The following is a 68,097-nucleotide window of genomic DNA, read 5'->3' as shown; positions in this document are numbered from 1 at the left end:
GGGTGAGCATTCGATTTATTTGATTAAAAACCAAACTGAATAAACCAAAAATTTAAAACTAAATTAGAAAAATGAAAACCGAAACTAAAGGGAAACTGAAATAAGTGGAACCAAAATTTTTAGTTTGGTTTTTGGTTAATTCGGTTAAAATCGAATTCCAAAAATATATACTATATTATATATTGTATATCATAACATATAATATATAAATATATATTATGAAATCAAATTTTATATATATATATATATATATATATATTAAATATAATATGTTATATATTCATGCTATATAGCGAAGTTTGGTTAATTCGGTTTTTTTAATTAATCGAATTTCTAATTCTAAAAACTGAAACCGAAACTGAAATATTTAAAAATTGAAAAAAAAACAAAGCAAATTAACCAAAAACCAAAATAACAGAACCAAAAAAAACCAAAATTTTTTGTTCGGTTTTTCAGTTTTAACCGTATAATGCTTAATGAAACAGTTGAAATTAAAATGGACCATTCTGATTCCAAACCCCTATTCCTGCAAACCAAATTCATCCTCAATAAAACTTCCTGTCCAACCTTGTGATTCAACATAACAAATGGCAATAGAGGCTAAGTCTTAAAATCGTGAAGTTGGTTCTTTTCTTATTTCCTGAAAATCATTGTAGATGCATTATTGTTCTATTTTAAATGAAGGTTTCATATTTAGATCCTGTTTGGTTCGTGGGAATAAGGGTTTAGAATCGGAATTCGAATGGACTATTCCGATTCTAACTGTTTGATTGGGTAGAATCAGAATCACATTCCCATTCTTGATGGAATGACATTCCTACATTTCAGAGAATAGCCATTCCATGCCCCTCCTTTGAGATTGAAATCTCGTTCCTACTGACTCCCATTCTTATATGAACTAAATAGATTATAGGAATGAACCATTCCAATTCTAACTGCATACCAAACGGACCTTAGAACTGTATGAAAAAAAGAGGTGGGTCTGAAATGCCAACACCTCTGTTTCTCCACTAAATAAAATTAACGAGTTATGAGTATGCCACTTTAATTAAATTATCAATTGATATCATAATCATGTCAGGTTGGTTGTGGTCAAGCTTTCATGATGGATGATGCTTAAATATGGCATACCCCACCATGACCATGTCATTAGTTAGGTGAGCCATGCTAATCAGCTGCCAATAAATAACCTCATGAATAAGGCCACTACGTCCTCAAGATTCATGGTTCATATCAGCAAAAAATAGTTAGAATGGACAACGGAAGCCTGTAATAGGATTGGATTTGGGTTGGATCCATGTACATCTACATCTAACAATCTGATTATCGTATTTTTTGGATCCGAATCCCATATGTCAGACTCTGATCAGATTTGGACTGAATTCGCATCCAATGCACCTTATTGTGCTGAAAATGACAGAAATTAAAAAAGAAAATAAAATAACCAATTAATTTTAATGTATATATAGGTCTGAATATGATATTGGAAAAGTTAATAACTAATTAACGGGTACATAAAAATGGTATGCAATCAGGTGGTATTCCTCAAAATTCACTCGACGAGATTGATTGGTCAAAGCTCTTCTAATATCATACCTTTTCGATATTAACTTAAATTTTAATCAGACCAAATGGGGTTAAATTTACATTTAAATATAAAACCTAAATTTACATTTTTTTTGAGTCCATTGACAACCCTAAAAGAAGAAAAGAGACTGAAGATGGATGTTGACAAGGGACCTGTAACAAGAGGAAAGGAACAATTTTGTTTTCATTGAACTGTGTACTTTTCCTTGCTGTTTGTTCTCTGAAATGGCATAGCTGGAGAAATGCGATTGAATGCTAACCAATCACAACATGACAAACACTTAATATAAAGATGGTTTGGACATCCACTCTGTAAGAAAGACACGACAAACAAAGCCCATCAAATGTGTATTCAATTGAGTGCATTGTTAAAGGATTTTTCTAATCAACACGCCATTTCCCCATAACACATTAACAGTATATATAGGTTGGTCTGCTAACGTTAATCTGATCATGCTCACCACATTATTGTATGGATTGGACATCCAGATTACAATGATATGGGGTTTGTTGGTCAGCTTAACAGGAAAATTGGATTATTTGGAGTGAGAAATGAAATCATCTGTGAATTGGCAGCAGCGAAAGGATTGATTTGTTTTCGCTTTTAATATGAGATGAAGTGAAAGGGAGTGATATCTGATAATATTTGATTTGATTTTTTTTTCATTCCTTTTATTGCCATGTCATATAAAATGAAATCTATTGGCTCCAAACATTTTTTTTCTTTGTATTTATTATTATTTTTTTAGGCAGGGGGGAGGGTTTAACTGTTCAGTTTTATGGGAATGAGAAAATTTAGGGTGCCGAAAAAATATGGCATTTGAAGAGTTTTGATTGATCACAACTCACATGTGAATTTTGATAAATATCACCCGATTGGTTACAAGTTTTTTTGGATATCGTATCTTTCTACAATCATAATCCCATCCTCTCGAAGTGTAGTCATGGCTAAGGTTATAAATTAATGGGCCGACTCGCAAACAAATTTGAGTTTGATGGGCTTGAATTTGCCTTCAACTTCCAAGCTGCCACCAGCCAAACCTTGCACCTGAGACCTATGTGCCATAATGGTTTAATTGATCAAATTCAAATTCAGATGGCGTCTATTCAAATATGATCCAATAATAATCTGTGAGATCTGTATTCGATCCATTTATGTGTTAGGATATCTAATTCAAATTCGATTTGATTAAAAAAATTTTAAATTATATAATAAATGAAATAGAAAAAATAAACAAGTTTATCTAACTTGACTTCCAATTTTTTTTTTCTAAGACTTGGCTTCTAGGTTAGGGTTACCAAATCTCAACCAGACTTATAAAATTCAAGAGGGGTAGGTTGAATGCATTATTTTAATTTCTAGGGTAAATTGCTAAAACCCCCCCTGACGTTTCTAACCATTCTTGAAACCTCTCCTGAAATTTGATAATTGCAATTACCTCCTCTAAACTTTTGATATAGTGGCAAATAGACCCCCTTTGTGAGAATCCTCTAATAAAATGTATGAAAATGTCCAAAATACCCATGCAATTATCAAAGCTAGTTTTTACCCAAAAAAGAGCAATACATACTTTATAAACAACAAAAAATGGAAAATTTAAAGTTGCATCTTCACCTTTGATTGATTGATATGAAGGGTTAGAAATAGTTGAATTTCAGAAATAAAGATTAGAAGGGCTTGGGCTAGTGATTCATATGAGAAATTTTTGGAAAATAAACATTTTGATCAAAAGTAACTGCATGGGTATTTTGAACATTTTCGTGCTTGTTTTTAGAGAATTCTAACAAAAGGGTCCACTTGCAATTATGTCAGAAAATTTAAGAGAAACGATTGCAATTATTAAACTTCAGGGGAGATTTCAGCAATTTACTGTAATTTCTGTTCTTAACTACGGGTGCAACTTGGAGGGGCTTGGGATAGGTTTTTGTCAAAATTTTAATGGACTTGGCCCAAAGGCCTGAGCCGAAAGCAGTCTAAAATGCTTACATGGGCAAACTTAAGTTGTACCCCTAGTTTTAATGCACCTATTATCACCATTGATTGCCACTGATGATTCCACTTTTAGGCAAGGATCTAGTTCTAGCCATAGCATTTAGTCAACATATAGCTTGGTCATGGTAGTTAGCCCCTTGTTGGGAATGCTTATTTTTAAACACTTATTTTAAGCTGGGACCGCGCCAATAAGCTGGGAAAGAAGCCGATAAGTGCTTATTCTAGAAAATAAGCCCGTTTGGAGAAGCCAAAATTTTTGGTTCATTTTCAAGTACTTTTTCAATAAGTGCTTATTGTGTTTCTGGCCCATCTTTGCCCATATTATAGTTTTTGCCTGACACTCATAAGCAATTATTAGGATAAGCACTTATTTATCCAATATGCACTCCCAAACTAGGGCTTAATGGTACACTACAAGCTTGAGCATGGATACACTATTTATCCTACAAGTACTTATTTATCCACTAAGTCCCCATTTGTAAGAAGCTCTTTTCCACCAAACACTCAAAATCACTTATCCTATGCACCTATTTATCCAATAAACACTCCCAAACGGGGCTTTATGATGAATGTGCAAGCACGAACAAGGATATACAATACTAGTTACTTGGCCCGGACCATGATCTAGAATCTTGGATTGGGACTTATCAAACACAACTAATTAAGGAAAGTCTAAGCCGAAAGAGGAGCCTGAAGCTCAAAATCCAAGCCCAATCCATTTAAAAGTTTTAGGTTGAGTCCACTGATTTTAAGCAGCCTAGGGAAGGCAATCTTTCTAAATCTCTCCTCGGGCCTCTCCTTGAATCACAAGAAATGCTCAGAATTTTGGTTTAAAGCATTTGGTCTGTCAGTTGGAAATCATAATTAAAGGATTTGATTCAAAATTCTTCTAACCATTGCTTTTACATGTTTACAATATCAGTCAGGGATTTTTCCTTCTTTTCAGTTTGGATGGGAGATTTGGTGATTAACACATTTCAAATGAACCTCTTTGTGCAACGCATTAGAGAAAAGACCAAAGAGCCAGAGCAAAAGCTAAGAATTGCAGTAAGTGCCAAACTGGAGCCCTTTCACAGTTGTGCAAACACACAAGCCAAACCTTGTATAATTTGATGGATTAATTGAATGCTTTTACATTTTTATAACCACCAGATTCTTCTGGATGAATTTATTTATTTTTCTTTTCCAAAATCTGAATAGAGAAACAGATAAGAATTGCCATTTTAATAAAATAAATACCCTTACCTAATTCTATTCTTTCTGTCAATCAAGTGCAGGCGCTCTTCAGACGATCTTCTGCCTTCCATCTTCAACATCTCAAGCAGGAAATCGTTCCATGTGTCAATGGGCCCAGGCAAGCACCAATGCACACAATCATTATACAAAGTGACATTCTCATGGGCCCAGTGCCCATAACGGCTTGGATGCCCATCTGGTCTCAGTAGCATAGCTTGAGTTGCATCAAGCAACCTAAACCTCAAACCTCTCTTCCTTCCTTCTCTCTCTGCATATTTGAATTCCTCAATTTGGGTCAAGTACAGCTCCAAAGTTATCCCCTCCAAACGGGTTTCATTGTTCATAAAGGGTCTAGTCCTCACACAGTCCCCTCCCTTGTTCCATTCACCATTCTCAAAGTGTGAAGGAGAGAAGGTCCTCAGAAACGTAATGCCCTTGAAGTTTTCTAAGCTGTTAATGACTCTAAATGCAGTCCGGAAGGCCTTTCTGTAGCTGTAGGACATGGTAAGGTCTGTGACATTCTCTTTGAAGCAGTAGTAGCACCCTACGAGCTGGCCGTTCTCATAGAACATGGTTGGCCGGAAGAACCAGTGACCGGCGGAGAAGATAACATAGTCGAATTCGTCGATCTGGCTGGCCCATTCATCGTTGAATTCATCGAGGTAGAGATTGTATAGGCCAGTGTAGAGGGGACTGTTGGGGTCAGCTTGCTTTGCCTTGACAAGATAGGGTGCCCAGAAAGATGCAATTGTGAAATTGTAGGAGACGTAGCGCCACCGTTTGAATTGTTGATCTGATGTCTTGGATACATCCACCGGATACTCCACCTGGAAATTCAAGACAGGAGATCGAACAGCTTTATTAATTTTAAGGGATGCAAACAGAATACAGTCATAATTCCTCCTGCAATTATTCACTTGTGTTGGGGTACCACATATATATATGACCCACAATTGAACATGGGTGGTGATGGGACTGTCTCAATCGTGTTAGCTACTTCAAATTGGACTGATTCAGAAATAAGTACAGTGATGTCTGAAAATGGAAGCTCCAACCTTGAATAGCCCATATATATATATATATAGCACGTCTCTTACACAAGAAGCACTAGTTAGGCTTATGGGTGTAAATGGATCAAACAGTAATATCTGAATTCAAATTCAATTAGAAAATTTAATATTAGATAAACATTAAAAATTAATATTCAGATTCAAATTTGATTAAATACCCAAGTATTCAATTCAGTTTGAATTTGACTGATTAATTATTTTAGGTAATATAAATTATTTATATAATTTAAATATTATATATAAATAAATTAACTAAAATATTTAAATATTTTATATTATATATATGAATTATATAATCAATTGAATTTCCATATTTATTAAATCAAATTAGATCATATCCAAATTCAATTAAATTATGTCAAAAATCTAAAATTTCAGATTTGGATTTTCAGATACCATTTGACACACCCTAGTTAGGCTATATCCGTAGATCTGAATTGGACTTGGTTTTGCTTCAGCTTGATAATGGAGGTCTAAATATCAATTATCAAAGCTGTCCAAGTCCAAATCAGGGAGCTGGAAAACTTTCTAGTTTACTAGTTCAGCCATCCAGTCCGACCGATTATGACAGCTGCAACAATCAGAATGAATGATTAAAGCTAAATACAATCAAAGACATAAAGCTGTTAGGTGACAAGGTAACATCACCAACTGTACTAATATTCCTTATCTCCCTTTCTTCCCCCCTTTGGATTACCACTAAAATAGTTCTGAATTATAAGATTCAGTCATGCGCATTCCACGTCTAACATTTCATGCCAATACTTCAACGGCTTGTTGAAGTCAAAGGTGTCTGATTCCAATCTGATGGTTCAGAACTGGGGATATATTATTTATAACCAAAATCTAGGGTATAAAGAACGGGATAAAATGACCAGGACCAAGTCTGGAGTCTGGGCCCAGGGGCCCCATAAAACGGCCTGATACCTTGACACTCCAAATTAATTTCTTATTTAGAAGATCAGGAGGAATCATTTTGTGGAGCTCCTAAGCCAAACTGTGATTACACAGAAATGATCTTTAAAGGTTTTTAAAATCAAATCGGATAACGAACCGTTCAAGGGTTTGGTTCCTGGGTCGAATGGTCCGATTATTCGAATTGAATGAATAGTTCGTTCTGACAAAAAAAATTAAAAATAAAAAAACGGTCAAAAACTTCTGGATGGTTGGAATGACGGTTCTGAGTCAGCAGTTTATCGACCCAACATTTTTGGCCAAAATGACGGTTCTGAGGTAAAATGGTGACCGGTTCTTGGTTTTTCCGGTTTAAATGTCCGCTTCTGAAAACCTTGATGTTCATTGTTTTCATTTGCACCTGGGAGAAATCTTGTTGTTTTCATAAACTTGCAGAACATTTCAAGAAAGACTACTTAAAGCTAAAAAGCATATATAGCTGGTAGTGGGAGGTATAGGCTTTTACCCTTGATAAGAGGCATATCAGGGACTGCATTTGGTTTCTCCCCACCGAGTCTCCAACGAAGGCCATGGACTTCCCTCTGACGATCTTAAGGAACTGAGCTGGGTTGAAGATGGGTAGCTCACAGTCATTTGGTTTCCACCTCCATTTCATGAACCCAGTATCAGGTTTCCCGTATTTCATGCAGTTCTGGTGATCATGAATGGCCCAGCAAGTGGAATTTGTGTAATACGGTGCTTCTGGGTTTGGAACCCATTCTCCATTAAAAATGTCGCAGTACTGCTTAACTGATGCTGCTGCTGCAACTCCTGTTGAATCCTGTATATCATCTTCATAACCAAACAAGGATACTGTAGATGATGACCAAGAAGAAGCTTTCCATGGAAAATAACCTAACAAAGGGTAATAAAGTGGGATGATGATCAGAAGAGTTAAGGTAAGGGCTGCTGTAACAACAATTTTTCCTGTGTGTTGATGAAGAATTCGGCTTTGGCTTTCCCAAAGGCCAAACTCTTCATGGCGGGCGTGAAGCTTCATTGCAAAATCTAGGTCTAGAAAGGATAATGAAGCTAAGGTTGAGCTGAGTACAACAACAATATTGCATAGAGTGTGATTGAGTTTGAGGCCTTATAATGATGCCAGTGGAACGCACAATAAAACTCAACTTGGCTTGCTTTATTTAAAAAGAAAGAAAAGACACCTCAACTAAATGCTTGAAGTTCCATGTAGTGTCGTGATGTGCTACATCTACAAGGAACAGACGTTATTAAGAATTGACTATCACACTGCATATAATTACATGGGCCTGGGGATGGATAATTGCTTTTTGTTTTTTTTGTTTTTGTTTTTCATTTTCTTCTCCCAGTTTGGACAGGTGGTTGCAAATAGGAATGGCAACGTGGCGGGTTCAGGGTAGGGATCATATTCTCAAGGGAGATAGCTTTTTCATCTGGGATCTAAATTCCTGAAATTTTTAAATTAAAATTATTTTTAGAAAATAAATTTACTTAAAATAAGGGAATTTTTTTAAATATAAAAATATTTTAAATATATTTATATAATATAAATAATATTATATATATAATTGGGGCCCAGGCAGGGTGGGGAATTCGCTCCCCATCTCCGTTCCCGTCCCTGATCAAGTATCACTATCAATCTTAGTCCCCACTAAGGCAATCTCTATCCCCAGCCCCATTGAGTCAGGAAAGCAGGGTATCCGATGGGGACAGAAAATTTGCATCCCTAGTTGCAAAAGTAGGTTTTGGAGGAATTTTGATTTTTTTTTCTTTGGTAGAAGTTTGATTGGTGTGGATTTTTTTTTTTTTTTTTGCGAAGGATAAGTTCTCCTCAGGTTCGGCCCAGATTGACCCAAAGTGCACCCAATCCCAAATCACAATTTTATACCCAAGAAGGAAGAAACTACTATCCTACCTTTGGCTCTACCATTCATTCTGATTTTCTCTTTTTTTCTTTAAGGTCATTCTTATTTTAATACAAACTAGGCGCTAGCTGCCCTGGCCGTTGTACCTGCAGACACTTGGGATTCCAAACAGGGCCCAATTATTTGAAAAGAAGTGGATCAGAAATATGAGAAGAATATTTAAAGTATACTGTTTGTAATTAGGTGCGAGTGATGTTTTTCACCAAATGCCAAACACAGCTATAGGCCTTGTTATAATCACAAAATATGGGTTTGTTGGTTGAAAAAGAAAAAAGCTTTAAAAGAATTCATCAACATATATGCATAATACCGATGTTAATTGATGTAGTTTTTGTTGGTTTGTGTTTATAGAGTAGAGAGTTTTGTGTAGTCAGACCCAAACAAGGTGCCAACTAGGCTAAATTAAGCTAGTAGGTACGATACCCTCAGCTTGGCTTTAGAGACCTCCGTTAGGCCATCACTCTCCTCCTTTAGAATGACTACTGACCTGCTTCCAAGAAAATATGGCAATTAAATTAAAAGGGAGTTGAATTCATTGCATGGGCTACCCACACGATTAATTATTAACAAATTGCATATATATATATCCATGCAGCAGCTGATAAGTTAGTATGTCATTGTTAATCTTAATCATCATGCCCACTTTGTTGTGTGGTGCATGTATGTGTCGGTTTGTTATTTAGTTAACAATTAATTACTTTGGAGAGATCAATGCATTCAACTAATTAATCTATGAATTCGCAACAATTAATGTCCAAAAACAAAATTAAAAGTAAAATACTAAAAAGAAACTCAACAACAACAAGAGGATAGATTCTTTATATATATATATAGATTCTTTATAATATAATTTTTTTTCTTCAGCAGTGATGTGTATGTGACACACATAGAGGTTTTACTTTATTTTTGTCCTTTGCTTTGGATTCTTGATATGAATTGCGTTGGTGTATTAGCTAGTTGCAAAGGCAGACCCGCCTACTGGTTTTCTGATATGTAAAGCACAGAGGGCTGAGTGAGGGGGGACAAGGTTGTGATGGAAATTCTCCCCGTCTCCGTTGGGTATCCGGCCTCCTCGACATCGACGTGATGGGCTCAGAGATGAAGACAGCCTTGGAGGGAATGGGAGCAGAGACGGTGATTGATAGTGATACCTGACCGAGGATGAGAATAGGGAGGGGGAGTGAATTCTTCACCTTGCCCCAACACTGATTATATCTATTAAATATATATTATATACTATATTTAATATATTCAGATATAATATTATTTATGTTATTTATATCAAAATATTTTTAAAATTAAAAAAAAATCTTATTTTAAGTAAATTTATTTTTTAATTAATTTTAGTTTAATAATTATGGAGATTTGGGTCCCCGATGGAGAGTCAATTTTATCCTTGGTGAGAATCGAGGTCAAGGGCAGGAATTTGTTTCAAAATCGAAGCCAGGAATGAGGAATATATGATCCCTGTTGCCATTCTTAAACCAAGGAGAGTCATAGTTCCCTCTATGCCTCAAAATCCCCACTTATGTTATGCCCCCCATCCATCTATATTCCTACCCTTCTCCCCATTTGATTTTGAAATCATAACGTGAATAAAAAATGAAATATGTTGTTGAATTGTGTATTTGTTCTGAGGAACGAAAAAATGAATTTATTTTAAATTAATTGATCAGGATTGTGAAACAATAAAGAGGTTGCTTGACAATGTGAATGGTTTTGATTTTTAAAACAAAACAGCCACATCAGCAAAAATGAATGGTTGTTAATTTGCTGACATGGCAGTTGTTTTTGTCTTAGAAAAGAAAGTCATTCACATTTTTGGAGTACACAATAGCAGAGAGACATCATATCTAAAACCTTTGGCCGTTGAGGGAAATGCTGTTGAAATAGTTTTTGGAAACAAAGATACGAACATGAATAGGTGAACATGCCCAGCCCAAAAACTCTAGCCAAAGTTTTTTTCCGTCATACCAATCAACTGATATCACAGTATTCATCTGACGTCATAGATATTGATATTGATATTGATTTATATGATAACCGATCATCAGATCAGATGTAAACATGTTTTTGAAACCTATATAGTGTTTTATCTTTTAAAGAAAAAAGTCTATATGATTGAGTTGAAAACCTACCTGTAAACATGTCAACATATTTCTTGAAATAGCTAGTTTTATAGCTATACCACCATAATTAGGAAACTTTCCTTGTATAAGATTGACTTTGGGAGAGTTTTGAAATGAATTAAGATTTCTATTATTGTGCATTCACTAATATTGGTTGCAGGATAAATCCGGATATCAATCATGGCGACCAAACTTTCATGTTTAAAATATATTTACCGTCATATTCAACCAATCACATCTTTTGTTGCACATTATACGGATGTATTATTTTTTTTTCATTGATGTTTTCGTTCTCACTGTTTTGCAAGAGATTTCTTTTCAAACCAGATGATTCTGATTTATTTTGAAACTCCAAACAAGAAAAACAATTCATATTTGGAGAACATACATCCCTAGTTTGTATGTTGATTCCTGAACCAACTTGCCTATATTTGGTTAGAACTGAACCACGTTTGAGTTCCATCAACACAAAACAACCTACCTATTTTACTCAGATTCCTAATGGATGAAGTAACGCCCTATCTCTCTCCACCAGGTTTAAGTCAGGGTTGGGTAGGTAGATTAGACGCTTTCCAGCCAGTTTGGACCACCTACTGCCACGCCACCACCCTTGGAATAATATCACTTTTAAGTAGGAATCTCATAATAAGGATTTGAGTGAATAGACGGATGCATGACTTGGATAGACTAAATTTGTGGTGTACATTGCTAGCACCAGCATTGGCTTGAGAACAATACCAGAGAAAAGATCTTAATATGGCATGGCCCATTACTACCCACCAGTAAATGGAGTCTGGTACCTTTGTTTTTTTTATTTTGGATCAAGGTTTCTTTCAATAACCCAGCCTGACCTCATTTGTCTTAGGGAATCAACCTTTTTTTGGGAAAATTTTACTTTATTACTCTGAACAAAGTTAGTATCCAAACTTTTAAATGTGTCACTACAGAATGTTTTTTAAAACCAATCCGGTGATCGAACAGGTTACCGGTTTGATCTGAACGATCGGCCCATTCTAACAAAAAAAAATTAAAAAAATTGAAAAACAGTCAAAACTGTTCGAACAGTTTGAATGGTTAACCAGTTGGTTCAGCGGTTTGCTGACCAAAATCAACAGTTTTGGGGAAAAATGGAACCGGTCAGGTGACCGGTTTCTGGTTTTTTTGGTCCAACCGTCCGGTCCGGTTTTGAAAACCATGCACTACAGTACTTCAACTTTTAAAAAGTGTCAAATTGGTCCATGCCGTTAACCGACCGTCAGTTATCTGCTGAAAATGTCAAAACTACACTTCAAAAGAAGACACTGTTCATTGTCTTGTACCTAGAGACTGAACTGGTTATCTTTAGAGAAAGAGAGAGAAAAAAACATGAAATATGATAGAGAGAAACAATAACAAAACCAAAAAAAATAATAATAATAACTAGACAATAATGTGTTTCAGATCTAAAGGTAGAAGACAATGACTTCATTAGTCTATACTCTCAAACACCTCAATCGGTTTAGTCTCAGGGTAGAAGACAATGAATATTATCTTATTTTGAAGGGTAATTTTAACATTTTCAACAGATAATTGACGGTCAGTTAACGGCAGGGACCAGCTTAACACTTTTTGAAAGTTTAGATACTACAGTGACACGTTTGAAAGTCCGGATACTAACTTTTCCCTTTTTTCAAATGATTCTTATGGAATGCATTTTCATTTTCTTTTCGTTTCTTTTTTTTTTCTTCTAATTCCATTCTTTCTCTTTCTATTTAATTTTGGGTTTGGTGCGGATTCAATTAAACCCAAACCTGATGATCGGGGTAGTGTGGATTTACCACTTAACACAATCCACTGACATCCCTGGGTGGGTGGCAAGGGGGCAGGGACTCAGCAACTCTTACTTTTGCCTTCTATTGTTTGGAAAGAGTCTTGATTTTGCTTCTTGCACTAAAAATGGGACAAAAAGAAACAAACCTATCCATGCAACTTTAATCCTTAAGGTTCATTTTAGAAGGGGCATAAATACAAATATGTAAAGTGTAAAATCTTATATTTTGTATATATTTATATTGTACATATTTGTATTTGTATTTTTTCCAAATCCTTCCAAATTGGGACTAAATGTTCCAAATAACTTGTCCATCATAATAATAAGCTGGTACTAGTTGAGGTCGTCCAACTCAACTCTAACCTTAAAAGTTGAGCATTTAAACCCAACCAAACTTGAGGGGTACAATAAAATTAAGGGAAAATTCTTGATCAGTACCTGTACTTTGGCTCGAGTGATAATTTGGTCCACAAACTTTAAAATGCGAAAATCCAATACCCAAACTTTTAAAATGTGACAATCTAGTACCTGAACTTTTAAAATGTGACAATCATGTACCTGCCATTGTTCAGTCCGTTAATCAACTGTTAAGTGACATTTGAAAAGTCAAAAATGCCCTAAGAATGCCATCTAATTCTCTTTATCAACCATCCAAACATTAACAAAAAACTGAACATTCCCAAATCTTAGCCTCTGCTATTAAAAAAAAAATTGATGACTGTTTAGAAGAATCTAAAATTTGGGACTATTCATTTTATTGTCAATATTTGGATGGTTGATAAAGAGAATTACATGACATTCTTAGGACATTTTTAACTTTTTAAATGTCATTTAATGCGAATAGCTTGGATTGAATCGAGTCGGTTTGATCTGTTTGACATTTGATGCGAACACCCCTACTGTCAAGATAACTGGGCTTGGATGGGACTAAGCATAAACTGAACCCAAGCCGCTTCGCACATACTTAACCCAACTAAAAATTTATGGGCCCAGGTGGGCCTGGTCCTGCCTGCACTTAAACAAGGCCTTTTAAGGAAGGGATACATGAAAACAACAGCCCAAATTTCGACGCCCTAGTCTTCTCCCTGCAATGCAGTCACTCTACGGTGCTCTGGTCGCCTCAAATCTACATACCCAGATCAAAATTTCGACGCCCCATTCGGCTTCCATAATTCTCGACCCGCTTCCCCCATCGCAGGCCTTCTTTAACCAATCGCTCGTCCCAATCGTCCTTCCCCTGCTCCAATTCTTATCCAAAACAGCGTCTCCTCTCATGATGGACCTCTATCCTTACTACGTGTTCATGCAGAAAAAAGGGGTCGTCCCTCTGGACAATTGTCTCTTCAAACCATTGACCCCTTCGAAGGAAATGGTCGATCCTAATACCTTGCTTCACTACACCAATGTACTGGATGCCATAATCGACGCCACATACTTCTCCATGAAGAACCATGCTTCCTATGCGTTCGATAGCTATTACCGAAGGAAGGCGAAACTGCTGGGTCCTGTGACTTCAAGGGTGCCGCCATGATCACTACCACAGACCCAAGTATACCCTATCTGATCAAACAACAATAATTAATTAGAAATTTCTCTTTCAAGGAACAGAGCTATAAGCAGAGTCGATTACTTGAAATTTGCTAATCCGTAGGATAGTAAATTTGGGTATAAAAGTATCATATAGAGCAAGTTAAGAACTTAAAACCCCAATCAAGTTTGCTACTTTGCTCGAGAAGAAAAATACTATGCTTACAGCGTACTCTTCCCTTTTCTTTCTTCAGTTTCTTTTTTTTTCCCTCTTTTCTCTTTTTTCCACTTTGGCTCCTGGTTGCCAACGAGCGTCGAAGTGGGCATTAATTTTTAGTAGTTTGCTTGTGATTGCAGGTCATGGGAGTTGTATTTTTCCGGGAAGGTGAGAAAGGTTCTGGGTGACTAATTAGGTTCCCCTCCTACCAGCCGGAGTTGAACCAGCGCTAGAAGGGGGTGAGAGGAGAAGATATCCCACGTGTAGATTGTTGCACGTAAGATTGAGGTCACATGAAAATGGGACAACTGTCAACAAGTGATTGGTTAGTAAGTAGGAAAGGCAGTAGAATGGGGTTAGTAGGAAATCCGGATTGCTTTGCAAGGTGGTTACAAACAAAAATCTTAAAAACTATTCTTAGTGAAAAATCCAGAAATTCAGAATAAGCTTTAATTAAGCTATCAAATCAATTTTCCGGTGAAACTAATTTTAATAACTTCTTTAACATAGCTCAATCAAAGCTAAGCCCTCCCAAATAGTCTCTTACTATCCAGCAAAAAAGTACCAAATACCCCAATGCATTTGACCAGTTTTCCAAGTATATAAAGGGGCTTTAATAAAGGGTAAATTGTTAAAACCTCTTCTGAAGTTTTTGGCTCTTGCTAAAACTTTTTAATCGACCCCTTTTGTTAAAATCATCTAAATTTAACCCAAATTCTTTCAATCTCTTTTCTAAAATTGATTTATTTTGAAATTTGTCCTTCATATCAATCACTCAAAGGTAAGCTGTAACTTTAAATTCTCTCTCTCTTTATTGTTATTGTTTTTCTGTAGAACCAGCTTCAATAGCAATTTCATGGGTATTTTGGACATTTTGGTGCCTATTGTTAATGGATTCTAACAAGGGGGTCTACATGCAACTGTATTAGAAAGTTCAGGGGAGATGAATGCAATTACCAAACTTCAGGGGAGGTTTCAGCAATTTACCCTTAATAAAATAAAATAAAATTTAAGCAATTATTTGCAATAATCTCAAAAGATGCATTAGGCTTAAAAACCTCCAAAACTTCCAAAAACCTGTATGAGCTAGTTTTAAAGCCATTTGGTGAACTTTTGGCTTAAATCGATGCACCAAGTGAAGGGGCCAGGTCTAATAGGCACACCCTTGAAACCACACTGAACAATCACTCAGTAAATATTCTGTTAATTGTCTTATGAATTAGAAATTTGCTTTGAATAATTTCAAGGGCAGGTTGGAGTATTTATGAGACATGTCTCAAAAAATTTTCCGAATACTTAGTTTTATAGTGTATTTAGTATCATTGTCACTTCTATTTGCAACATTTTAGGTTGGTCAATACAAATTTTATAAAAATATATTTTTCTATAATACTTTGAATTATTAATACAATATTGGTACCATTGTTGTTTTTTCAGGAATTAATGGAAGTAGTTATTTGATGTAATGTGACAAGATAATTTCTCAAAAATTTGTATTGAATAACACAAAATATTACAAATAAAAGTGACAATGATACCAAACACAAAATTAGTATAATCACTGAGTGTACCTACTTAATCCGGATTCTGGATCCCCTATTTGCCACGTGGTGAGATGATATGCTCAATTCAGAACATTTATCCATTTATATTCGCAGTGTTGATATTTTCTATCCACATCAGCACTATGCCCCCATCCATCTGAGCTAGCTAGGAAATTCAGCCATGTGTAATAGGATTTTACATTGAAGGCTAAACCTTCTTTCCTCATTAATAGAACAGATCGAGCTATTTGGTGCCCACGTACTTTTGCTGCCAGGTGCAAAGGTTGAACGGAGTCAAATGCAATCCGGTTTGGTTTTGAAGATTTTTATATAAAATTACATATTTCAAAAATTGGCATAAAATGTAACAAAAATAAAGAGGGAGCAAGCAATCCTAATCTTGCAGAATCATACCAATATCATACAATACACGAAGAACAAGAAGCCATGTTGCACCCCAAAGTATATCATGCTGCGGTTATCAAGGAGGTTTAGACGCAAATACCTGTATCCATTGCAGCAGTTGAAACTCTTGCGGAATGAGTGATGAATCAATGCTTGGTCGAATGGTGTGGTTTTCCTCAGTTAAATCTTCCTTCTTCCTTAGGTTTTCTCAACTCTTTGACTCTAATGGGGTAGAGCAAGGAGGGCAGCTAGATGATTTAACATATTGGGAACCATAACGTAGGAGCCTTTATATTTTGACCTAATAGGATTCCATTAAGCCTATATGGGCCAAAATGTGGTATCCACTCATTAAGCCCCATACCCTTTTGTTGAAGTCTACGGGCTTTGCATAAATGAATCACTTGATTTAACCCACTTACAAGATAGCCCATCAATGCAAGTGTTTCACTAAATATGTAAGCCCACTTAACAGAGATTAAAACCTAACAATCTCCCACTTGGGCTACATATGAGAATTTAAACAATTATATTGAAAGAATTCCTTATGTGTACACTTCCTATGCTAATTTCTTTAGACTTCTCCTTAGTTTCAATCTGGTCCATCTCCTGTACTAATATGAAATCATGACGGCTTTCGCCACATATATGCGTGACTAAGCCTTTCATGCTCACCATATCAATGCATTCAATGACATAGATCAAGTATTAGTGGCATGGAAATTACATGCAATGTGATCTCAAAACATGCCTATTTTCAACTAGTTTTACTTTATTCTTTAGAGAGATCAATCAAAATCATAAACATATTCAGAGATGTAGATGATGGAAAGAGTCATAAACTTTATTATGCGTAAATATAGACATGCAAAACATGCCTTAATCCATAATACATCCAAGAGAAAAAGAAAAGAAAACTCCCACTAAATCAAGGTATCATAAAACATGCCTATACCCATACGAGCAGTGTGCTCATGAAAGACCTTAGGTGGCAATCCCTTGGTCAATGGATCCACTATCATGGAGTTTGTCCCTATATGCTCTATGCAAATCTGACCACTCTGAACTCTTTCCTTAACAGATAGAAACTTGATATCAATATGTTTCGACTTCACAGAACTCCTGTTGTTGTTGGAATACAGAACTGCAGATTTATTGTCACACAATAACTTTAATGGCCTTTCAATGCTATTAACCACTCGCAACCCCGTGACAAAGTTACGCAGCCATATCCCATGATTGGATGCCTCAAAGCAAGTTATGAACTCCGCTGCCATAGTTGAAGGGGCTATGAACGTCTGTTTGGCACTTTTCCAATGATCCAGTCATGGGTTACTCAAATATCTGCCCAACAGTCCCACTATAAATGCTATATCGGGACGGGTACAAACTTGAGCATACATCAGACTTCCTATAGCTGAGGCATAAGGAACATTTTCCATCTCCTTTATTTCAAGGTTCGTTTTGGGGCATTGACTGAGACTGAACCTGTCTCCTTTAGCCACAGGCGTATCACCCGGCGACCAACTTTTCATGCCGAATCTGCTTAACACCTTTTCGATATAGCCCTTTTGTGACAACCCAAGAACGCCTCGAGAGCGATCTCGTAGTATTTGTATGCCTAGCACAAAAGAGGCGTCCTCAATATCTTTCATCTTAAAATTCTTAGTGAGAAATTTCTTGGTTTCGTGCAACAAGCCTATATCGTTACTCGCCAGCAGTATGTCATCGACATATAGTACCAGGAAGATAAACCTGCTCCCACTGAACTTGTGGTATACACAGTCATCTACCACATTTACCTCAAAACCATATGAGGTAATCACTTGATGAAATTTGTGATACCATCGACGAGAAGCCTGTTTGAGACCATAGATGGATTTCTTTAATTTGCAGACCATAGACTTTGAATCTTTGGATTCAAAGTTTTTCTGGATGAACCATATAAATTGTTTCATCAATGTCTCCATTGAGAAACGCTATCTTTACATCCATCTGATGTAGCTCTAAATCAAAATGAGCTACAAGTGCCATTATTGTCCTAAAGGAGTCCTTCGAAGAAACCGGAGAAAATGTCTCTTTATAATCAATGCCTTCCCTTTGAGTGAAACCTTTGGCAACTAGACGAGCCTTATATCTTTCGACATTGCCTTTTGAATCCATTTTGGTTTTAAATATCCATTTGCAACCAATGGGTTTCGAGCCTTCAGGCAACTCGACAAGATCCCAAACGTCATTGTCTTTCATGGATTTCATCTCTTCTTGCATGGCATTGATCCAATGTTGAGAATTATAACTTTGAAGGGCTTCGCAAAGGGTGATTGGATCATCTTCCACTAAGCCTACCAAATCTTCTTGTTCTAGGAGGAACACGATATAGTCATCTAGAATCGCACTTCTCCTTTGTCTGTTGGATCTCCTCAATGGCACTTCTTGAGGTTGTTGAGTTTGCTCTATGGAAGGAACTTCATTGTTGTCTTGAACCGGAATCGCTTCATGAACAGTGTCAGGAATTGTTGTCTGATCACTGCCGATAATAATATCAGGAAGAGAAATGAATTTCTCTTCTTGCAAGACAACTGTTTCGTCAAAAGAGACGTTCCTTAATTCTTCCCCTCCAAACTCAACATCTTCAAAAAATCTCGCATTTCCCGTCTCAAAGAAGGAGCGGGTAGTGGGATCATAGAACTTGAACCCTCGAGAACGTTCTGCGTATCCAACAAAGTAACAACTAACTATCCTAGAGTCCAATTTCCTTTTGTTGGGCCTATAAGGCCTCACTTCAGTTGGACATCCCCAAATGTGTAGGTGCCTTATGCTGGGCTTTTTCCCAGTCCACAACTCATACGAAGTTCTAGTTACTGCTTTGCTGGGTACTCTGTTAAGGATATACACTGCAGTTTTCAATGCTTCTCCCCAAAGTGATTCAGGTAAAGAAGAATGACTAATCATGCTCCTTACCATGTCCTTAAGTGTCTTGTTTCGTCTTTCAGCAACAACATTCATGTTGGGTGTATCCGGCATGGTGTACTGTGAGACGATACCACATTCCTTTAGGAAGTTAGCAAAGGGTCCTGGATGTTGCTCTCCTGATCCATCATATCTGCCATAGTATTCCCCGCCACGGTCATATTTGACAGCTTTAATTTTCTTACCAAGTTGAAGTTCAACATCAGCTTTATAAGACTTGAAAACGTCTAGGGATTGAGACTTCTCACTTATTAAGTATAGGTACCCGTACCGTGAATAGCCGTCTATGAACGTAATGAAGTACTGCTGGCCATTCCATGCCGGCGTAGGGAATGGTCCACAGATGTCTGTATGTATCAGTTCTAAGACTTCCCGTACATCTATTGGCACCTATTTTTTTTGTGTTCGTCAATTTTCCCTTAATACACTCAATATAGACTTTGAAGTCCGTTAAATCAAGGGAATCAAGAATTCCGTCCGACACAAGCCTCTGAATTCTCTGTTTAGAGATGTGGCCTAAGCGCTTATGCCATAAGGAAGCAAAATTCTCGGTTAATTTACGCTTAGCACCTTTAGTACTTGCATGCGGGATTGCATTGTGGGAAGCAATAGTTTCTAACACATAAAGACGATCAATTAAAATACCAGTACCAATAACATTTGAATTTAGAGAAATACTAACTTTATTATTATCAAAACCACAAAAGTAACCAGATTTGTCTAAATAGGAAATAGAAATTAAGTTCTGTTTAAATGACGGAGCTACAAACGTCTCAACTAAATTCAAATAACAACCAATTTTTAAAATCAATCTAAAATTTCCTACAGCTTCCACAGGAACTTTATTGCCATCGCCTACATAGATGAATCTTTCAACATCAGTTGGCGGTCGGCTCCAGATGCAACCCTGCATAGACACACTTATGTGAGTAGTAGCGCCAGAATCTATCCACCAAGTGTCTATAGGTACAAAAGTTAAATTAGCCTCAAAACAAACTAAAGTGAGAGACATACCCCTCTTTATGCACCAGGCGGCATATTTGGGACACTCTTTCTTCATGTGTCCTCATTTCTTGCAGAAAAAACAGGTAAATCCATCACCTTGCTTCTTCGCATTTTTCTGCGTGGGTGTTCCATTTGCAGTATCCTTAGTCCTCTTCTTTTTATTATTCTGAGAGGTTGATGCTAAGTGAGCACTTTCCGTCTTTTCTCTCTGGATTCTTTCTTCTTCTTGCACACATTGAGAAATGAGCTCATTAAGAGTCCATTTTTCCGTTTGAGTATTATAACTCACCTTAAATTGACTGAATTGTGCAAGAAGATAAATGAGAACAATGCACGAGCAAATCATCATTTATCTCTAACTTTACTGCCTTTAGTTTACCCGCAAGATTCGACATTTCCAATATATAATCCCTTATATTTCCTTTTCCCTTGTACCTCATAGAAATTAGAGTAGCTAAAAGGTTGCTAGTCTCCGCTTTCTCATTCTTGGCGAAATATTGTTGTATCGCCACAAGGGATTCCTTAGCATTATTGCTCTCAGAAATAGAGCCCTGAAATGCTTCCGGTATGGAACGTTTCATAATCATCAAACTCATGCGATTAGAGCGATCCCATTTCTCAACTTTGGCCTCATTGGAATTGTCCTCAGCTGGGATGGGTCGCTCCGTCCTTAACGCAAGGTCTAAATCCATGCAGCCGAGAACGATTTCCACATTCTCTTTCTAGATCTTAAAGTTTGTACCATTCAGCATGGGAATGGCACTGATTTGAGCAGAAACATTATTTGCAGTTGCTGAAACTGAACAGAGAACAAAAACAACATATAATCAATAATAATATAAATTACAAAGGCAAGATACCCAGCACAACTTGACATTTAGTGTTTGCACAGAAACATCAATTGTAAATGGTACTCTCAACGCAACAATCAAACATTGATAATAAATCCTGTCAAACAATAGCCTTTCTTTGGACCAACTACTATTCACATGGATAATAGCTTTACAATATCAATATTCATCATCACATGTGTGTTCACTGCCCGACCAAACATCAACCTTCCTTTGGGCTGACCAATGTCCGCATGGACAATGAACACACAAAATCTTTATATTCCAAATCAAATTAATTTTACACTGCAGATGCTACTTTGGTAACATGCTGCTTCAATCAATTTAATTTGAAAAGAAAAAAGTATTCATCCAAAACTGTATTCATCGCATGCATGACAAAGTCAAAAAAGGTTCAAGGTTACTTCCATGCAAAAAGAAGAGAAAAAATGGACGCATGCAAATTACTTACGTGCATGCAAATCACGACCCCAAAAAATTTTTTTTTGAGTCGGTTCTGTAGACGCATCGAATCACTGATGCGAATTCCTTTTTTTTTTGGGGTTCCAGAGACGCAACATCGATGCGTCTTCCTTTTTTTTTTTTGATCAAAACAACCTTGCTTCATGGCTGTTCGGCAAGCACACACAACCGAACGACTGTGCTACCTCAACGCAATCACAAAGAAATCGATTAAAAAAAAAGCAAAAGGTAATCCTAATAACCCAACATGATATAAGGCTCTAATACCACTTGTAACAAAAATAAAGGGGGAGCAAGCAATCCTAATCTTGCAAAATCATACCAATACCATACAATACACGAAGAACAAGAAGCCATGTTGCACCCCAAAGTATATCATGCTGCAGTTATCAAGGAGGTTTAGACGCAAATACCTATATCCATCGTAGTAGTTGAAACCCTTACGGAATGAGTGATGAATCAATGCTTGGTCGACTGGTGTGGTTTTCCTCAGTTAAATCTTCCTTCTTCCTTAGGTTTTCTCAACTCTTTGACCCAAATGGGGTAGAGCAAGGAGGGCAGTTAGATGATTTAACATATTGGGAACCATAACGTAGGAGCCTTTATATTTTGACCTAATAGGATCCCATTAAGCCTATATGGGCCAAAATGTGGTATCCACTCATTAAGCCCCATACCCTTTTGTTGAAGTCTACGGGCTTTGCATAAATGAATCACTTGATTTAGCCCACTTACAAGATAACCCATCAATGCAATTGTTTCATTGAATATGTAAGCCCACTTAACAGAGATTAAAACCTAACATAAAATTGATTTTTAATCCACGTGTTCCCTCACTTATGGAGCAAAGTTGTCCAAAAATGACTATCAAAATCCACCCTTTAATTTTGATAAATAACACTTAATTGGCTACCATATTTATGATTCTAGTTGACTGGTCACAAGTTTTTCAGATATTATATCTTTTCCATATCATAATCGAACCCCATACTTTGCACTCCTTGTTTGCATTTATGCTCATATAATGTTCAACAGTTAAATAACTGTATTTTTTTCTTGCATTTGCACCCATCTTTGTCCAACAAGCAAACACTAATAAATTTGTATTCATCTTTGCACCTATCTTAAACTGTACAAAACCGCATCCGTAAGTTTGAACAAATTTGCATTCATGTGAGTGCAATCACTATTTGCACTCTTACCAAATGCAGGTGCAGCCGCGACTCTAAACAACTCAACAAGTAATAGAACCTCCTTATGCCCAGCCATCGGGTAGAATCTAGGATGGTGTATATGGCAACTAACCGGCCGGACATGAAGTTAACTGTAGGATCTGAAACAGAGCCAGAGCCCACCTGTAATCCACTATAGCTCAAGCCCAACCATTTCAGACTGAATATAACGAAGTTACGGTCTTGTGATGAAATATCATTTGTAAATGGGCCTTCATGCAGAATTCGGATTAGCTGAACGGGATGGCTGTTCAGTGGGCTGTGGAACTGATGCCAGTAATAAATTTATGGGGTCCATGTGAAAGGTGTGAAAAACTTTGGTCGTTGGGAGCAAATAGTCTATGCTGTTGAGAGCTACAATACCATGAGAGTGGATAAATTAGTAATTATTTTCTATTTTATTTCGACTAAAATGAAAGATATGGACGTGAATAGGTGAATGTGCCCACCCTAAAAATACTACCAGCAGTAGAAGTTGCTGGCCCTCCACAGCCAAAGTTATCTCGAGAGATGTGGGTTTTGTGTATTTTATTACTGGTGTGGAACATTATCATTGATTCCATAGCTTGATGAACGGCCATCGCCTTCAGCTAATCCTTGCTCCTCCATGCAGTACGATCCATTAACACTTTTCATCCAAGTCACATGGCACAAGAGCCAAAGGCATGGTAATAGTGAATAGGGGTGTCAGTTTGACCTAATTTGATCCAATCTGATCCAATCCAATATGAGTCCATTATAATTGATCAGGTTCAATACAATCCATGAATGTTTTAGACCATTTTGGACTGGTGCAATTTAATGTTTAGATTGTTCAATCTATTCAAATTGGTTTTAATTTAGATTGATTCTAACCCACACCTTGCCCATTGATACCTATATTCTTAATGAACCAGATATTGGTTCAATATGACCTAATCCAATATAAATCTATTACACATGGATTAGGTCCAATCCAATCCAATAAATACTTTAGATTATTAAATCCGCATTGATCCAATTCAATGTCTTATTGGTCCATCCAATCCGTTCAACTTAATTTTGATTTGAATGGGTCCAACCCAAAATCGATATATCCATACCCTAATAGTGGAAAGCCAACATGAACATCCGGGTTGCGAGTTGCCACAGACAGCCAGATAGTGGGATAATTAAATGAAACCCTTTCGAGGAGGAGTAATGTTGTTGTGGAGCAATGAACAGTTCCAAACTGAAATAATTGATAATAGACAAAATTTCATATAAATAATAGAAAACACATAAGAGTATACAATTGTTTTATATTTTTTAACTTTTAAAATAATTAATAATTACTTATATTTTATATACTATTTTTAGTTTTTTTTACAATACAAAATTAATAATTAATTTCAGCTAGGGTAGTTAATCAAACTGATGAACTTGACCAACTTGACTCGAGTTGGTTAGTTTTCTAGTATTTCTAATCAACTTTGGTTCAACAACTTCCCAACCTGACCAGGTTGGATCAATTTTGCTTTAGCCATTTGTAAATCAACCAAAATGGAACAACTCAACCATATATATATATATATATATATATATATATATATATATATATATATATATTACTTTGAATATAATTTTTAATACACGAAAGTGGGAAAAATTACCATATTTCTTAATCTAAAATATTTTATATCACAAATTTAATTTTTAAATTTATTTTTAATAATACCATTGTATTTTTAATTTAAATTTAATTTTTTTAGTTTAAATCTTTTGAATCGACTGACCAAACCAAAAATCAACCCAAGTTGCCTAATTTTCACGAATGGTTAGTCGGTTTTGGGTGACCAACTTCCCAACCTAACTAGGTCAATTTGGTTGGCCAAAATGCCTATAACCGAACTGAACTAACCTATGAACATTCCTAATTTTAGCTAATTTAGTAGCCTAATCTCTAATAAATAACAATAATTTAATCTCAAATAATTATTGAAAATTTATAGCAAAAAAAAAACAAAATTATTGAAAATATACTGATAATAAAAAATACAATAACTACAAAATTACAATAAATACAATGTAATCTCAAATAATAGTTTAATCACTAATAAATATTAACCAATAAATTATAACAAACATACAATAAGTACAATAAATTAAATTTAAAAAGTTAAATAACAGTAGTTTAATCTCCACTAATTATTAAAAAAAAATTCTGTTAAAAATAACAAAAGAAAATAGATTTATACATAATTATTGAAAATGTATTTATCACAAAAATGTATTGTTTAGTATATATAAATATATAATAAATGTAGGGGTGATGAGAAAATTTAAGTGGCTAACATCCAATTTAACAATTAGAGTTCAATGGGAAAGAAGATCAGCTAATGGAATGACAGATCTTCTTGCCAAGAAAGGGGTGCACATGGATCAATTGTTTTGGGCTCAGTTGTAATTTTGCTTTGTTTTTTGAGGCAGCATCTCACGCCTCCCTATGAGATCTCTATTATGCAATTTTTGTTGGCTCATATTAATCATTCTTAATAAATCACTTTATTACTTATAAAAAATTATATAATAAATATGTATTAAGATTTTAAAATTATTATTAATAAATATTATTTTTTTCAAAGTTATTTTCTAGAATTAAATTGATATAAGTGAAATTAGTTACATAATTGTGTTATTAATTTTGTAAAATATTAAATTGTTATTAATTTGAATATTATGTTATAATTATTTTTCTACTTTTAAGAAATTTTATAAATTTTTTACATAATTTTGTTATTTTAACTGTTTAAAACCTAGTTATGCTAAATATTTCATTATTTAAAATATTAAGTTATTTAAATATATAAATAATATATAAAATATTTCAAAATTTTCATTATTTGAATTTTATTTGTTTTAAAGTTATTATTTAATATTAAATACTTTTCTATTTAATTATTTAGCTATTTTAAATATTTTTCATTTAAGATATTTAGTTATTGAAATATTTAAATAATGCTTTATTTTTAATGTTAATTTTTTTATTATTTGAATTACATTTAAATTGAATAATCTGAAAAATCATAATTTATATTGTTAGTACATAATTTCGTGATGAAAAATATAATTATTAATAATATGAATATTATTAAATATATTATATTTTCTTTTTATGTTTTAATAAATATTTTAAAGTTATTATATACTTTTGTTAGAATAATTAATCAATTTTTTAATTTTTTAATTCAAACTTTCTTTAGATAGATATAGATAAAAAGTGGGGGAGAGGATAAATAGGAATTAGAGATAATTTAGGAAAAAGTGGGGAATAGTGGGAAGGTAGTTTAGGGGAAATTTGTGGAAATGATATTTTTTAGGTTATTGGGAAGGTTCACGTGGAAGGGGAGAGAGAGAGAAAGAGTTTTGTATTTTTTTGGGGAAGGAGGGCATCTCATTGGTTGTATAAAAAAAGACTAAAAAAATAAATAATTTAGAAAAGGAGAAAATTTCTAGACTGTTGTGTTTTAGTATATACTAGAGGGGACCCGTGCAATGCACGAGCTTTCTTAAGCGATAGTTAAACAATAAAAATACATAAGAGTATATTTTAGTTTTTTAATAACTAATCTGATCGAACTCAACTCGAGTTCGTCGGTTTTCTAGTATTTTAAATTTAATTTTTTTATATGGAAAAGTGAAAAAATTCCCATATTTCTTAATCTAAAATATTTTATATCATGAATTTAAGTTTTTTAATTTATTTCTTAATAATATCACTATAATTTATAAAATTTAAATTTAATTTTTAAGTTTAAATCTTTTGAACAAACAAACCAAACCAAAAATAGACCCAAACCGATACAACCTAAGTTGGTGGGTTTTCAGTAATGGTCAAGCATATTCGTGTAACAAACTCCCGACTTGACCATGTCGATTTGGTTGCCGAAACAACCTACAACTGAACTGAACCAATTCTTGAACACTCCTAATTTCAACTAAACTAATAATCTAATCTCAAATAAATAACAATAGTTTAATCTCTTATAATTATTGAAAGTTTATAGCAAAAGTACACAATCATTGAAAATAAATTTGTAATAAAAATATAATAGATATCTAATAAAAATACAATAATTACAAAAATACAATAAATATTGAAAATGTATTAAATTAATCAATAAATAGAGTAATCTCAAATAATAGTTTAATCTCTAATAAATATTAATCTATAAATTATAAAAATATATATAATTACTAAAAATAAATTTATAACAAAAATACAATAAATATGATAAATTAAATTTCAAAAGTTAAATAATAGTAGTTTAATCTCCAATAATAATTGACAATTTTCTGTTAAATAACAAAACAAAAGTAGATTTATAAATCATTATTGAAAACATATTTATCAAAAAAATACAATAAATAATTACTAAAAATAAAATAAATATTAATTTTAGTGTATATCAATATATAATGAATATACACTACTATTGTAAAATTATTACTAATAAGTATTAATTTTTTGAAAGCTATTTTCTATAATTATTAATTGATATAAGTGAAATTAGTTATTTACAATATTATTTATCTATTTAAATAATATTGTTATTTAATTTTTTAAAATATTAATTATTTATTGAATTTAATAACCCATAAAATTATAATTATTACTATTATTACACAATTCGATATTAATTCTGTAAAATATTAAATTATTGTTAATATGAATATTATGAGATCTATTATAATGATTTTTCTACTTTTAAGAAATTTCTTAAATTTATTACATAATTTCATTATTTTAGCTACTTAAAATTTAGTCATGTTAACTATTTTGTTGTTTAAATATTTAAAATATTTAAAACGTTTCATTATTTGAATTTTATTACATAATATTAATTATTTTTGTACAATTATTTAACTATTTTTAATGTTTTTTATTTAAGATATTTAGTTATTGAAATATTTAAATAATGTTTTATTTTTTTAATGTTAATTTTTTTTATTTGAATAAAATTTAAATTGAATAATTCATAAAATTATAATATATATTGTTACTACATAATTTAGTGATGAATTTTGTAAAAATATAGAATTATCAATAATATGAATATTATTAAATGGACTTTTGCAAAAAAAAAAGACCAAGTTTGGTCAATTGACAATTTCAATTATGTTTTAAAAATAAAAGCAGATTGAGTGAGTGAGAGGAAACATGATATTTTTCGGACAAAATTACCCTTTTGTTAAAAACAGAACCCACCGAATCCAAAGAGCATTCATGATTCATTCATTCGACTCCATCCATTCAAACTGTGGTTGGCTGGAAGCATCTCCAAGTTCGAGTTCAACTCCATCCATTCAAACTACGGGTTGCTGGAAGCATCGACTCCATCCATTTAAACGACTTTAGATTAGAAGCATCAATTCCATATAGCTGGGAAGCATCAACTCGACCAATTCAAACTGCAATTGGCTGGGAAGGCTCCATCTTCAAAGCAATATCCCTCCTAGTCTGAGTTCGAGTGATTTGGGGTCCTATTCTTCATCCAAGTTTGAGTTCAAGCAATTTGGAATCCCATTTTCCATCGAAGTTTGAGTTTGAAATTACTGTTTGATTGCTTGTCTTCTTGCAAACTTCAGAGTTAGCAAGAAGGGGTTTCTTCTTCTAACCTCGATATGGGGTTCCATTCCCTTTATTTTTTTTCTTGTTTCTTGTTTCCCCAACTCTTTTTAATTGGCCTAGGGAGATTTTACATAATTTATTTTTTGTTTCTTGTTTCTTTGTATTTGCATTTCGTTGTTTAAGTAATTGATGTGATTCATTAGTAAATTCTAATTGTGTATTCTTTTGTTTAAAGAACGAAAGAAATCCCTTCCTCTCAAAATGCAAGTAAATGATGATTTAGTTGAGTATTTGCAATATTTAAGTAAAAGAAATAAGACTTAAAAATCAATAGAAAGTTGGAAATGAATGGTTGCCAATAGTCCACCATCAGTTAAAGCAATTAGGTTTTTTTTTTTTTTATTAATAGCACCGTGTTTCATGTATTCTTCATTCATTTGGTTGATGGATAACTAGTTCCTTATGCAGTTACTAATTTTTAGTGCTATAGAAAGTTAAACTCCCAATCTCCCACCTATATGATGAAATGCCTAAAAGGAGAAAACTTTGGTTGTTGAAAGCCAACAACCTAAGTTGTTGGGAATGGTCATGGGCATGGTATGTTAACCCATTCAACCCCTTTCTAACATTCACAGTAGCCAACAACACCCAATTTAGACAAGTACAATTAACCAAGAACATTATTTGTTCTGATTTATTTCCTCTTTAAATACACCTAAAGCCCTTTTCTTCAAAGAAGCTACAATTTCTTTTGACCAAAATATCAGCATATAATAGCTCATAAAATGAGTTAATATACATAGGACTCTAGAACCTGAATTATATAAATGGCAATCATATGATGATTTGAATGCTGAAAAAGTCCTCGAAGAGGCACTAGAGGCATAGATTTATGGGCATGCACAAACATGGCTTGTATGCTTTAACATCGTGGAATGACACCTAATAGATGCATGATGCAATTGGGGTTTCTAAGTCTATAAATATGAAAATCATATAGAACCAAGAGGTTCGTTGAGTTCTAAATGGTTTTGATGGTGTAACTACCTATAGGGGGGTAGATGTTCAAAACTATAATTTATGTTTCAAAATTGCAAACAATTATCCAGTTTGTTTAGTGCCTGATGGTTTCTAAGTCTGTAAACATATAAGAATCATAGAGAACAAAGAGGTTTAGTGGGTTCTAAATGATTTTGATGGTGTAACTATGATGCAGATGGGTAGATGTTTGCAACTACAACTTATGTTTCAAAAAGCATTCAAAAAAATTATGTTGCAAAATTACAAACAATAATCAAGTCTATGTTATGCTGGATGGTATCCAACTTTGTAAAAAGCTATCCAGTCTGTGTAATGCCGGATGGTTTCCAACTCTACAATAAACCATCCATTCTTCTCCATGCCGGGTGGTTTATACACTTGTAAAAATCATATACTACCTTATGGAATGTTGAACTTTAGATGATTTTGAGGGTGTAAATACTATTTTATCATTTGGGGGGCTGAAATTTACAATTGCAATTAAAGGTTCAAAACTACAATAAACCATCTTATCTATGTAATGCCGAATGGTTTCCAACTCTATAAAACACTATCCGGTTTGTGTAATGTCAGATGGTTTCCAAGTCTAAAACACTATCTGGTCTATGTGATGCCCGATGGTTTCCAACTCTATAATAAACCATCCTGTCTGTGTAATGTCGGGTGGTTTCAAACTTTGTAATAAACAAACTGGTCTTCCCCATGATGGATGGTAACTAAATCTGTTAAACACCACCCAGGTTGCTCCATACCAGATAGTCTAGGCACAATATCTATTCTTGTTGTTGATCATATAAGTAGATATGTAGTTTGGGTATTAATCATAAAGATAAGCATTATGAGCTTTACTCCACGGTGCTGTTGTACACTTGCTTTGAAGATGGAGTCGATGCTTCCCAACCAACCGTAGTTTGAAATGATGGAGTTGATGCTTCCTAGCCAAATGGAGTCGACGCTTCCCAATCTGAAGTCGTTTGAATGGATGGAGTCGATGCTTCCTAGCCAGTTGCAGTTTGAATCGATTGACTTGATGCTTCCCAACTAGATGGAGTCGACGCTTCCCAATCTGAAGTTGTTTGAATGGATGGAGTCGATGCTTCCCAACTAATCGCAGTTTGAATTGATCAAGTTGATGCTTCCTAGCTAGATGGAGTCGACACTTCCTGATCTGAAGTCGTTTGAATAGCTAGAGTTGATGCCTCCAATCAAATGGATGGGGTCGAATTCGAACTTGGAAATGCTTCCAATTGAATGGATGGAGTCGAATGCAAACTTGGAGAAGACGAATGAAAAATGAATGCTTTTTGGATCCGTTGGATTCTGTTTTTAACAAAAGGGTAACTTTGTCCTAAAAAAATAATGTTTTTCTCCCGCTCACTCAATTTGCTATTATTTCTAAAACATAACTGAAAATGTCAATTGACCAAACTTGGTCAGTTTTTTTTTTTTCAAATAGTCCTTATTAAATCTCTTATGTTTTGAATAAATATTTTAAATTTAGTATATAATTTTGTTATAATATTTAAATAATTCTGAAAATTTTAATTGAAACTTTCTTTGGATAGATATAGATAAAAAGTGGGGGATAGAATAAATTGGAATTAGAGATAGTTTAGGAGAGAATCTCTCTACCAAGTTAGAGATTATTTAAGAGATAAATAGGAGTTAGAGATAATTTAGGAGATAAAATAGGAATTAGAGACAATTTAAGAGAAAATTAGGGAAAGTGGTGTCATTTAGTTAAACATTAGAAAATCAAATCTCTTTCTTTATGCTTGTTATAAATAGTTGAGCCTATGTAATTTTCTTATTGGCTTAATAGATAATTATGTAGAATCAAAAAAATAAAAATTTAAAAATAAATAAGAGGTTTAGAGTAAGTGACGTGGAGTGTATTGCTATATATATAAAAAAAAGCTCTTGAGTTATGACGATGACACCAAAATGCAGATGGTGACCTATCGGTCTCTCATGGGTGGGTGCGTGTGGGATAGACATTTTTTGTAGCATTACGTCCAACTGTGCTAACATTAACAACATGTGTGGGGTTCTGTCTTGACTCCTGAGTAGTGTTTCGTGAGGCTTTCCTGCCTCGACAACGATACATGCTCATTGCCGTTCAAGCAACGAATATCAATATGGCCTGGCATGTGTTCGACAAAATATCCACGCGCTACAACAGCATTGGCCGCCTGGCCGGTCTCTGTACGTGCCTCTTTTGTAGCTGGAGTGGAGAGCCCTTTGCTCGGGCTATGATATCTATCCCTTTTTGCCCAGCTAAGTTGTATTCTTTTTCCTTACATCCTATGAATATTCATCACTAGCACCTTAATGACAACGTAGTTGGTTCCATTGAGAGATGAAAGATTGAACTACCTCATGATAATTGATCCAGGGGAAAATCTATGTTTTGGGCAATCAAAAACCCCTCGTATGAATATCACCCCATAACTCCTTTTTCGCATTCAATACATGCAAGATTAGCCAATGAGTCAGCGACCACTACCTTCTCCATGAATATATATTAGCCAGAAGGCAATATCTATATATACCCTCTTAATTCTAGGCTGTGCAGTTGTGCGCGCTTGGATGTTGAGGTGAAGATAGATCATCACCGAATGGGGGTGTGTTACATCAGTCTGGCGCATATACGTCTCTGAAAATGTTCTCTTAGATCCCTTTCTTTACAATCAAAGGAAGAAACAAAGGTGTAGAGAGAGAGATGAGCAAGAAGAGGCATACAAGAAAGGAAACATAAGAACCGTGTTTTAGAGAAATAAGAAAATAATTAATTTGATGGGACACACAGAGGGTATACATGACATGAAAGCCCAGCTCCCGATTTTAAGTTGAAATGGAATAAGGTCAAGAAAAGCGAGGTGTCTTTATCCCAGTCCATTAATTCTAATATCTAAATACATGGTGTGTGGACAGAGTATGGCAGAATCAAGTGGGAACGTTGTGCTACTCTGTCCACTCCATTGTTTTCAAGAATCAAAGACCGATCGAAAGAGAACGACTACCGTGCATGTCCACTTCTCCTCTCCAACATAAAAGATAAATGGTGCTCTTTCCAATGGGTAAACGCCAAACCCTCTTTTTGTTCCACCTCCTTAAACCCAATGCTGTGGCATCATCTCTACACAGAGAATGAGAGATGGCAGCCTGCTTCCTTCCACTTCCACCACTCTCTGCCTGCCCTGCCCCACCCCACCATCAAGTCCTGTACCTCTCTCAACTTTTTTGACCACAGTTTTCTCCATCTCCACACAACTTAATATCTGTAATCTCTCCCTCTCTCTCTCTCTCTCTCTCTCTCTCTCTCTCTCTCTTGCTTCCACTCTGATCTCCACAATATAGGCTGAAGGAATCATTGTAGCTATTATTATATTGGAATATGGTTGGATGAGATAACACTGGTAAATTGAACATAAGGGCATTTTGGGAATCAAGTGAGCCATATAAGTCTACTACCTTCATAGCTCATCACTCATCAGCAGCCGCCAGCCAGGAGGCCGTCCACCAACAGTTTTATCATTCAGGTTTGGTCTTGGTCCCTCACTTGTTCTTCCCAAAACCCTCTCTTTACATGGTCCATTCACCTCACCTGCCTTTCTTTTCCATTTCAAGCACTCAAAACTTCTTTCATTCTTTTTTGTTGTTGTCAGAAAGGTCCATCTCAGGATCTTCTCTTGTTAAATATTCTTAATTAGTTCTTTAGTACGAATCTTGAATAAGTCATCCTTCTTGTTTAGTTACAGATTTTAAGGGTGATTGTATCTTAATTTCAGCATGGAGATGATGGGTCTGGAGAGGTTGGTGGTGAATCTGAAGTCCAAACTGAGATCCCTGCGGATAAAGAAGCTGTACGATAAGATCGAAAAGAGTGAGAGCATGAGAGTAGAGATTAAGAGCAGGAAAGCCCAGAAGCTAATAGCCGAGACTCTCAAGTTCGCAGATTCACCCAGGAATAAAAGCTATGCTTTCTGACGGTCTAATTTGATTAAAAAAGAACTTGCATTTACCAGTCACCAATGTCATTCCTCACTTTCCCTGCCTTCAATATATTGTTCACCTATCCTGCTTTCAAGCATTTAATACATTATTCTTAGCTATTAATCTTCTTCTCAGCCGATGCACAGTCCCTCCCTCGTCTCAAACAATTTAAGCTATTTATTAAGTGCTCGTTTGGCAAGTCTTTTTGAGAAGATCTTCTCGTAGCTCAGACACTTAATAGACGCATTAAACTTTTGACATAAGATCTGGGCAGCCTAAAGACTATTTGGCAGACGCGCATCTTTTTGTGCATCGTTTCAGGTCTTTCTGTGTGAGATTAAAACGCGGAAGATGCGAAAAGTTTTATTTGGAGTTTTCCGAAATCAGCCCACAATGGGCTTCCCAAATCTTTTTGGCACCCCATCTTTTAGCGGTGAGATCTTCTGTGTGCCAAACAAAAATAGACCGATTTTCGATCTTCCCAATTTACAAATAACCAAAAATCACACGAAAAGACATGCCATGTCGATGTTTATATAATAGCAGAGGAAATATCCTTACCCAGAAGGAAAGAATAACAGATGTAATATTATGAAATCCATCAATGGTGATGGTGATTTACGTTAGTTATTCTCAGTTTCTAAGTTGTTGATTTTGTGTAATATATCTTAAATGTGCAAGATAGAAGAAAGGACATTATCTATAGGAGCAACACACGCAAGGCCTAAATGGTTCAAGTCCCTATGATATTGGTACTTGTGCTGCATCAAAATTAATGTATAAATGTATAGATACATCAAGAATTATCATCATCATTATATATGCTTCGGCCACATGAATCCTGTTTCACCTTTCTTCCCATTCTGTTTGAGTTCGGCTTAGATGATATATTTGTGTTTTATTTCATAGGATGATATGTCGAAAAATGCTGTTAGAAGTTACAACTGTATAGAAGCCGATCTCATTCTGTTTAGTGTCATGTATATTATTAAATTATAAACTCTTAAATCATTTCTTGCTATTGATCTATCATAAGATATCACTTTAAATTAAATCTCTATGTTTGGACATGTCATTGTAAATGAAATCATTTATATATGCATCCAAAATGGGTAAACATGGATTTCACAAATTTGAGTGCATTATGAATTCTTGAGCGAGGTAATCATTTTGAAACAAAGATGCCAGTGGATTTCTACACTTCATTAAAATTGTTTGTTTTAGGGGTTGATCCATACTTGAAGTGTGGACATGATATTTCAAAAAAAGGCAGCCCTAAAATTCATATGGTTGGCAAGGTGCCAATTGATTGGCTGATAAGATCTCCTGTTGATTGTAGTAGAGACTTGAGATTGAATCCCGCCTGAACCAAGGTTAAGGTTTGTGTGTTACTTCTGCATTCCAAATTTTGAATAGGGTTCAAAGTCGATGTAAACACCGATTTGGCTTTTAAAATTGTGGATGGGCTGGACTGGACCCAGGGTTAAGTACGTGATCGTCAACCCATTAGAAAATTATCTTGATTGGTCTTTTGTGGCCCTTGGATATTAACAATTTCTTCTTCTGGGCCCAATATATTCAACCGCATCTACACGATTTATCTGAATTTGGTTGTTATGGGTTTATATGTTTCTTTAATTTATAGTGGGTTCATGTGTTTTTAAACTTATGTTTATAAATGGTTCAGGCAATAGTAATAACAGTGATGAGGAAGCACAGCTTTGTTCTATTTGGCAGACATTAATATTATATTTTGCAAAGATTCAACATTCAAGGATAGAGGGCTGTGGTTGTTTATTCTGACTAAAAATTGGAATACTATATAATGTTTTAGTACTTTTTCCAAACTAAGCCTTAAGGCAAATGTTCAGTTTGGAAGGAGTACAAATACAAATATATACAATGTAAATACATACAAAACAATACAAAATGTAATGTTTTACACTTACATATTTGTATTTGTACTCTTTCCATACTAAACCTTAAAGTAACTGATGGTTTGTATTTGTATCTGTACCAATATCAAGTTTTTTAAAATCAATTCAGAGAACGAACTTGTTAGAGGTTCGGTTCTCGGGTTGAATGGTCCAACCGTTTGAACCGAACAGTTGGTCCATTCTGACAAAAAATTTAAAAAACAGTCAAAACCGTCAAACGGTTCAATTGTCTGAGTCAGCGGTTTATTGATCAAATCAATGTTTTTTTTACAAATATCCGGTTTTGGAGAAAAACAAAATCAGTCACCTGACCGGTTCCCGATTTTTCCAGTCCGATCCGATTTTGAAAACTATGATTTGTTCTCTACATTAGGTTCCACGTACCAACTGATGGTGGTCCACTTGGTAAATCATCTACTCGGCTACTCGCTTCTGCCTAGCTGCGTAGGTTTGGGATCAAATCCCGTTGAAGGTTTTAGCAAGGCAAAAACTTTGAACTTTCCGCATAGGGACCAAAAGATGTATTACTGTACTAGGTTTTTTAGCTTGTCTTTAAAGAATTGGTAAAATATGAAAACCTCTCTTAAAATTTCTGGCAATCATACAGTCCTCCTTTGATGAGGTTTCACTTTTTACAAAAACCTCCTCTATAATTTACCAAAAACCTGCATTTCTCTCCCTTTCATCTTTATTCCAGTAATGAGCACTTCAAAGTTACTAAATTACGGTTACAACTTATTAGGGAATCTTTCAATATAATTTAAAATGTCAGATTTACCTTTCTAAATTTTACTAGACCTAAAATACTTTATTCTTTTCAATGAGATTTTTTAATTAAAAGTGAAAAATTCTTTTAGGGGTATTGTAGTAATTTTCATATAAATGGATGGATGTAAGTGTAAAATAAGTTTTTTTTTTTAAATAATGCATTTCCTATCAATGACAATAAAAAGGGAGGTAACTGCAGGGTTTTTCAATACTACAAGGGAGGTTTCTATAAAAATAAAACCATGGAGGAGGTTTTTATGATTGTCAACAAAAAAACTCGACCCAGAATCAGAACCACTCTGGCCACCCGTTTCCAAGTTGACAGTTCAATTGTCCAATTCAAATCGATGACCCTTTCCAACTTAAAAAATAAAAAATTAAAAAAGGTAATAATAAACGACCAAAAACCATTGAACGGGTCGATGGTTTGGTTGTCTGATTCAAATAAACAACCCCTTTCAACTTAAAATGCAACAATTCAGTACCTAAACTTTCAAAACATGGCAATCTAATACTTGCCGTTAACCCGTCTTTTAACCAGCCGTTTTAAGTGACATTTGAAAAGACACAAATGCCTTTTGATTATCATCTAATTTTATTTATTAGCTATCCAAACGTTGACAAAAATTAAACAATCCCAAATCCTTGCCTCTTCTATTCAAGAAAGTTGGGGTTAGGTTTCAATAGGCATCTTGGTGACCCCAACTTTCTTGAATAGAAGAGAAAAGGATTTGGGATTGTTCATTTTTTGTCAACGTTTAGATGGTTGATAAAGAAAATTAGATGACACTCGAAAGACATTTATGTCTTTTCAAATGCCACTTAAATGGCTGGTTAACGATAGATATTGGATTGAGATGTTTTAAAAATTATTGAATTATCACATTTTAAAGTTTGAGGATCAAAGTGGCACTAGGCTCAAATTACATGGTACTAATTGGGAATTCTTCCTATTTTTAAAACTTGAGTGGAAGGAAACTTTTAAACACAACACCACCAAAAAGGCCAAAGCTTTGTTTGAAGCTTCCTGAATTTCAGCCATTTTGAGCTTCCATGAGCTCTCAAGGCAGTCGATCGTTTTAGCTATTTGTCTTTTATTATCTCAAACATAAAAAGACCAAGGTGTTGTTTGACAAGTCTTTTTTGAAATATCTTTTGGAAGATCTAACAGTCAAAACACATAATGGGCTTTTACATAAAAATCTTGGCAGCCCACAAACCATTTGGTTAGAAGCGCATCCTTCTGCACGTCTTTCCATATGAAAAAAACGAGAAGTTCCATTTTTAGCTTCCCGAAATAAGCTCGAATCGAGCTTCTCACGTCCTTTTGGGGCACAAGTAAGGTTCAAAATATCGATACGCCCGATACGCCGATAGGGGCATATCAGGCGATATTGATACTTTTTTTTTATTCAAAACTGATTCAGGGGGGAGATTTAAGGCTCCTCTATCCCTAAACCAGCTAGAACCCTGATACACCCACTATAGGGGCGTATCAAGGAGTTCCTAGAACGATACGTATCGGCTGATACGTGTCGATACTTTGAACCTTGGGTGCAACCCTTTGACGACTAGATCTTTCTCTAGCCAAACGGGAAAAAACCAAAAATGTGGATTATCGGGCTTCTAAACAATCGATAACCCACACGAAAAGACATGCCAAACAAAGCCCAAATTTGGTCCAATGAAGCGTTTTTTTATTCAAATTAATTGGTTATAAGTTTTTTCGATGCGTCAAACCCTTCAAATAGGGTTGTTCATAACAAGACCCAAACCGACCAACTCAGTCCGATCCAACCCGAGTTGGCCCGTTTTTCTTCAGCACCGGTCAGTTTCGGGTTACAAAAAAACATAAACCGATGGTTCGGTTCAATTTTGATTTTCATGTGTGAAAACTGAAACCGAACCGACCCGAATCGACTTAGATATTATATATATATATAATATTTCAGATATATTATATATATATTTGATATATTTCAATTTTACTATATATATATATTTTAGGTATATATATATATTTCAACTTTATTTCAGAAATATACATATTATATATTAAATATCAGTTTTAATCCATTAAATTATTTTTAATTTCCAGGCATCCAACCTTTGCTTTTTTAGACTTGAATCCTTTACCGTTCACACTGAGAGAATCATTCACAAAATCGACTCAAACCGATTCAAACCGACCAGGCTGGTTTTACTTAGTACTGTGTCGGTTTCGGTTTCGATTTCATTTCTAGGTAAACCGACCAGGTCAGGTCGATTGGAAAAACGCCAATAAACCAACCCAACCTGACCCATGAACAGCCCTAATATATAATATTTTATAAAAATAAAAAAAACTGAAAAACCATTCAATGTTTAGTTTTGTTTACAGGTTTTCCAAAAATCAATCCTATCGGTTTGGTTTAAAAATTAGGCCTCCGAATCGTAAGCACCACCCCTAAACTGCAAGTTAATCGAATTGATCGGCCTAAATGAATATATATAATATTTTATAAAAATAAAAAGAACTGAAAAACCATTCAATCGAACCTACGATTAAATTGAGCCCATCAATCGGTTAATCGATTGGCTTCAATTCAGTTTTGTTTACAGGTTTTCCAAAAATCAATCCTATCGGTTTGGTTTAAAAATTAGGCCTCCGAATCGTAAGCACCACCCCTTCAAATCGTATCTTTGCTATATATATATGTTCATTTATGCCGATCAATTCGATTAACTTGCAGTTTTTCATATTGAATTATTGATTAATGAAAACCGAACCCATAGCTTCGATTTTTTTAAAATATCGAACCAATGAATTCAATTAACCGGAATTTTTTATTCGATGTCATCGATTCGATTCAATTTTTCGTCACCCTACACTACACGGCTACAGCAACAGTCTACAGATGACAACTTGCATCGCCCACACCCACATAACGACCGGGCTCACCACGCCCCACAGCAATTCATCTTTGCTCTCACAAATTGTTCTGATTTGTTCCTCACACCGTCCTCTCCTCGCAACGCTTCACAGGATCGTAAGTCGTAACTCACATTACGTGGGTCCCGCGACGGTATTAACGCGAACAGAACCTCAAATATGACTCCTACACACTGCATTTTCTCCCGATCGTTTCAAGACATTACCTTTGAATTGGAATTTATGTCTTGTGATTGATCATTGATACGCGCATCCGAGGTTCTAATCGATTTCTACAAACTATAGCCCTGCTGCACAATAGAACAAAAGATTCCAATCCAAGCATTTTCAGTAGTTTCTTATTCAAGTCATATAACCTCATGAATAATGAGACTTTCTAGAAAACGCGAGGGGCACCGTGCGCATCCTTACCTCTAGAACAACAACCCCAATCCTCATTAGTTTCCTTCCCTCCATTCCAAGCTCCCGAGCGCGGATTTTTCCAGCTTCGACTCCACCGTTAATGGTGTCGAAGACAGAGGGAAGTTAGAGTTTTTCTTTCGGAGCTACTTGTAAGATGGATTCCCTTCTGCTCAAAAACCCTAATTTCGCTCGACTTAACCTCGGGAAAAATATGTAAGTTCGTCATGTCTATTTTTCTGTTTCGACGTGAAAATAGTTCGATTAAACTTCAAATTACTCTCTAGCTTTTATGTAGTATGGACATGTTTTACATTAAAGTTTTATTGAAAATGGATAGGATGAACCTATCAGGCATCTAAATTCAATAATTTTATTTGGGGATTCTAAATTAGTTTCAACAAGTTTGAATTCTTTGTGTCTTGACTTATCCTATTATGTGCGTGTGCGTGTGTGTTCTCTGCTTCACTTTGCAGAAGTTCGAAGAAGCCGCCCATGAAAGGTGCAATAATTAGAAGCCCGAGATGTGCAATGGATGCGACATATGGCGGTAACTTAGGTAAGCCATAGAAGTTGTTCTTTATTTCAAAAGTGAAATCTTTTTCCTGTAACCCTTACATTCTGTTTAAAATCCAATAACTATCGAGAAATGAAGAAAGCGGTGATTCGCAACCTCTTTGGATTTTCCCCGAATTCTGAGAATAGGAAAGAGTTCTATTAAGATGTGTCCCCAGGAGGTTTTTGAATGCTTATATTTGTATCCTGCGTGGAAGAAGCGACTGTCTATTCTGTTTCCATGCAATTACTATGGACAATTTGTGCAAAGTAGTCTTTTTGAATGAGGAAACAAGAATGAAATCATACTAGTTGCCAGAACAACCCAAAAAAACTAAATTTCTACTAGTAACTACATTGTTCATTTTTACCCTAGGCAAGGCATGGCTGAGGCAACTGAGAAACGTGCTCAATGGATTTGGATAATGACACAGTGAAATATGCATGTGAAATGAAAAATGCTAGAAAACGGAACCAATTATATAATAAGATATGTAAAACATTTTATATTAAAATGTTTCATGTATCAAGAAGCCAAGAACTAAGCTAACTAGAAAACACGAAATGATAGTTAATTAGCAGCATAGAAGATAATAGCTGTTTCAGAAAAGTCTAATTCCCCGAGCACAAATAGTATATATCATACAAACTCCACACTATTTTGTAATGTAATCTCAGCTGAATAGGGGCCATTGCTTACTGCAACGGTAAACTCTTGGGCTGATAAGCATCACAGTAGGGGGGTCAAGACTGAGAGCAGTTGCTTAATGCAAGAAAGGGCCAAATTAGGAGACCAACTTTGGGTAATGACCCTTATGGCCTCATCCAAAAGAATGTTATATAAAAAGTAAATATCAAAGCTATCAAAGAGAAACCTGATCCTCCAATTGTTAACTAGGAGTGAAATAAATGATATGCGTACTTCATGCAAGTTATTTTTATATATAAATCTAAACAATTCATTTTAATTTAACATAATAAGGAATATGTTTATGATGCAAGCTGCTAGTTAATTGTATTGAACAAGGCACATCCACTAAGTGGCATTGCACAATCAACTTTGGCATACCGCCCAGTACCTTACATCCCAAGATATTTGCATATTTGCGTATCTTTCAAATGTAAAATATTATTGCAGTCCCCATTATTGAGCCCAAGAGACATTCTATGCAGTTTTTGTTTTCCAAGTTCTAACCACCTCTTCATCTAATATATTTACAATCTTCTGCCTTTTCCATTATGCAATTAGCCACTTTGTGCTAAAAACATTGGAGGTTAGGTCTGTGCCAAGTCCACTCCTCCTGAAAGCCCGGATGGCTGGAACCAACATCGGGTAATTGCCTATTTGCAAGATTTTATTAAATCAAAGATTCAAACTGATACAAGCATCCCTTGGAGAGGTGTGAGTTGCAACATCTCCCAACATAGTAAAAATGAAAACAAGTATCAAATTATAGCTGAGCTCAATTACAATTGTTCCCTATTTGCCCCTTGCATGGCTAAACAATCAGTCAATGCATTTGCTGATCTCCCCACCCACTGTATCTTTACACACATATTTCATGTTAGCCACTTGAATTTCTTGACATCATTCTTATAGCACCACAGAACAGACTTTGGGTTCTTCAACCGTCCTACTACCTCCTTGGAATCCCCTTCAATCAGTAGTTGCTCCATACCTAACTGATTTGCAAACTATACTCCTTGTAAGGCAGCTAGTAATTCCACCCTAACAGAGTCCCCAATTCCCAATGGACCTGAGTTGAAGAGTACAACATGTCCAACCTTGTTTCTCAAAACCCCTCCCATCCCAAAGGGACATGGATCGCCTTGACTGCCCCCATCAAAATTCAGCATCAATAAACCTGCAAGAGGGGGTGCCCAGCTTGCAATTACTCTGTTCTTAATGGAGGAACAACTTGCCACTGCTGACTAATTTCTCCATATGTCATTAAAGGAGAATTGGTGAAATAAGTCCAAAGATTTTAACCAGTGTTACCCCACACAGTCCTTTAATTCTTGTTGGATTCTATCCTTCTCTTGGAAGATTCTAGCATTCCTTTCCTCCCATACTGTAGAAATCAGAGCTGCTCTCCACATAATCCTTCCTCTTCTTTTAGGCCAGGCGAAGGTAGAAGGATCAAAGATCATGCTTACTTCTGGTAAATTCCACCTGCACCCAAACATTGAGAAAAGCCAATCCCATAATTTTGCAGTAAAGGAACAGGAGTTGCTTATTTACTTTTTTCTATAATTAGAAAACTCAAAGTTTTATGTTATTCTCTTTTCCCCATAGGAAACCCTCTTAAATTTCCAAGAATAAACATATGGGATCCTTACAAGCGCCTTGGTATAAGCCCTTATGCTTCTGAAGAAGAAATTTGGGGTGCACGCAATTTTCTCTTGCAACAATATGTTGGACATGAAAGAAGTGAAGAATCTATAGAAGCTGCTTTTGAAAAGCTACTAATGACCAGTTTCAAACAAAGGAAGAAGACAAAGTTCAACTTGAAAAGCAGGTTAAAAAAGAATGTAGAGGAGTCCCCACCTTGGATAAAGAACTTGCTGAGCTTTGTAGAACTTCCTCCAACTGAAGTCATTCTTAGAAGATTGTTTCTTTTTGCCTTCATGGGAGCATGGAGCATAATGAATTCTGCTGAGGGTGGCCCTGCTTTCCAGGTTTGTACAGCATCTTTGTTTCAATTATATATACTATTTTCCCTTTAATATGATTCAGGATTAAAGTTTCCCAAATTTAACAATAAAGGCAGGAGGATGAATGCATTACTCCTAGAGTATTGGACTCTCAGTAATAGAATTAGTGTCTTCCAATAAATGATGCTTATTATCAGACAGTTCAATCTAGATGTCCTAATTGAGCTGCAATGATATGATTGTCCTAAGCGTGGAGCCATTAGCATGTGTAAACATGGGTCCTGTTATATTGTGGTTTCTGATCCTTAGGCATGTGCCTTTTATTTTGCAAAAATCTATTGGTTTCTTTTCTCTGTCATTTTTCCATTGGTCTTAATTCTTGAGAAGCCTTTTCTGTGAGGTATTGGCTTGCTGACACCTGACCTTGAATATGGTTTAAATTTACTTGGATAAACCTTTTCCAAATAGCTGGAATTTAACATTCCTTCCTTCTCTTAAAAAAGGAGTTGGATATATCCTTGTTGTGGTGTAATTGGATATATCCCTGTTCTTTTTCTCAGACAAAAAAGAATATACTTGTTCTTGATATTAGTAGTGAACATCAAAGTTTTGACATCCCTCAAATTTATGTTCTTCTTTATGTAGGTGGCAATCTCGTTAGCAGCATGCATTTACTTCCTTAATGACAAGACAAAGAGCATAGCCAGAGCTTCCATTCTCGGGTGAGATTCAAACAAATTAATTAAATTAAATAAAAAGCATACTAGTTAGGTAGTGCTTCGTTTGTCAATAATTTTATGCCAAGTAACTTATCACACAAATTACTTGCTAATAGTTATAAGTTTCTTTTACTTAGCCTAATTTACTTAAGTTTATCAAAGCTATTTTGTGATGGGAAACCATCACTATTTTTTTTTTTTTCTGAAAAAAGTTAAAAGTAATTCGTAATGAACCAAACACCCCTATGTTCCTGTGTATTACGTTTTTGGTGATCTTATAAGGAGTGTTTAGGAATTCTGTTTTTGACAAAGGGGGGCATCAGTCAAATAATATATATTTTAAAACGCAGAAGTACCCCTATATCTTAGCTTTTATGATTAGTAGGGGGCAACTTGTCTTTTCGATTAGGTATACGACCTGTTTGTCAAATATGGGATATGCCCAAATCAGACCATTCTATAATTGCAAGTTTGTAACGTATATTTGCAATCCTGAATGCAGTTTTGGAGCTCTTGTTGTTGGTTGGGTATGCGGTTCTTTCTTGGTTCCTATGGTCCCCTCATTTTTACTGCAGCCAACATGGACACTGGAACTCCTTACATCTCTTGTGGCCTATGTCTTCTTATTTCTTGCTTGTACTTTTCTCAAGTGAACAAGGATTTTGTGCTTTTGACTTTTTGGCCTTTTCTAATACATGAAGTTGAGAACTAGATGGAGTTTATTTTTCGATGATTCGAGTCTAACATTTAGAAAAAAATGAGATGTGTGGTTTTGCTTTTATATCCTTGTTTGAATAAAATGAGATTAAATGTATCCCATTTCCATGTCAATTACATAACATCAAAAGTTAGAAAATAACCTTCTCCTTGAGTCCTTGTATCACTTAACTAATAACAGGGACGGGGTGCTGTACATTTAGCGGAGTTTCTGGGGTTTGTTGGGTAGCAGGGTCTCTGATTAGATTTCTTTCGACTTAGATGGTGTTTTAGATAATTAGATCAAGTGATTTTTTATTCATATGGATGTGTTTGCACGTAAAATGAATGATATCCTTAAAAATTGATATTCAACAAGGAAACAAATCACATTCTTGATTTTTCACTCAACAAATCACATATATATTTAAGAACTGAAGAAGAATATCATTTATTCGGAAAACCAAGTTGAACCAGTTCCGAACCGATAGTAATTGGAACCTTATATCAGGACTGGAACCAAAACCAGCCCAATCAGTTCAGGTCCATCAGGTTGGACCTGAACCATTGATAGCCCTCGGGTTGGACCTGAAAACAATTGTTGTTTATTCAAATAATAACTTAAACTTTAAATTTTGATACTATAATCTTAATAAAATCAATATAAAGATACTAAATTATTTATATGTTAATAAGTCAAACATTTTTAATTAATATTGCCTTATTTATTATCTATCAAATTTATTATTTCAAGCATGCATATATGGTAAAATTATAAAACAAAGTAATAAACCAAAATAAAATACACAATAAGTTCTTTTCCTGTGGGATATTCATTAATAGGTTTGAGGTAAAAGTGTCCATCACAATTTTTGTTTCTTAGTATGCGTTTGGAAACAATGCAAACAAGTGTGAATGTAAATATGTAGAGGGTAAAAACGGTTCATATAAATTGCAAAATTGGGTTAGTTTTGCACTTACAAATTTACCTTCTCACCAAACAGACTTTTAGCTGTAATGATGCAAACATGAATTCCAATAAAGTATATGTTTTATTTATTTATTTATTTTTTTATCAATAGCCCACTTGAATGCAAACTTATTTATTTTTTATTGATGTACTTTTACATCTTATTATCAATGACAAATACATTGGTCTGTTTTTTGTCAATGCATAAACGTAATGTTGCCAAACACATGCAAAACTGAACCAGAGTGCAAATTTACCCTGAATCAGGATTTCCACTCCATTTGCATTGTTTCCAAATGCAGCCTTAGGTTTAGTTTGGAAAGAGTACAAATGCAAATATGTTCAGTTTTGCAAAGAGTACAAATACAAATATGTACAATGAAAAGCCTTGTATTTTATATTATTTTGTATGTATTTGTACTCTACATATACATATTTGCGTTAAGCCTTGTATTATATATTGTTTTGTATGTATTTGTACTCTACATGTATATATTTGTATTTGTAATCATTCCAAACTAAGCCTAAGTGTCTCATGTTTCATGCTCTGTGTGTAGGTAGGGGTGCAAATGGATCGAATCATGATCCTATCCTATTTGGTCGAATTTGGATCACCCTATTTGGATCTTTAGATCGGATAATAGGATCCGAACAAAAATTAAATCAGATTTGAATCACCCCTATCTGATCCGATTATATGTTATATATTTATTTATATAAAAATATATAAAAATATATGTGTTATTTATTTATTTAGAAATAAATTATTTATATTGTATTTTTGTAAATTTGTTATATTATTTATTTTTTTAATAGAGAGCATGTATATATATGATGAAAATAATTAAACATACTTGTATTTTTGTTTTTCTTTATGGTATATTTTATTTTTTAATAATTTATTAAATTTTCAAGAAAACAAATCAGATTGGATCAGATTTGAATATCTGACTTTCTGATCGGATTCGAATTCAGATACATGTCTAACAGATCTGATCGGATCTGCAGTTAATAGTGTCGGATTGGAGTTGAATATACCCTGATTCGAATCTGGTCTGATATGTTTTTATCCCTATGCGTAGGGCTGTCAATGGGTTAGGTCCGACCCAACAGCTGTGAGGGTACAGAGAACTTCGAGAGAATCGAGAGAGACTTGAGAGAGAATGTGAGAAGTTGTGAGGGTAAAAGGAGGGAGAGGAAGAAGCATAAAAACAAACATGTGTCAGAAAATTAGAGTATGTCCTTTAAGCCAAGGTTTAAAGTATCGACATGTATTGGTTAATACATATCATGCCGGTGGCTTCCGGATATGCCCTTACAGGGGTTGTATCGGGTCAGCCACTGGTTTAGAGGGTAGTCAGGCCTTAAAGCGATTGCTCTGAACCGGTTTTTTTAAAAAAAGTAAAATATATAAAAAAAGTACCGCCATGGGCCAATACACTGAGCATTTCGATATTTAGAACCTTGCTTTAGCTAAGAATATACCACGTGTCAAACTTCAGGTGGCTATACACCTTCCCAATGCTTTTAAGATTATGGTTATAAATTACAATCACTCAATACATTGTAGGCGGAGACGAAATTTGATTGTAAACAAGAAATTGCAATATAACCCAACCAAATTTATGCTCTAGCCTGGTTTGAATTAGGCTACGGCTACGCTCTCAAAAGATAGCTTGTGATTATGGTGTAGATCAAAACCAACCGATCCAAGATATTTTTACAGTACTGAACAATGCTAATCCATAGTATGAACAGCCAAGGAAAACGAAATTATAAGGTGCTGAACCATGTAGTATCACAGGAGGGTTAAAGTTGAAGAGGCGTTGGAGCATAGGGGTGAGGAAAGTAATTATGCTCTCTGCACTTGCATATTATGGTTTTATCCCAACCTGTGTTTTTATCCTTGTAATCAATGCATTATATGTTTTCCGCTTCTGTAAATCCACTTCCATGGCCAAGGTTTTTAATTTTGAAATTTCAAATGGCCTTCTTGACTTTGTTACATCAATCTGCTTGAAAAACTTGAGGAAATATCGTGTTAATACCAAGGTTTTAAAAACCAGACTAGACTGGACACAAAACGATTTTGGGGACTGATTCCCAGGTCAAATGGTCCGATCATCCGGTTTTAATGGATGGCCTGTTCTGATTTATAAAAATAAAAAAAATACTTAAAATAAAAAAGTGGCCAAAAACCCTTATCTGGGTTGATGTTCTACCACCCGGGTTGGCAGGTTGTTGACCAAACTAACAGTTTTTGGCCCAGGAATAATTTTAATGTGAAATGGAACTGGTTGACTGATTGGTTCTCAGGTCAGACAAAAAAAAGAAAAGAACAAAAACCAAAAAAGTAGGAACATCCAACCAAAACACACACAAAAAAAAAACACTGTTATGGACACACCGACCGGCAGCACACTGCGGCGCAGTCATAGGTAGCAGCACGCACCGCCCGACAGTGCGCAGCACGCACCGCACGGTAGCAGCACTCGGTAGCAGCACATGCCCAACGGTAGTAGCAGAAGGACGGGGCCCACATGACAACTCATTAGAGTGGGTCCGCACTTATCTTGCCACATCAGCTCTGCTCGCCAACTCGTCGCCAGTTACCCCATTCCTCATCCCTTATCTTATCTTATCTTATGTAACCTTATGTAACCTCCTATTTAAGGAGTTACGAATGGAAGAAAAGGCATTCATTCAACCAAAAAAGGGTGTTCCCTTATGTAACCTCCTATTTAAGGAGTTACGAATGGAAGAAAAGGCATTCAGTTTTCAACCAAAAAAGGGTGTTAGGAGAGTTCGAGTGATTTCTTGGACAAATCACCCACGCGATTGTCACAATAGGGTTTGTACGCAAGGGCAAGTGCAAAGGCAAGGGAAGACAGGAGTCTCTCCCGATGGATCGACCCGTGACGAGATCCTACCCACCAAAAAATATAAAAGAGAAAGGGGTTTCTATTGTGAGATGGAGTGTAGTATACTTACCCCAAAGAGTTGGAGTGCAGTCTATTTATCCCAAAGAGAGAGCTTTCTACATCAACCACCAGCTGATATCATTAGTTTGACGCAGTGATAACAACAGTGAACTGAGTTGAACCAGTACGACCCGGCTCCAGGTGGGATCCAAGATCGGTTTTTATGCATTATGAGTTGAATTTCTGTTAGAAATTCAGAGTTGCACTTTGTGGGCATTTGGGCTTGGTTGCCTGCTCCATCTATCTAGCAAAAAATTGACTGAACTTCTCCTTGGCTGTGAATTGTGATATACTGCTTTCATGAGCAGACCTCCCATGGCCATGGACCATGGCCCCATGAACCCATGCAACTAAGCTTTACAAGGAAGAAATAAAGTTCGCCAAAGGATATTGGCAAAGGATATATCTAATATCATAGGTAGGTTGTAGACGTTTACCATAGTCTATCATCCATTTGGTTAGTTTTTTTTTTTGGTGGGACCTCACATGCGGGAACTCTGCACCGTGTGCAACTGGACATGTGGCAGTTGCACATTGTGTGGGGCTTTTGTTTGGTTTTTCAGTTTTAACTGAATAATGCTTAATCAAACAGTTGAAATTAAAATGGACAATTCTGATTCCAAACCCCTATTCCTGCAAACCAAACTGATCCTCAATAAATCTTCCTGTCCAACCTTGTGATTCAACATAACAAATGGCAATAGAGGCTAAGTCTTAAAATCGTGAAGTTGGTTCTTTTCTTATTTCCTGAAAATCATTGTAGATGCATTATTGTTCTATTTTAAATGATGGTTTCATATTTAGATCCTGTTTGGTTTGTGGGAATAAGGGTTTAGAATCGGAATTCAAATGGACTATTCTGATTCCAACTGTTTGATTGGGTGGAATCAGAATCTCATTCCCATTCTTGATGGAACAACATTCTTCCATTTCAGAGAATAGCCATTTCCTGCCCCTCCTTTGAGAATGAAATCTCATTCCTGCCGACTCCCATTCCTATATGAACTAAACAGATTATAGGAATAGACCATTCCAATTCTAACTGCATACCAAACGGACCTTAGAACTGTATGAAAAAAAGGGTCGGTCTGAAATGCCAGCACCTCTGTTTCTCCACTAAATAAAATTAACGAGTTATGAGTATACCACTTTAATTAAATTATCAATTGATATCATAATCATGTCAGGTTGGTTGTGGTCAAGCATTTATGATGGATGATGCTTAAATATGGCATACCCCACCATGACCATGTCATTAGGTAGGTGAGCCATGCTAATCATCTTTAATCAGCTGCCAATAATAACCTCATGAATAAGGCCACTACGTCCTCAAGATTCATGGTTCATATCAGCAAAAATTAGTTAGAATGGACAACGGAAGCCTGTAATCGGATTGGATTTGGGTACATCTACATCTAATAATCTGATTACCGTATTTTTTGGATCCAAATCCAATATGTCGACTCTGATCAGATTTGGATTGAATTCGCATCCAATGCACCTTATTGTGCTGAAAATGACAGAAATTAAAAATAAAATAAAATAACCAATTAATTTTAACTTATACATATATAGCGAGTGTATATAAACCTAAAATAGCAAGTTTATTGGCTATGGATTTTATATAATTGCATATAATGTATATATAGGTCTGAATATGATATTGGAAAAGTTAATAACTAATTAACGGGTACATAAAAATGGTATGCAATCAGGTGGTATTCCTCAATTTATTCGGAGAGATTGATTGGTCAAAGTTCTTCTATATCATACCTTTCCGATATTAACTTAAATTTTAATCAGACCAAATGGGGTTAAATTTACATTCAAATATAATGCAAATTCTAATATTCAAATATAGGATAATTTGATTGGATACCGAATTGGGTACAGACTTTTTTTTTTTTGAGTCCATTGACAACCCTAAAAGAAGAAAAGAGACTGAAGATGGATGTTGACAAGGGACCTGTAACATGAGGAAAGGAACAATTTTGTTTTGTTTTTTGTTTTCATTGACAAACACTTAATATAAAGATGGTTTGGTCATCCACTCTGTAGGAAAGACACGACAAACAAAGCCCATCAAATGTGTATTCAATTGAGTGCATTGGTTGGTCTGCTAATGTTAATCTGATCATGCTCACCACATTATTGTATGGATTGGACATCCAGATTACAATGATATGGGGTTTGTTGGTCAGCTTAACAGGAAAATTGGATTATTTGGAGTGAGAAATGAAATCATCTGTGAATTGGTCCAAGCTGTCACCAGCCAAACCTTGCACCTGAGACCTATGTGCCATAATGGTTTAATTGATCAAATTCAAATTTAGATGGCGTCTATTCAAATATGATCCAATAATAATTTGTGAGATCTGTATTCGATCCATTTATGTGTTAGGATATCTAATTCAAATTCGATTTGATTAAAAAAATTTTAAATTATACAAAATAAAAATATATATATTAAATGAAATAAAAAAAAATAAACAAGTTTATCTAACTTGACTTCCATTTTTTTTCTAAGACTTGGCTTCTAGGTTAGGGTTACCAAATCTCAACCAGACTTATAAAGTTCAAGAGGGGTAGGTTGAATGCATTATTTTAATTTCTAGGGTAAATTGCTAAAACCTCCCCTGACTTTTCTAACCATTCCTGAAACCTCTCCTGAATTTTGATAATTGTAATTACCTCCCCTAAACTTTTGACATAGTGGCAAATAGACTCCCTCTGTGAAAATCCTCTAACAAAAAGTATGAAAATGTCCAAAATACCCATGCAATTACTATCAAAACTAGTTTTTACCCAAAAAAGAGCAATACATACTTTATAAACAACAAAAAATAGAGAATTTAAAGTTGCATCTTCACCTTTGATTGATTGATATGAAGGGTTAGAAATAGTTGGATTTCAGAAATGAAGATTGGAAGGGCTTGGGCTAGTAATTGGTATGAGGAGAAATTTTTGAAAAATAAACATTTTGATCAAAAGTAACTGCATGGGTATTTTGGACATTTTCGTACTTCTTTTTAAAGAATTCTAACAAAAGGGTCTACTTGCAATTATGTCAGAAGGTTTAAGAGAAATGGTTACAATTATTAAATTTCAGGGGAGGTTTCAGCAATTTACCATAATTTCTGTTCTTAACTACGGGTGTAACTTGGAGGGGCTTGGGTTAGGTTTTTGTCAAAATTTTAATGGGCTTGGCGCAAAGGCCTGAGCCAGAAGCAGTCTAAAATGCTTACATGGGCAAACTTAAGTTGTACCCCTAGTTTTAATGCACCTATTATCACCATTGATTACCACCGATGATTCCACTTTTAGGCAAAGATCTAGTTCTGGCCATAGCATTTAGTCAACATATAGCTTGGTCATGGTAGTTAGCCCCTTGTTGGGAATGCTTATTTTTAAACACTTATATTAAGGTGGGACGGCGCCAATAAGCACTTACGCATTAGGGAAATAAGTGCTTATTCTAGAAAATAAGCCCGTTTTGAAGAAGCCAAAATTTTTGGTTTATTTTCAAGTACTTTTTCAATAAGTGCTTATTGTGTTTCTGGTCCATCTTTGCCCATATTATAGTTTTTGCCAAACACTCGTAAGCAATTATTAGGATAAGCACTTATTTATCCAATATGCACTCCCAAACTAGGGCTTAATGGTACACTACAAGCATGAGCATGGATACACTATTTATCCTAGAAGTACTTATTTATCCACTAAGTCCCCATTTGTAAGAAGCTCTTTTCCACCAAACACTCATAATCACTTATCCTATGCACCTATTTATCCAATAAACACTCCCAAACCGGGCTTAATGATGAATGTGCAAGCACAAACATGGATATACAATACTAGTTACTTGGCCCGGACCATGATCTAGAATCTTGGACTGGGACTTATCAAACACAACTAATTAAGGAAAGTCTAAGCCGAAAGAGGAGCCTGAAGCTCAAAATCCAATTTTGAAAAAATTGGACAAATGGGTTATTGGTTCAATCTTTCAGATCAAATGGGTTAAATCGTGATGTATAATTAAAAATATTTTTTTTTTTAAATATAATAATACAAAAATAATAATGATGAATAGTAATTATTTTATTAGCGATATATATTAAATGCAAAATTTAACACCTGTTTGAAAATAAAACCAATTTCATATCTACATGGTAGGTTAACAATCTAATCTTCTAGGTCAAATGGGTTAACCTATGATGTCATAATTAAGAAATAAATATTAAAAACTATATATAAAAACTCAAAGAAAAATACAAGCTTTGTATAAAGCATTCTGATACAATTGTAATGTTATATATTTATAATATTAAACAAAAATAAATATTAAAATAAGAATTACTTTTATTAATGATGAAAATGGAATACAAGATTTAAAGTCACCAAAATAGGAAAATATTTTTTCCATCTAAGTGGTTCAATTGTCCATATGAAATGGATTAACACATGATGTTATAATTAAATAATAAAATACACAAAATTATAGAAAAATATAGATAAATTTGGATACATTCTATGATATTATATATTCATCATATAAAAGTGTGATAAATGATAATTATTTTCATTAATGATGAAAATGGGATAAAAATTAGGAAAAAAAATAAAACATTAATATCTAACACATGACTCCAGTAATCTTGTCAAATGGTTCCATGATTTAATTAGACATGGTCCATTTGTAATGGATTGATATTGGACCAAATTCGGTCCAATTAACACCTCTACCTCTAAGCAAAAACTCTGCACACACTCCTGAACAAGAGTAGAGTATACATTGGAACTCCTTAGTCCCCTCTGATCCTCTCCAGGACCAGGAGTTAGAGAAAAGAACATGGGCATTCTCGTTTCATCACTCTAAAACAATTTCTACCTTTCTTCTCACTTTGCCCCATGCATTCGCACGTCTTTTCCTCCCAAAGTATAACTTGAGATCCGTCATTTGGAGTTGCAGGTTTTCGATTAGAACCCATTTGAATTGGGGATCCAAGACGCCTTGGAAATTGGCAGAAACAATCCTGGGGTTCGGGTGAGCCACTTGATTCTGCCAGAGTCGGAGACACACATACAGAATGCACCATATGTTTGTGCAAGATTGAAGATGAAGATCGAAGAGGTGCATGGGAGAGTTGAGACGTGAGCATCTCTGTTTCACAAGGTTTAATTTGTTAATTAATTTAGACAGGTGGATTGGATGGATATAGCTAGGGATGCAACAATGCGCCCTCTGATCTATCGAGGTTCTCTAATGCCGAAGAGGATGGTAGCCAGATGGCTTGGAGATGGAGATCGAGGAACTGGAGTCGTGTTCTGTTCCTTCCGCAGTTCCAATTAATGCGCGTGAAATTAAGATGGTGGCTGAGGTAAATGATCATCATGGTTGAAATCCAGCATCATCCAGCGGTGCATGTATTATGCTTCTCTTCACTGATATATATTAATTAATATTTTCTTCCAAGTGTTGAAGTAGTTTTTAATTACAGATTTAACGGATTGGGGTTGTAATATATTTACAATTGACACTGAAATTCTTGTCTCCTCTTTGGTTTTTAGTTTTTACATCGGGCTTAAACGGAACGGAAAGACCATGCTCATTGTCGGCAATCGGCAATTCGGCATAGAGAAATCATACATAGAGACACTGCGACAGAAAGTTGGGACATGTCTTTTTCATGGGTCTTGTCACTTCGTCTGTAGCTTAAAGAAAACAAAAGAGTTTCATAACATTTCACTAATACATGGAGAAGAGTTATTAGGAGAAATGGGCCAGTACTGGATGATGCATGTTTACAGTTAATTAGATGCATTAGAAACTTTAAACATGCATGTCTCCTACATATCAGGTCTATAATATCTATGATTTAACGAGTCTGGGGGAAACTCTTCAACCAGTTATATATCTCAAGATCAACATCAAGATGTGGGCTATATGAAGTTATAGAGTGGAAGTTACTCATACTCAGTCCACTCGGATCACCTGAAGAGATATACTACTTAAAACAAAAATTCAACTTGCCAATAGCAACTACTTGTACAGCCAGCAGCTGAATTTGTCGGGATATTTTCCCTCCGGCCGGAGGTGGGGTTGTAGCACATGGCTAACTTAATCACAGTAAATTGATCGATCCCGGCTTCATCAGCATACTAACGAGGACTGATCAATGTATATCCCTCTATCATGCATGGTTATCTTTAATTAGCCACCATGGCTTACCTTAGCCACCATCTACTACGAGCTTTGGAGCCCTGCTGGAAGGAAGTAAACATAAAGGTCAGTTCTTCCGCAAGAACCCCTCTCTCTGCAAGTTCGACAACCATTCTCCTCGGCCTTAGAGAACCCCGACAAAGGGGGCATGTGGCATGTCCATGTCCAAGCCATCTATCAAGGCAAACCTTGTGGAAGAGATGGTCACACCTCAAGTCTCCCATTTCTTCTCCTTCTTCAATCTTGCACAAGCACACAGCACATTCTACCTCTTTCTCTAACTGTCTCTCTGCACTTAAAGCGGCGGACACCAAGTTCTTCGCTGCCTTTTGGAATGGAATGATCCAAAGACTCGATTTTGGAATCATGGAATGCCAAATCCAGCTCCAATTCAAATGGGTTTGGTCCAAAATCCGGCATCTCCAAGTGAACAGTCGGGTGGTGAACTTGGGGAAGAGTTTCTTCAGACAAATGTGAAGGATGACAAGGGGAAGGACAACCAGAAACGCCATAATTGAAGGAGTATGACTACACATGATTCATACAGATGTTGCTGCAGAGGAACTCTCAAAAGTGATATTTATATAAGAAGAGAGCTGGAAATGATGCTCGTTTTTCTCGCTTGGTAATCGTCATATGGAAGAACTCTGGTGTTGAGAAACTCGATGAAATGTGATAGAATAGATCAAGAATGAAGAGTAGGTCCAAATTAGAAATTGGGTGGTTCCCATTTGATCTGCTATCAATTTCTAAGACAAAAAGATAAACGAAGAATCAGCTAAAAGCATTAATTTCCTCATGAAACTTGTGTCTAAAACAACCATACGGGTTTCCATCAGAAAAAGTAAAATGATGTTCCTTCTTACATATATGAGTCACATCCAAAGAAAATTCCTGGGTTGCAAGAACCAAAAGGTACGGATAGAGCATGATTTTAATGTTTAATCGCTAGGTCAAGCTTTTTCTTTTTCAGACCAGCTGTTTCAAGCTTGTAAGGACTGTTGGGTGACATCTTCTGAACTGACTAATGCCCAAAAGACCATGCGAAAACACTTTCCAAATGCCACGCTTTGCTTCTCAGTTCTTAATGTTCCAAGGCTTTTAGGGGTGGAATTCTGAAAACATCCTTTCCAAGTTAAAAACTCACTTAAATTAAACATAGGATCATTAGAATTGCTTCTCCAATATCTTTTCAGCAATGCAACCTATTTTAACCAGAGCTGTAAGCACAAACTTTGTTCACATAGCATCCAGTCACACATCAGGCCGTAGATTTATTTAAATTTATGGGGAGAGGTTCAAATTGTGCTGTAGTATTCCCATGCTTTCACAATGTGTATAGAGTTTTCGCTTGCAGAGAATCCCATTGCCTGTAACCATTATTAAACGATATCTGAAAGGCAAACCGTTAAGAAACCCAGTTCAACAAATTCGGCATTTGACATCAAACCACAAGAGGTGCAACTCAGGTTGGCTCATCAAGTTGGCATTTTTCACGACTTCAGGTTCAGGCCTTCATGCTAGGGTCTTCTCACCAGAAAACTCACACATACCTCCTTTTATTTCTCACATATACATGTAGTTAGTTATTTTTAAGTTAAATCATAAAAATATATAAAAAGTCAATAAAACCCTTTCTAGTCTTAATTGTCTCTAATAAAATCCATCACATACTCAAATTAAAAGCCTCTTAGGTCTTAATTATTTCTAAAAAATCCATTATTACTCTTGCCAATATTATTCTCTCTCTCTCTCTCTCTCTCTCTCTTTATATATATATATATATATATATATATATATATATTTTCTTTCTTTCTTTCTCTCTGCAATAGTCAATGTTTGTAACATCTTATCTCATCTCATTAAATCCTAAATCCCAAATATATATCTATATATTAAAGCAAGGTTATCCAAGCATACTTTTTTTTTCTGTTTTTTTTTTTCTGTTTTTATAAATGTTATAAACGCTAACAGTTACAATGATGGCAATCTTGGGCACTCACAAATGGAAGAGAAGTTAACAAACTGGTAACCCAAAAAAGTTTTACCCAAGGTATTATTTCTTCCAAAATTTTCCCATAGAAAGTATTGTAGTAATAGTTCTAACTAGAGGTGGCAATTGAGCAGGTTGGGTTCAACCCAAATCCGTCTTGACCTAGCCCAACCTGCCCGACCTGTGAATATATATAATTCATTAAATGATACATGTAAATTATAAAAAAAAGTGTAACATAAATTAAAGAAAAATACAGAAATTATAAAAAAGAAAAAGAAAAAAATAACAGAAATTATATGAAAATATTAAAAATTATAGAAAAATTATAGAATTTGCAAAAATTATATATATAATTAAAACACAGAAATTAACAGAAATTCCAAAAAAAGAAACCACAAATTACAGAAAAATAACAAAATTGTAAAATAATATGACAAAAATTATAGAAAAATATATAAAAAAAGAAGAAAGCAGAAATTATAGAAAAAAAAATTTGTCATCTCTTTAGCTCTTATCTAGTTGAATTTTGCTCCTTCTCCCAGAGTAGAGCCCTGAAAACCTTCATATGATCAATAATAACGGAGAAGGCAAAAATAGTTAATTCATCTTCATTTTATTTTATTTTGCCTTGATTTGTATAAAGGTGTACATCCCAAGCCTTCTTTCTTTCTTTTTTTTTTTTGGGCACAAAATCCCTTTTATAAATAAAGAAGTCCATCAAATAATTAGGTTAGATAGTTAACTGATTTTTGTTTTATCATACAAAAGACTAGATTGAGTACCTCAAATTTTATATTTTCAATTTGGCAAGGCTGAAACTCATATCAATATCAGGATAAAGCACAAGATTTTTAAACACAAATAATCCAGGGGTTCTTAAGACAAATAAATACATAGTAGACTATTAAAAGTAAATTGTATTATCAAAATACAAAGTATATTATAAATTTATTAACTTTTTATATATACATAGCCAAAAAATAAAATTAAAAATAATCAATAAGTAACTTCAAACATGCAGATCTCCTACATATCAGCTCTATAATATTTACGATTTAATGAAGTTAAATCAAATTCAACATCAAGTTGCGGGCTAATATGAATTTATAGAGCGGCAGCTATTCATAGTCATAGTCCACTCGGATCACCTGAAGAGATATACTACTTGAACAAAAATTCAACTTCCCAATAGCAACTACTTGTACAGCCAGCTGAATTTGTCGGAATTTTTTTCCCTCCGGCCGGGGTTGGGGTTGTAGCACATGGCTAACTTAATCACAGTAAATTGATCCGGCCCGACTTCAGCAGCATACTAACGAGGACTGATCACTATATACCCCTCTATCATGCATGGTGATCTTTAATCAGCCACCATGGCTTACCTTAGCCATCACTACTACGAGCTTTGGAGCCCTGCTGGAAGGAAGTAAACATAAACGTCAGTTCTTCCACAAGAACCCCATTCTCTGCAAGTTTGACAACCATTCTCCTTGGCCTTAGAGAACCCCGACAAAGGGGACATGTGGCATGTCCATGTCCAAGCCATCTATCAAGGCAAACCTTGTGGAAGAGATGGTCACACCTCTAGAATCCCATCTCTTCTCCTTCTTCAATCTTGCACAAGTACACAGCACATTCTACCTGTTTCTCTAACTCGATCTTTCTCTCTGCACTTGAAGCGGCGGACACCAAGTTCTTCGCTGCCTTTTGGAGTGGAATGATCCAAAGACTCGATTTTGGAATCATGGAATGCCAAATCCCAGCTCCAATTCAAATGGGTTTGTTCCAAAATCCGGCATCTCCAAGTGAACAGTCGGGTGATAAACTTGGGGAAGAGTTTCTTCAGACAAATGCAAACGATGACAAGGGGAAGGACAACCAGAAACGCCATAATTGAAGGAGTATGACTACACATGATTCATACACAGATGTTACTGGAGAGGAACTCGCAAAAGTGATATTTATATACGAAGAGAGCCGGAAATTATGCCCGTTTTTCTCGCTTGGCATCGTTATATGGAAGAACTCTGGTGTTGAGAAACTTGATGAAATGTGATAGAATAGATCAAGAATGAAGAGTAGGTCCAAATTAGAAATTGGGTGGTTCCCATTTGATCTGCTATCAATTTCTAAGACAAAAAGATAAATGAAGAATCATCTAAAAGCATTAATTTCCTCAATGAAACCTGTGTTCTAAAACAACGATATGGGTCCCATCCAAAAAAGATAAGATGATGTTCCTCTTACATGAGTCCCATCCAAAAATAATTCCTGGGTTACAAGAACCAAAAGGTGCGGATAGAGCTAGGGGTGTCCATGAAAAACCGATCGAAAGACCGAAAAACCGAGAAAACAGAACCGGGAAATGCGGTTAATCAAATCAATCGGTATATATATTTGATATAAATTTTTAATATATGTCACATATTTTCTATATATTATATATAAATATATATAACATAGATGAGAAAACAATAACAAGAGAAGAAAACAAGCGTGAAAATTTGAGAATTTCTTTCTTTCTTGTTCATTCCATCTCAGATATACAGCCATATATATAGAGAGAAGTTAGTTATAACTAACTCTCTAGCTCAGCAGAAAGAATTTCTTTCTTTCTTTCTTGTTCATTTCATCTTGCCTATTAAGTGCTGAAAATGCGAAGGTTGCAAGGCCTTGGTGAATGCATCTGCCACCTGATCAGAAGAAGGCAAATACAGTAAATGCAGGAAACCACTTTGAACTTGATCTCGGACAAAAGGACAATCCACCTCAATGTGTTTATTCCGCTCGTGAAACACAAGATTATGAGAAAGATAGATCGCAGAATGATTATCACAATGTAACGAGATCGGCAATAAAACTGTAATGCGAAAATCAGTGAGCAAAGAAGAAAGCCACATCAATTCACAAGTGGTGGCTGCAATAACGCGATACTCCGCCTCAGTTGAATTTTGTGCCACCAAATTCTGCTTCTTAGACTTCCATGTGATCAAAGAATCACCCAAGAAAATACAAAAGCTAGAAACAGATCTCCTTGTATCTAGGCAACCAGCCCAGTCACTGTCAGAGAAAGCCCTCAACTGTGTAGAAGAACCTGTAGAGAAGAAAATGCCAGCTCCAGGGGAAGATTTCAAGTATCTCAACACACGATGTGCAGCTTGTAAGTGAAGATCAGTAGGTTTATCTATGTATTGAGATAAAATCTACACAACATAAGAGATGTCGGGATGAGTGAAAGTGACATAAATCAACTTTCCAACCAACTGTCTGTAATATGAAGCATCAGCAAGAAGAGTACCAGTATCCTTGGCCAACTTATGATTAGGATCAATGGGAGTAGAGACAGGTTTGCAACCTAATTTCCCATGGTCATTCAGCAGGTCCAACACATTTTCTCTAGCAGACTACAATCCCCTTGTCAGATCTTGCAATTTCAAGACCTAAGAAGTATTTCAATGAACCCAAATCCTTAAGTTTAAATTTGGAGCTAAGGAACATTTTGAGATCAGCAATGAGTGCAGTGGAGTTTCTAGCTATGGCAATGTCATCAACATAAACTAATAATGCAATAAACCCTTCAACAGTAGACCTTGTAAACAGAGAGTAACAGCCTTTGATTGAACAAAACCATACTCAAACAATGCTGCAGAAAATTTAGTGTTCCATTGTCTTGATGCTTGTTTAAGACCATACAATGATTTATTTAGTTTGCTCACTAGTCTGGACTGCTGGACAATGAGGAGGTTTATCAACAACATAGCCCAAAGGAAGATCCATATAAACATCTTCCTTCAAATCACCATATAGGAAAGCATTGTTAATATCAAGTTGAGCTAGATACCAACCAAAATGAGCTGCCAAAGCAAGAAACACCCTCACAGTAGTTTGTTTTGCAATAGGGCTAAAAGTCTCCTAATAATCAAATCCTTCTTGTTGGCTATAACCTTTATCCACCAATCTAGCTTTATGTCTTTCTATGCTTCCATCAGATTTTAACTTCACCATGTATACCCATTTGCAACCCATTGCATGCTGATCTAGAGGTAAGGGAACAATTGACCAAGTGTTGTTCTCTTCCAAGACAAGTAATTCAGCTTGCATGGCTTCTTGCCAATGGCTGTGATCCTTAGCTTGAGAATAGGATTTTGGTTCATCAAGAAGAGACATAGCAATAGTAAAAGCAGAATGAGAATTAGAAAGTTGGGATGCTGAGAGGAAATTCTAAATAGGATGTGCTGTAGACAGATGGGATGATTTAGCAGGTAAGTCATGATGATATGCAGCTAGATACTTTGGTGGTTTAGTCACTCTTGTACTCTTTCTTAGAGGCACAAAATCAGAACAAACCTCTGGTTGTAGATGAGAAGCAGCAGGGGGATGTGCATCATCAGGAGAAGTAGGAAGATTGTTAGACACAAGAGTGGATGAGTTAGGATTGGAAGGAATAGAAGCTGATGGGGGAGAAACATTGTCAGCAGGAATTTGAGGTTGTGGTAAAGGATGAATGGCAAAGAAGTCAAATAAGGAGGATTGTGCATCATGAGTATGCATAGAGGATGTAGCAGATGATGAAGAAAAGGGAAATTCCGATTCAAAAAATACTACATCCCTAGAGATGAAAATAGAATGATCATCAAGATTCTAGAGTTTGTATCCCTTCATCCCATTGGGATATCCCACAAAAACACATTTTATGGCTCTTGGGTGGAATTTCTTTCTATTATGTTGTAAAGTGTTGGAAAAACATAATGAACCATAAACTCTGAAATGGCCATACTGGGGAGCTTTATGAAACAAACACTCAAATGGTGTAAGATTATTCAGAATAACAGTTGAAAGTCTGTTAATGATATATGCAGCAGTCAGAACTGTTGTTCCCCAGAATTTCATTGGCATGGAAGCTTGAAACATTAAGGACCTGGCAACAACCAATAAATGTTGATGTTTACGTTCAACAATGGCATTTTGTTGTGGGGTACCAACATAGGACAATTGATGCACAATGCCCTTAGAGGAATATAATTCATAGAGATTAAACTCGGGTCCATTATCTGTACGAATCTATTTGATAGAGTAATTAAACTGAGTACTAACCATATTGTAGAATACTGGAATAATGGAAATAGCATCAGATTTTGCTCTCATTAAGAATACCCAAGTAAATCTAGTGAAATCAACAACAATAGTAAGGAAATAGTGATAACCACCAATAGCTGCAGTAGAATATGGTCCCCATATATCCATATGAATAAGTTCAAAAAGAGATACAGTGTTCTTGACATGAAGGGGAAAGGGAAGCCTTCTTTGCTTAGCAAGAGGACAAATATGGTAGTTTGTAAAGTCAGCAGGGCAAACATCATTATTACATTGTTGTATCTTATTTATTACATCTTTAGAACTATGCCCTAGCCTAAAATGCCACAGATGAAAAGGAACAATAGACTGTGTAGTAGCAGAAGTGTTGAAGCAGGAGAAAAAATGATGTCTAGTCTTGAATGATGGTTGAAGAATATAGAGGCCAGATTTTTCTTTAGCAAGACCAATCATTATCCTTGAAGATTGATCCTGTAAAACGCATGAATCAGCAGTGAAGATAACAGAAGAATTATAATCCTTGGCAAGTTTTTGGATTGAAATAAGATTGAATGAAAAGGAAGGGACAAAAAACACATCATTCAGAATAATAGTAGAAGTAAGTGGGATTGTTCCAATATGTGTGGCTTGAACCTTAGTTCCATTTGGTAGAGTGGCAAACAAACCATGAATAGTGGTGTAAGAATTAAAGTATTTGAGAGAATTAGCAATATGGTTCGTGGCCCCTGTGTCTACAATCCATATATTAGTGGGAGATAATTGAGATGAAGAGCAATGAGAGTTAACAGAATGTGTATGATCTAATATACCTGCAAAGGCAGTATTAGTTGGAGGTTCTGGTTGAGAAATGGGGCTTCTATGAGAGTCACAACCATTGAGAAGAGTCAGCAACCTTCTTGTCTGTTTAGGAGTGAATGACAACGCTGGTGATGTCTCAGAACCATTTGACAGAATGCTAATGCCTTGAGTCACACTATTAACAGAGGGTGTACCACCAATTGCAGATTTTCCTTTAGTAAATTTGAAATTGGGAGGAAAACCTATTAGCCTGTAGCATTTATCCTTTAAGTGACCATTTTTACCGCAATGACTGCAGGTAACACTTAACTTCTTCTGATTTCCAAAACTGATTGCCATCGTACTGATTTCAGGTAAGGGAGAAACATTCATCCTGCTATTTCTTTGAGATTCTTCCCTTAAGGCAAGATTATACACCTCATTAAGATTGGGGAAGGGCTTCATAACCATAACTTGTGATCTCAGGGCAGAAAATGATTCATTCAAACCATTGATGAATTTGAACACATAGTCCTTTTGTTGTGCTTTGGAAAAAATCTTGAAACAGTCCTTGTTACATCTTCCACACTGGCAGTGAGGCAGAGGTCGCTAGCTCCTTAATTCTTCCCATATTCCCGTCAACTCAGTGAAATAGGCATCAACAGTTCTTGTTCCCTGAGTAATTGTGCTGAGCGACAACTGCAAATTACAAATTTTTGAATCATCTGGTTGTGAGAATCTCTTCTTCAAGGTCTCCCATATTTGCGATTCCGAACTTATAAAACACAGTGGATGCTATTGGAGGAGAAATTGAACGAAGAAGCCATGCAACAATTAAGTTGTTGCATCTCATCCAAGCACTGTGAAGAGCATCATCCAAAGCAGGTTCTTTAATGGTTCCATCCACGAAATCGGTTTTGTTTTTGATTGACAAGGCTAGAAGGAAAGATCAGCTCCATGAAACGTAATTAGAGCTTGTAAGTTCCGGCGAGACAGTGACCGATCCATGATGATCCGAATGATGAAGGTAATATGGTGAAGCAGGATCCAACAAAGGTGAGAGTTCCACTGTTGACGATGAACTCGACATGATCAGCAGAAAACTTGAATCAAGCGAAGCCGGGCTCCGAATTCTTTCCAAAGAAAAATTGATTACAGAATATGCCCCCGAGCTACTGAGTGTCTAAGAGACTGAGACCCTCTGAATCAAACGTAGCTTGTGAAAATAGAGCAAGAAAGATTTGCAACTCGTCTGATCCGAGCTACTGAGTGTCTAAGAGACTGAGACCCTCTGAATCAAACGTAGCCTATGAAAATAGAGCAAGAAAGATCTGCAACTCGTCTGATCCGAGCTCACAGAACAAAGAAGGCTCTGGTCTGTTACCGGATGCCAAAAACAGAACGAAACCATCGAGAAACGACGGACAACCGAAACACAATGCCAAAATGGTGGACGCTTCAATGAATCTTGTAGAAAATGAGCCGTCGGCAGCTAAATATCCCAATTTCGGGAATCTATTACTCTCCCTATTTTACGGTGATTGCATAGAATATGATCACCAGCTTAGTTTCTCAGATTCATCACACAAGAAATATTCAAAGTGGAGGGTTCATCCTCCAAGAACTCGAATTTGTGAAAATTAGAAACCTTCTACTCGAATCCCTCTGATGTTGTTCTACCAAAATAATTCTTCAAATCTTGAAGATCGGACAAAGCCTCTAACAAAAAGTTGGTAGATTCTCCGCCGCACCCAAACTCAACTGATCGTCGTGAGTCCAATACTTTCAAGCAGATCCAAATGAATGAAACAAAAAAAAACCTTCGTTTCAGAGAAGGGGGAGCCAGACGAAGCTGTAATTGGACATCCAAAGACTAGAGATTCAAAAGATCGCCATGACCGCAATCTTCACGAGCCGATCTTGACGAATGAATTCCGCCTCGAAATTAGATCCATGGCCCGGAACAACGAACACAACCTGATTCGGCGACTGCAGAACCCCGATACAAATGCACATAAACAAAATAATATCTCAGGTATCCGATTTTAATGTGTTTAACGATGGTTGGAAGATCGGGATTAGTACTGGAGTTGGAGCAGCAGAAACCCAAAAGAACGCTGCCGTTAATGGGGTCTTAACAAAGGGGTTTATTCCAAGCAACCCGTAAACAACATCAGCATCAATCATAGCAATGGAAACAACAAGGGCAAGAAAAGATCTCCGACAGGATTGCAGACTGATCAGTGATCTTGGACCTGATCGAAGAAGATTACTCAGAGATAACTGCTCTATACACGCGGTTTTGAAATGGAAAGCGTAATTAGACGCCACAAACAGAGATCAAGAAAGGTCGGAGAAGGATTGCAGTTGAACAAGATTGCAGATTGAGAAGTTGCGAAGGTTGAAGGTCTCTGGCTCTGATACCATAACAGAGATGAGAAAACAATAACAGAGAGCAGAAAACAAGCGTGAAAATTTGAGAATTTCTTTCTTTCTTGTTCATTCCATCTCAGATATACAGCCATATATATAGAGAGAAGTTAGTTATAACCAACTCTCCAGCTCAGCAGATGTAACTAATTCTTCAAAATTACAATTTGTATTAATATATTCATTATATATAGAAATATATACATATATTATATTTATAATAATCTATTTATAAATATATTATATATTATATATTTTTATAATTTTTATAATATATTATATATCATTTATTATTTGTAATACAATATTATAAATATATTTATATAATATGTATTATAAATATAAAAAACCGAAGAACTGAATACCAGTCAAAAACCAAAATTGACAGACGGGTTAACCGGTGGTAACGATTCAGTTTCGGTTTGGAGAAATGGAAAAACCAGTGGTACCGGTTTGATTGCAAAAATTGCCCATGGTTTGGTTAACCGAATCGTGGACACTCCTAGATAGAGCATGTTTTTAATGTTCAACTCCTCATGCCTTTTCTTTTTCAGACCAGTTGTTTCAACCTTCTAAGGACTATTTGGGACATCATCTAATTGGTTTAACTTTGGTGCCATTTGGCAAGTTCTTTTTAGAAAGATCTTCCAGTAGACTAGATGGCCAAAAGACATATTAAGCTTTTAGGGTCTTGTCTTTAAAGGCAAAGACTATTTAGCAAGTGACTCGGTCTATCAGGCTTTTAAAAACACATTTAAAGGCAATTTATCACGCAAAAGACCAGAAAGCTTCATTTGAAGCTTCTCGAAATTTAGCTTTTTTAGTCTTTTCAGATCTTTCTACGCATGCATCTTTAATCAGATCAACTTTTGGTTATCAAACAAAAAAAAGACCAATTTTGGTCTTCTAAACTTATTAATGCTCAAAAGATCATGTTGAAAGACTTGCCAAATGCCACCTAAACTAATTGCTTTGCTTCTCAATTCTCAATGTTCCAAGGCTTTTAGGGGTGGAATCCTGAAGACATCCTTTCCAAGTTAAAAACTCATTTAAACATAGGATCATTAGAATTGCTTCTCCACAACCCTACTTTAACCAGAGCTTGAATATCCTATAGGCACAAACTTTGTTCACATAACATCCAATCACACATTAGGCCATACATTTATTTAAATTTACTAATAAAAGTGTACATGTGTTGTACGTGACAATATCAAATGATGATGATGATAATAGTCAGCAACCAAATGACTTTACTGGTTGAATCATTAACCTATTTAACCAGGAAAATAGACTATGATTAAGACATTAATTCATTTTTTTCTTTGTATTTTAGTCATTTCTATCTTTACTAACAACAATTCTTATTTTTCATACATATTTTTGTTTAATATGAAGAATATATATAATGTTAATGCATGTTCAAAATTTTCTATAAAATTTATAAAAAAATTCTATTTTTTTTATTTTTTATTGTTTAATTTATGAGATAATAAAAATTACTTATTTACCAAGAGGAAATGCAATTCCAATATATTATTTGAATATTGGTTTTAAATATTATGGTCAAATCAATTATATATATATCATTTATATATAATATTAATGTTATTTATTATTTATTTATAAATATGTAACTTATATTGCATTTTTGTAAACTTCTTACATGATGAAAATAGTTCAAAAAAAGACTTATATTTTTTGTTTTTCTTTATTTCAACTATTATATTTTCTTTTCCTTTTAATAATTTAATATTATTTTTTTAAATTAAACAGGATCATATCAGATTCAAATATCCAACATCTTGATCGGATTCTGATTTGAATCAATATTTATGAGATCCGATTAGATCTTCGGATTGAATTGAATTCGAATATATCCTGATTCAAATCCGATCCAATTTGTTTGCTTCCTTACCAAACCACTTGCCTACAATGAATGATCTAGCTAATTAAATCATTGAACCATTTGACATGGTTAGTGGAGTCATGTGTTAGACATTAATTCTCCTTATTTTTTATCCTAATTTTTATCTCATTTCTATTATTAATGAAAATAATTCTCATTAATCACACTTTTTTATATGATGAATAAATAATATTATAGAATGTACCCAAAATTATCTACAAATTTCTACATTGTTTAGAATTTTATGTATTTTACTATGTAATAATAATATCATTTGTTGATCCATTTGACATGGATAGTTGAACCACTAACCCACCACTTGGATGAAAAAACCATTTTTTCCTTTTTCGGTTAATTTTAAATCATGTATTCTATTTTCATCATCATTAAAAGTAATTCATATTTTCACATTTATTTTTGCACGTGGTAGTATCAAATGATGATGATGATAATAATCAGTAACCAAATGATCGTACTGGTTGAATTGTTAACCTATTTAAGTAGGAAAATGGTATATGGTTAAGACATTAATTCATTTTTTTCTTTGTATTTTAGCCATTTCTATCTTTACTAATAACAATTCTCATTTTTTTAAACATATTTTTGTTTAATATGAAGAATATATAATATTAATGTATGTTCGAATTTTTTTATAAAATTTATAAAAAAATTCTATATTTCTATTTTTTATTATTTAATTTGAGATACTAAAAATTATTTATTTACCAAGAGGAAATGCAATTCCAATATATTGTTTGAACATTGGTTTTTAATATTGTGGTCAAATTAATTATTTATATACAAAAAAATTAATTATATATATAGTATTTATTATTATTTATTTATAAAAATGTTATTTATATTGCAAAATTGTAAACTTTTTAATGATGGAAATAGTTGATAAAATACTTATACTTTTTTTTTATTTCAGTTGTTATGTTTTTTTTTCTTTTAATAATTTATTTATTTTTTAAATTAAATTGGATCGTATCAAATTCGAATATTTGATATTTTGATTGGATTCAGATTTGAATCAATATTTATGCCATCCAATCGAATCTTTGGATCAAATCAGATTTGAATATACCCTTATTCAAATCTGATTTGATCTATTTGCATCTCTACCAAACCACTTGCCTACCATGACCTAGCTAATTAAATTATTAAACCATTTGACATGGTTAGTCTAGTCATGTGTAAGACATTAATGCTCTTTATTTTTTATCCTAATTTTTATCCCATTTCTATCATTAATGAAAAATAATTATCATTAATCACACTTTTTATATGATGAGTATGTAATATTATAGAATGTACCCAAAATTATCGACAACTTTTTGTATTTTCTAAAATTTTATGTATTTTATTATTTAATTATAACATCATGTTTTGATCCATTTGACACAGATAGTTTAACTACTAACCCTCCACTTGGTTGGAAAAACCATTTTGCTTTTTCAATTGATTTTAAGTCATGTATTCCATTTTCATCATTGATAAAAGTAATTCTTATTTTCACATTTATTTTTGTTTATT

General features: G+C 35.0%; 2 protein-coding genes and 1 long non-coding RNA gene across 4 annotated transcripts; 2 read left to right on the top strand and 1 right to left on the bottom strand.

Annotated features, from left to right (window-relative positions):
• Positions 1 to 4,656: 4,656 nt before the first annotated feature.
• LOC104597796 (protein trichome birefringence-like 19) lies at positions 4,657 to 7,953 on the bottom strand. The gene is made up of 2 exons (XM_010259516.3): positions 7,307 to 7,953; positions 4,657 to 5,643 (listed from the first exon to the last, which is right to left on the bottom strand). Exons 1-2 carry the CDS (start codon positions 7,838 to 7,840, stop codon positions 4,822 to 4,824), a joined length of 1,356 nt encoding a protein of 451 aa, XP_010257818.1. The 5' UTR covers positions 7,841 to 7,953; the 3' UTR covers positions 4,657 to 4,821.
• A 23,470-nt stretch (positions 7,954 to 31,423) lies between these two features.
• LOC104597798 (uncharacterized) lies at positions 31,424 to 33,646 on the top strand. The gene is made up of 2 exons (XR_735250.3): positions 31,424 to 33,069; positions 33,319 to 33,646. It is a non-coding gene; the product is annotated as an uncharacterized LOC104597798 (long non-coding RNA).
• Positions 33,647 to 39,537: 5,891 nt separating this feature from the next.
• CDF1 (cell growth defect factor-like protein (DUF3353)) lies at positions 39,538 to 46,030 on the top strand. 2 transcript variants are annotated; one of them, XM_088904525.1, is made up of 5 exons: positions 39,538 to 39,775; positions 40,036 to 40,118; positions 42,411 to 42,793; positions 43,415 to 43,491; positions 45,712 to 46,030. In XM_088904525.1, exons 1-5 carry the CDS (start codon positions 39,717 to 39,719, stop codon positions 45,713 to 45,715), a joined length of 606 nt encoding a protein of 201 aa, XP_088760651.1. In that variant the 5' UTR covers positions 39,538 to 39,716; the 3' UTR covers positions 45,716 to 46,030. The 2 variants fall into 2 exon arrangements, with proteins under 2 accessions (XP_088760651.1, XP_010257819.1); XM_010259517.3 differs by lacking the exon at positions 45,712 to 46,030 and adding an exon at positions 43,991 to 44,269.
• Positions 46,031 to 68,097: the final 22,067 nt, after the last annotated feature.

This window comes from Nelumbo nucifera, chromosome 4 (genome assembly GCF_055504915.1).
Source record: "Nelumbo nucifera cultivar China Antique chromosome 4, China Antique-T2T, whole genome shotgun sequence".
NCBI classification, from domain to species: Eukaryota; Viridiplantae; Streptophyta; class Magnoliopsida; order Proteales; family Nelumbonaceae; genus Nelumbo; species Nelumbo nucifera.
Note: the sequence above shows the minus strand (reverse complement) of the source record. Positions and strands in the feature narration are given on the sequence as shown.

Bases quoted from the DNA above. Each gene is read 5' to 3' on its own strand.
- CDF1 (XM_010259517.3), top strand. From the start codon at position 39,717: ATGGATTCCCTTCTGCTCAAAAACCCTAATTTCGCTCGACTTAACCTC. The intron at 42,794-43,414 runs GTTTGTACAGCA...TTCTTTATGTAG, and splicing joins AGGGTGGCCCTGCTTTCCAG to GTGGCAATCTCGTTAGCAGC. The intron at 43,492-43,990 runs GTGAGATTCAAA...TCCTGAATGCAG, and splicing joins GCCAGAGCTTCCATTCTCGG to TTTTGGAGCTCTTGTTGTTG.
- LOC104597796 (XM_010259516.3), bottom strand. From the start codon at position 7,840: ATGAAGCTTCACGCCCGCCATGAAGAGTTTGGCCTTTGGGAAAGCCAA. The intron at 5,644-7,306 runs GTAAAAGCCTAT...TTGAATTTCCAG, and splicing joins TGATATGCCTCTTATCAAGG to GTGGAGTATCCGGTGGATGT.